Genomic DNA, 58858 nt, shown 5'->3' with positions numbered 1-58858 from the left:
ATTTAATTTTTATTTCAGTTGAAACACTCTATATGCATGTTCATGCATATTGGGTAGATCAATACTTTGAACTTGATTTTATAACCATTTTTACTCAACTATGCGTATAATAACCCTTTGCTGTGGCTCCTTCAAAGTAGCTGAAATAAAGTTATAAACCCTCCCAAACAAATCCCAAAGTAATTTTATAAGTGGGGGAAGGAAACAGGTGAGAGATGGAAAAAGGGGTAGCGATCTGCTACCAATAAAATGTTCATCCCAACACTCTTCTAACAAGTTATTGCAGCTGTACATCAAAAACATCTCCCTTATAGTGGCAAGTTGGGAGCGTTAGTTGGTAGAAGATCTGAACAGGGTAGCTTATCTGTTTTGTCTTACAACCTTAGAAGTGAAAGAATGTTATTTACAGAAATACTCACGGTCAAGATGTATGCATGCATGCATGTGTTGTCATAATTTATTTATAATAAATTTCATAAGGAACATCTAAATAATTATTTCAATAAATTATTTTTTAGAAGAATGATGATTTACAAATTGATTTGAGAAATGAGAATAGAGAATAAGAGAATTAATTCTCAAGGTCTGTCAATTATTTGTTATCCCTAAAAATACAAAGTCCCATCAATTATAATAGTCTTATTTGGGTACCCGATAAGCCCTATTAATAGTAGGGTCTGTTTTGGGCCCTATTAATTACAGTACAGATCCTAAAATAGGCCCTATGGGCATAGGGTGCGTGGGTCACACTCAGACCCAACTAATCTATGGATAGCCCTAGCTTAAGTTCACATATGCTCAGCTCAAGCTTCACATGAATTTAGGGACAGGTGTCAAATCCCCATCATGTGTACAGAGGATCCGAACTCGAATCCAGACATGGACCCCATAATTTGCCATTTTCCCATTTTCAGCGACGGAACCCGCTGTTGAATGGGTCGTCCCAACCCAAACCATTTAACCTGATTGTTACAGTCCTCCGTTGATGCCTATTTTGGCGCAACTACTCCGTTAGGCTGGGCCCATTCAATGGTGGGCCCTTATTCTGATGTTACAAAGGTGACCGAAGTGACAATTTATGAGGTTGCTGGTGCCCTAGTCGCTATATTTAAGCCTTTTTGTCAATGGAAGATTCAGATGCCATAGGGACAGAATATAATACCTTTGGCCTTTATGTCAATCTTGATGCAATTTATTGTCAATGTTGAGTTGCTGTGACATGAAAGACTCTATCTATCCACCCGGCAGCAAACGTCACTTCCGATTGCCCCTCCTGTGTCAGTCCCTTAGTCCCCTCTCAACTATTTTTATGCCACGTGGTGAAGACTCACTGACCAACACTTTGCCACGTGGAAAGAGTTATGAGGATTTGGTTGTGTTGATAGAGTCACAAAAGACGCGGAGAGGCAGGAACCAGGAATTATGACATATTTCACCGTTTGTTTATTACAGACCTCCCAACTCCCAAGTGGTGTGGTCCTAGTCAAATTCATATTTATAGTCCCTTTCATTGGTCTATGGTCATTGGTCATCCTTAGACAACTGCGAGGAAACAGCCTGGATTCCTGAACATGCATGCCACATTGCTGCTCATGCTGAGTCTATAGATCAGACGGTTGTAGTAGCATTGGGCCAGCAACTGGTGGGTCCCGTACCGTCTTTATTGGGTGGGTGTACCGTGTACGGTTTACACAATGTAACCATCGTCGTTGAAGATTCAAACGGCACAGAACGTAATGGATGGAAGAGCGTATCGTTTCGGGTTATTTTTTACGCGAAAGTCAGAAAGTGCGTATCGGGGCAATCCGTTTGTGGTTTCCTCTTTCTTCTGTCGGAATATCTGAGGTGGAGGAAGGTGGGCCCGGCGGGAAGGTGTCTTTGACCGAACGGGGTTCCCGGTTTGGTCTCTTCCCGTATAACAGAGAGAAGGGGAGTAGAGGGAGAGAGGGTTTTGACTAGGTCCGGGCAGCGGGCAGCATCTCTCGGGCAGCTGAAACACTGCACGCCAGGTTCGCTTCACTTAAGATCACCAGAAAGACAACAAAAAGATAATCGGACCATTTTCAAAGTAGGAGAGAGTATGAGAGATATTGAAGATTTATAAGGGGAGAAAAGAGAAAAAGGTTTCGGAGCTGGAAATTTTTTCCTCAAGAAAGAGGTAGAAGAAAGAAATGATCGGGAGTCTGCTGCAGGTCGTCTGTTTATTGTAATCCGTTTTATTTTTCTGATGAGATCGGCTATCGATTTTGATTCGGATGACTCGTTCTTCGAAAAAAAATGGTGGACGTTTCGGTGGCTTCTCTTGTCAAGTATGATGAGCTAGGGTTTGGCAAATTAGGGTTTTTCTGATGCCGTGTTTCACTGGAATTTGGGTGGATCTGGGAAGATTGATGAAGTAGCTGAGGAGTTCCAAAGTTTGGTCTAGAGAAATGAAAGTCATGGAGCGAGAGATGGTGACTTCGGTTTTGCTCTGGTTGATCCTGGTGTTTCATCCGTTGACCAGGATCTATGCTAATACGGAAGGTGTGTAGCTGCTTTTGACTCACCATTTCTGAGGTTTTGTAGGAATTAGATCTTTGTTTCTTACTCTTTGAGTTGTCGATTTGATAAATGGGTGTGCCTTTAGCTGCTTTGTTGATTGTTGATAGTGCACTGATTGCTCTGATCAAACAGAAAGGAAGCTCTGACATCTAATGTTTTCATTGATTTTTACTAGTGGACTAATTCAAAGGGGCACTAAAATTGGATAGATTTAGTACCGTGGTTGTTGCCATGCTTCGTTGAGCTGGTTTTGTTCCGAATTTCGTTCAAATCGACGATATTGACGGTTGGGAAGAACTTGCTTGACCGCGGATGTTGTTTTTGTACTGAAATAAACTCTAGAATTGTAACATAAAGATATTAGGATTCTCTGCATACTAGCACACCGTGGAATCAAGATATTAGGATTCTGATGGGTCTCAGTAACATCATTGACTTCGGTTACTACTAGATGACATTAGTATTGGAGAATTCTTAGAGAGCAAGTATATGTTCCTACCCTTTGATGGATGTGCTAGTCTGGTCAAGAAAAATTGTTACCCAAAACTTGAGACTTGTCCCCCACCCCTCAAAACAAAAGTAAAAGAAAAAGTGTTTTGAGTGGTTTCTGCCTGATAGAGTGTGGATACCATTTGTGACAATTTAAGATTCTCAAATATTACTTGCTAACAATTGAGGATTACCAAGGATTACCAGTAATTAATGTTTGTTGCTTGCCTTTGTAACAGGTGATGCTTTGCATAGCCTACGGACAAATTTAGATGATCCTAATAATGTTCTACAGAGTTGGGATCCCACACTCGTCAATCCATGTACATGGTTTCATGTTACATGCAACAATGATAACAGTGTTATAAGAGTGTAAGCTATTTGACAGCTTATCTTGTAGCTGAGGATTTGACAGCTGACACTGCTATCTAGTTATTGCATATCTTATGTTATAGTAATTATGATTCCATTCAACTCTTTACAGTGATCTTGGAAATGCTGCATTATCTGGTCAACTTGTTTCGCAACTTGGTCAGCTTAAGAATTTACAATACTTGTAAGTCATGCATTTATGATAAAATTATGTGGAGTTATTTGTTGCTTATTTGTGCTTGTTATTGTATATTTCTTTCCTAAGAGCTTTTCTTTGATGCATCTAATGAACATAAAATATGTATGTTCATTTTATACAATTGTATCCATCACTCTGCTAGTTTCAGTTTTTGTTTTCTTTACGTCTAGAGGATTGTGTGTATATTCAACAAGGTTTTGAATTTTTGATAACTCTAATGTCTAATCTTCACTAGCGCTTAACCTAAATAATGATTTTTTTGAGACAAGTAAAAAATAATGATTTATTGAGTAGGGAATTGTCTAGTATTTAATGTTTTAGTAGGTGTTTAGCACTAGTGCTGGGAACACAGCACCGTTTTCTGAGAAAATGGTGTTGTGTATGTCTGAGTTGTAAGCACCGTCTTATTTTTTGTTTGGAAATGGTGCTGCCACATAGGCTGTTTTCTGGGAAAACAGCACTGGTTTTGTTTGGTATCAGTGCTGCAGAATCGTTTTCAGCATTGGTCTATATTATCCAACGTCCAAGATGATGCCACATCATTGCACCGCTAGCAGCAACGGGCTGTTTTCTGAGAAAACATTGAATTTGGTGTTTCTTGAGACCATACTTTCCCGATTTCCAAGGCATGGTCTGGAGCAACGTTTTTTTCTGGAAAAACGGTACCAAACAAGAGGCCGTTTTCTGAAGCACTGTTTACTCTGATGTGGCACCTATGTGGTGCCATTTTCTGAGAAAACGGCATCGGTGCCAGCTCTTCTTTTCTGTTTATACATGCAACTTATTTCATATCTTCTTAAAATGAAGTTGAAACTACCCATGTTCAAGCCTCAAGGAGGAAAATGCTGTTTTTACTTTTTACATTTTATGTATTGATGTAAGCAAAAAAAAAAAAGTTTTAGTATATAAGCTATATAAATGTTCCTCATTAGATTTTTTTTATCCAAAACAGAGGAGTTAACATATTACAAATATTGATTTATAATTTAATTGGTTCTTAATTCTTTTTGTACTGGAGGGTGGTTTATCATCATGGTTTCTAATTAAGACAAACCAACCATCCATTAGCTTTATTGGAACTTATTGGATAGGTATACATACTTGCATACCCTCTTAGATGTTGGTTTCAATATTTTCTTTGCTCCTTGATCAATGTATCAAAGCCCTTAGTCTGGATTAATGAATTTGTATGCATTTAATTCCCTTAAATATGTGCATACACACAGATGGCACATTTAAGTATATGAACTCTAACTGTTCAAATTCTTGGTTTGAAACAAGAAATATGTGGAATACCATGCTGCTGGTTGCAATATTTGCAATCAGGGGGCATCTGCAGGTACACTGTAAATGATGTGCTATATACTCTTTAGGCTGCCTGCGTCGAATGTGGGATCTTTATTGTCATGCAGGAGTTTCCCTATATATGTAGGGTGATCTGTTCAAGAATTGATGGCTACATTATGCTTTTGAGTTTTGATTTCAGGTGTGGGTATTGGATACATATCAAGGAGTCAGATATGTCTGCCCCAAAATGGGATACTCAAATTAGACTAAGATGGGCTCACTGGCTTGTTTAAACTCACATAAGTTTCAAGCAAGCAAGTGATCTATTGTTTAATAATGTGGATATACTCCACTTTCAAAATCTAATTAAGGGAATGCCCACAAGAAAACATGGAACAATGAACTTGCAACATGAAAATTAAAATGTAAAAATTTACTGAAAATTTGCAGTACAACGGTTAAACATAGTTGTCAAGGCGACGTCTAGGCGACAAGGTGCCCTTTGAGGCTCACCTCGCCTAATCGCCTAACAGTTTTCTACTTCCTACTACAAAATACTTTTTTATTCATTATTTTTTGAGATTATAATTATAAAATAGACATTACTAAACTAAAATAATCATTTTGTGTGTTTATATACTAATTTTTTATTATTTTCTTATTTATTAGGGTTTAATCAACACAAACATTGCTAAATGCTGTATTGAACCCTCAAAGACTTGAAAACCTGAACCAATAAGGAAGAACTAAAAATTTTATCTGATCGGCACATTTTCCTACTACTACTACTACTACTCCTACTACTTTATTATCTTCTTTTCCCAGAACAAAAATAAGGGTTCACCCCCTATATTTTTTGAATTTTATTTTCCTTCTTCCTTTTCTTCTCATGAATATGTTGATTTTCTGTACTTTAATATGAAATTTAGACTTTTCTTATGAAAATCATGAATAATTATTAAAGAAATATGGTTATGGTACCTAGGGAACTACCCTAGGATCTATGTTTTTAACATAAAAAATCCATCGCCTAGGTGACTAGGTGACAAGGCGCCCCCTAGTTGCCTAGCCTCGCCTTGGCGCCTTGAAAACTATGGGGTTAAATTATTAGTAGGCATCACACATTTTATAGTTTTAACTCCTAGCTGCCAAATCTTGTGACATCATAAATTACTAATTTATGTTGGTCGAATCAGCAAATGCATGGGGGCATACCCCATCCATCAGATTTTAGAATCAGAAAATGTGGCCTTGTCCTTATGCATGTTTTGCTGTGTTGTGGACCTGTTGTAGCTAATTTTGGATATAATGGTGGTAAGTTTTTTAAGCACCGCTTCAGAGATGATAAGGATCCACAACTTGACAGAGAATATAGTGCTAGGTACATTCTGTATAAACACTATTCTTTTTCATATAATTAATAAAAATTTCAGTTACTGGTGCCAAAAAGAAATATAGTAGAATGGTGAAACAGGATTTTAATAACCAGCCTAAATTGTTGGGATAAGGCCTTGCTAGGTTGGTTTTGTAGCAGTAATTGTTTGAAGTACAGAAACTGATATAATTATGTTATACTATGTGGATAACTGGATATTTTGCCTATTTTAGCCAGAGGGTTTCATTGTATTGCTGCAAAACTTTTTGATGTTCAAATCATTGAAATCAATTTATGTATGACAGGGAACTTTACAGTAATAACATAAGTGGATCAATCCCAAGTGACCTTGGTAATTTGACAAATTTGGTGAGCTTGGATCTTTACTTGAACAATTTCAGTGGCTCCATTCCAGACTCATTGGGGAAGCTCACAAAGCTTCGTTTCCTGTAAGAATGATCATCCTTCAACTTATTCTTGTGAATGATTATTTCTAAAATTGTTTCTTTTTCTGCTTGTTCATTTCAGTTGGCATCCTTCGTTTTATAGGTTTCCTACTAGGCAGATGGTAGTTCTTTGATTTTCACATATCAAATTACAAATCATTTTTGTTGTTGTGTAGAATTATTAATACTGAAGAGCAATGTTATTAAAAAAATTGCTACCAAGAGGGTTATTTTAGAATTATTACTTTTAGATTCAGAGAAGAGAATGTTTGTTTTAGGAGTTGGATAATTATTACATATTAAATTCAAAATTTAAAAATCCCCAGAATTTCTGTGATTTGTTGGGTGCTCCAGAGTTAAATTGTGACGGAAGATTAGTTAATAACATCAAGTATATTCGTCATTTTCATGGTCCCTTCTGTCAATTCATTACCATCAAAGTCAAAATTGGAAGACCGACTTCTGAGAGAAATTCAATATGGTTCTACAACAGATTTTACTGATAAACTGATGGTATTGTCTTCAATATCTCCTAGAAAATAGAAGGTTATCTCTCTAACATTTAGAATTTGTTTTTAATGAGATGAACAGAATGATGACAAACAGCTCTGTAAACAGTATAGAAAAGCATACATATTGCCGTAGTCAAGGTCATGCAATTTCAGGAATGCTCCCAGGGTAAAGAATTTGAAGGCAAAACAGATTATATCGTTCGACATCATAAAAACATTTTATCGAAACCTGATGCTACAAAAACCATTGGGATTTTTTCACCCTCCAACTCCAAGGCATTACTTCCACGGTCAATTTAGATATTGGCAAATCACTCAATTGACCCCAAAGACCCAAAAGTGATTAACACTTTGCTTCCATTAAGAGCTTTCAAGGAATGAAAAGATGGCATATATCTTCTTTTTCTTGCAAAGCATGCATGTTTTTTGTATTGAGATATCAACAGCCAATAAAATGGTCCAGCAATAGGGTTTAGATTAAAATATCATTTCCAAGAAAAATAGAGAACTTAGAGCATGTCATGATTTTTTGCTGGTTGCAAGTCCTGGGTCTAGCTCAGTGGTGAAACAGTCTTAAGTAATATGTCTCTGTGATTGTCTAATTATTTTCGTCTTTGTAATACATTGTAATAATTTGAAACTCAATATTGTGCTCTTTGGAATGTCTTTGCAAGGATAGCCGTCTTAACAATAACAGTTTGACGGGTCAGATTCCAATGTCCTTGACCAATGTCAGTGCACTACAAGTCCTGTATGTTCTTAACCAACCTCTTTTTCTTTCAATCTAAAGCTTGATCTTTCTTTCTTGTTTCTGGCATGTTCTTGTTCAGAAGGATATCTTGTTAATATTTTGCAATGTGAACTATCAGGGATCTTTCCAACAATGATCTGTCAGGACCTGTTCCAGACAATGGATCGTTTTCACTGTTCACTCCCATCAGGTTTGGGGCTGATATAATTTTGAGGTGTATCAATATTTTCTGATTGTGTTATATTGACTTCTATTTATTTCCTAATTTGCAGTTTTGCTAATAATAAAGGTCTATGTGGCCCGGTTACTGGAAAACCTTGCCGAGGATCTCCTCCATTTTCACCACCACCTCCATTTGTTCCACCACCACCTGCCTCTTCTCCAGGTCTCTCTCTCTCTCTCTCTCTGGGACACAACAGATTTTAGTCATCCAGGATTTGAATGTGAGACCAAGTTCATTTGTTGAATTTTATTTCAGGAGGAAATAGTGCAACTGGGGCAATTGCTGGAGGAGTGGCTGCTGGTGCAGCTTTACTGTTTGCTGCCCCTGCCATTGGGTTTGCATGGTGGCGTAGACGGAAACCACAAGAACATTTCTTTGATGTTCCTGGTTAGTGATTTGACCATAAAAGTAAGTTGAACATATTTCTTGAACATACTATAAACTTGTTTACATCTTTTGCAGCTGAGGAGGATCCAGAAGTTCATCTGGGCCAGCTCAAAAGGTTTTCACTACGAGAACTGCAAGTTGCTACTGATGGCTTTAGCAACAAAAACATTCTTGGTAGAGGTGGATTTGGTAAGGTGTACAAGGGACGCCTTGCTGATGGTTCATTAGTTGCCGTGAAACGTCTAAAAGAAGAGCGCACACCAGGTGGGGAGCTACAGTTTCAGACAGAAGTAGAGATGATCAGTATGGCTGTTCATAGAAACCTCCTCCGGTTACGTGGTTTTTGCATGACACCAACTGAACGCTTACTTGTCTACCCCTATATGGCCAATGGAAGTGTTGCTTCATGCTTAAGAGGTTCCATGCTATTCCTTTTGCATGCTTCTTATTGATTTCTCCTTGATTTATTTTTGTGCTCCCTCCCTCCCTCTCTATAGTATGGTTTGGTTTGGTTATTTCGAATGGATGGTGAATTTGTACATTCATAATTGTTTATTGAATAATTGATGCAATTTTTGTAGAACGTCCACCGTCAGACCCACCACTTGAATGGGCAACACGGAAGCGTATTGCTTTAGGGTCTGCAAGAGGGCTTTCATATTTGCATGATCATTGTGATCCCAAGATCATCCACCGTGATGTGAAGGCAGCAAATATATTATTAGATGAGGAGTTTGAGGCTGTTGTAGGAGATTTTGGTTTGGCTAAGCTTATGGACTACAAGGATACCCATGTTACCACTGCTGTCCGGGGCACAATTGGACACATAGCCCCTGAGTACCTTTCCACAGGGAAGTCATCAGAGAAGACTGATGTTTTTGGCTATGGAATTATGCTTCTAGAGCTCATCACTGGACAAAGGGCTTTTGACCTTGCTCGGCTTGCAAATGATGATGATGTCATGTTGCTAGATTGGGTATGTATTTACTGATTGTGACAAATTTATTGCTGCACATACGATTCTCATGCCAAATATATCTTTTTGGAAAACTTACTTTGACCATTATATTAAATTGGCTATTAGGGTTCAGTTATATTAGGTACACTCTGCTGATTAAATTCTGAAATCCTAGTTTTACAGCTTTAAATGTAATTCACACTGGCGTATTTTGTTTTTGGTTGGTTTCTACTTTCTAGTAGCTTCCCTCTTTGTACAGTTCTCCTATTTTGTGCTGGATGGCTCGTAGGAATTGAAGGAGATTTGGTTTAACCATTTAAGACAATAGATATGCAGATGATGGACCCTTTATTATCAAGAATTAAAAGAAGAGGTCCATGTGGTATAAGCATTTTTTGAGCACTCCTCCCACCAAGTATTGGTCATAATCAAGTTTTGTGAGAAAGAATTGTTCAACTTGAGTTCTCTTTTTGTATTCAATGGCATTGGATTATGTGCATGTCTAGCATTTATGGTAAAATAGGTTTATTTTTATATATTGCAATCATCACTACTTCATTTCAGTGCTATTCCAAGTATGAGCTGGCTTACACGTATTCGATCACAGAAAACATGTAGTCCAGTAGTTGGATAACGAAAGAGTCATCTTTTCACTCCTTGATACATCTGTGCAATTTTTTTTTTTCAGGTAAAAGGACTTCTGAAAGAGAAGAAGTTGGACATGCTGGTTGATCCTGATCTGAGGAATAATTATATTGAAGGGGAAGTGGAGCAGCTGATCCAAGTAGCATTGCTTTGTACGCAAGGCTCCCCAATGGACCGGCCCAAGATGTCAGAGGTGGTGAGAATGCTTGAAGGCGATGGCTTGGCAGAGAGGTGGGAGGAGTGGCAGAAAGTGGAGGTGGTCCGCCAGGAGGTTGATTTTGCACCCCATCGGAACTCGGAATGGATAGTTGATTCCACGGAAAACCTTCATCCTGTCGAATTGTCTGGTCCAAGATGACCTTATCAGGACCAAAGTAAAGAAGAAGGAAATTATTTACCACTTTTTTTTATATTTTTTTTCTTCACCTTTTTTACCATCTTGTCAGTCTTTTGTAAGCGCATCCTGTATCCAAAAGTGAAATTCATCACGTCTGTGAATATGAATCTTTCCTGGGCCATTTGTATTTATCTGCTGCAGCCATTTCTCAATGATGATGTTATACTTGAAAGAGATGATCTGTTGCAGTTTGACCTTTTTAGGTGCCGAAGGCAAACTCAGCCAAAGAACGCATCACTGTATGTCATGTTATGCAGTTCAAATGGTTTGTGTGCTTAACAGAACTGCCTCGTGGCAAAAAACTGTAAGATTACTAACGCATATCTGTCCGTCCCCAAAACATTCCAAGGATTTTAAGATGACTAACATTCGACCTGTTTTTGAATTTTTCTTTTCCCGTCTTTTTTTGGCCGGCAATAAAATGGTTTCACTGTGGTTTAGCATGGCATTTCAGAGGATATGTCCACTAGCTAAATTGGATTTCTAAACAAAATTTGGGGAGGGGTCGTTCCAGCATTTTAAGAATTTGAACAAAATTTTCCTCTGCAACCAATTGCCCCAAGGGATTCACCTTTACTTGGGATCGAAACATCCTGATATCTTCAAGAAACAAATAACCTGCCTGTTGACACGTTAGCCAATTGAACCTAGCTCATTGGGTTACGTTAATCCAGTCATGTCTATGAGATAGTTGAGGCCATAAACTAATATCCAATTTTCGATTTTGGGCCCATGTGCCCCGGTTTGGCCTTACCACCTATTCTTGTCAAGGGTATCATTGTATCAATATTTTTGTATTTAGGGTAGATTTAAAAAAAAATGTGAATACATGCTTTTTAATATCTCCTGGAAAAGAATCCTAATATTATAATGAGGGTATGGGTTGGTAGTCGGGTGGTTTGGAAACAAAGCCTAATTGGCTGTGTCAAAAAGGAAAAAGCCTACCTGAGCTGACCTCACTAGAAACCTTTTATTTTTCTTTTTTATATATAATATAATACAGTGTTGCCTTTTTTATTGGGTAACAAAAAAATATGTAATTTCAATTTTCAAAGTTGATAACAAAAGTGGAGATATTTTCTCACATGATCCTCTAGGTGTATGTGTTGTATTAAACAAATGGTTGAACCATGGCAAAACCAAAGTAGCAGTCCCATGCGGATCAAGAGTTCTGAGGGGGAAGTGGGGACTTCAGTCCTCAAACTCAAAGGGGATCCGGATTTGCTTCTCAAAGAGTTGGAAGTGGTAGATGTTTTTTCAAAGAAGCAGAGAGCAGAGATTGTTAATACTCTGTCCGTACCTTCTGCAGTAAAATCTAGTAAACACCATCACCCTTAGAGTTTTCTTCTATTCATTGATAGAGCTTTCATCTTCCCACAGTACAACCTGCAGTGAAATCTCTTGACTTCTTCAGCAGTCTCTGTTCATCTTTAGAATCTTGTTGCAGATGAAGCTAGGATTTTTGTACGTTTTGGGTAGGTATCTAGATAGTAATCTCCTCTTAGGTTAGCTTATTTTAGGCATCTCACAACGCAACCCTTGCAGGAAAAGCTCATTTCAGCTTAGGTCCAGGACAACTACTGTCTCTCGGACATCTAGCTGACTGCTGACCTTCCTAAAGAGGTCTAGAAACAGAAACTAGGATATCTCTAACACAGCAAACCTTATTGGGGAAGGTGCTGGAGCTCTATCCATCAACCAACTGAGTGTCTGACTTCTCATGCATCAACATGATTAAATTAATTACTCATAAAGTATCCCAAAGTTTCAAATCAAACGTAACCAGACAGAAATCTTGTACTGGATTTTCTAGCATACACCTATCCAGACAGAACCAATTAAATAAATAAGTAATAAAGAGTGTTGCAGGTACCATGTCCACTACACAAATAAAGAAGAAATTAAAAAATGGGTGAATTGCATACCCCACCTAGGGTTACCACTCTGTTCAGAAGACAACTTTAGTGAAAAATGCGCAATGACATAAATACCCCTGAAATTGAAGCTATATATTGAATCCTGATTCTCAAATACCAAGTATGCCCCAATTCATATATCACCAAAGGGTTTTAGTCCTCAAAAAGGGCTGAAGGAACCATATGTTGACAAGATAAAATTGCTATCATAAAGTCCGAACATTATTACAACATGCTGTTTCACAAAGCGAGGGTATCTGTAGACTGTAATTATCAAAAAACTTGAGGTAATTATAGAGTAATTCTAAAAATCTAGGGTGGGTATTTTTAACAGTTGAAATCCACGTGTAGCCTATTTATAATTCACCCAAAATAAGAACCAAGTAAAATAATATATAAACAGTAAGAATATAAGCTAGTGTCCTCTTCCTAATTGTCTTGCTGTGCTTAGTTGTGACCATCCAGACATCTGAGGTTCAAGCTATTAGTATGTGTCAACTTATCATATGATGTGTATCGATTTTCAATGTTATCAAAATGTTAAATATAGGAATCAGGGGATCTATAGGTTTAAATGGCAGAATCCCTCTTAACATATCTACAATGAAAACATTAAACTGAATATATATATATATATATATATATATATATATATATATTTCAAAGTTTGAAAATTTACAATATATAAATACACTTTTTGCATATTGTACTGATACTTGTGAACCATGCAAGATTCAAAATTTCAATACGTATCAGTGGCTTCCCAATATGCTCCTATAGGAGGTGTTTTGGGGTCTAACCTGGTTCAGGGGTAGATGGGGATCTTAAAAATCAATCCCTCTGAACCAGTTTCAAAGAAAAACTAAAACACAATAAAAACGAGCAAAGATACTGACGTATTGGCCTGTATTGATATTTTGAACATTGGAACCATGCACATGTCCATATCTATTTTGCCCCTAAAATCGATGACTCAACCCAACAACAGCAGGCAAATTAATTCAGAACCACTTGGAAAATATTAAATATGGATTCATAATTCAGCTCTATGATCTCTGGCTTCTTGTAGCGGAGATGGGTTTGGGGATGGGCTACCCCGTAGGGGTGCAATTTGGATAGGTTCGATTTGGTATTTTATTCAAATTTGAATGGATCCAACTCAAAACCCAAGTTTAAAATAGTGTAAAATGATAATTCAAGCCAACCTGGTAAACCCGAAAAAAAAAATAAATAAAACCAGTCCTCTAAGCTGAATATACCCATATCATGACTAGTTCTGTCTAGTCCCAGGTCCAGTTTGACATCATCACCTTGGGAACAACTTGCTATCACCATTCACCAAGACTGTCCACCTTACCCATCAAAGTAGGTTGCACCTCCATCACCATGACTATTAGTAGTAAGGTTCAATGTATTGGTGTCGCAAAAGAGCTTGAAAAAGGCAACCCACTATTTGCACATACTTTACAGTAGCTGTTGCAGATATGCCAAAGCCTCTCTATTACCATGATTCTAGGGTGGTATTTGCTGTTGTAGACACTTTTTTCGTCGTGCCATTTCACGGAAACTTTTTCTTAGTATCTTGGTGATACACCTGAATCTCCCGTAGGGGCCATTTGAATAGTGCAGCTCGTTTCTTTTTAATTCTTATTTTTTAAGAGAAATCTTTTAATTTTAAAAGAAAATGGTTGTTTATTTCCTCTTATCTCTTATTTTTTATCTCTTAAAGTGCAGTTATATATTTTTTATTTTTCAATAATACCCCAAAAAGACAAATAAAAACCCACATATATGGAGTTAAAATGGATATTTGATCATTTTCAGAATTCAGAACAAATATCATTTGCATTCAAAGTTTAGAGGAAAGAAAAATTCACAAATACCAATATACTTCTTAATGTAATTATTGCATTTTCAGATACCATACTTTAGAGCAAACAAAATAGCCCTAATACTCCTCTCTCTGTGATTGTGGGTGTCAAATCGGCATCTCTAATGAAACAAATCAGCTAACATACCAACCAAGCCATCCCTCGATTGGCCCATTTCATAAAAACTGGGGCCCTATTATTGAGTGAAGAAAATATTTGCATTTTGGAATCTCCCTGGGTTTCACGATAATCCTGGAATCTGAAGTTTGGTGATCCATTTTGTCACATTTGTTTTTCTTAATAAGCTTTATTTTCTGAAATGGAAATTAGCTAAATGTCTTATTGGGCTCTGTAGTGGGCTTCATCCTGGACTAGAGTCAGATTTTGCCCATCCAACACAGGAGTATTGGACGGTGTTTGGTACGACGGTGTTTATTTGTTGTTGGTGACAAACAACAAATTAATGCATTGTCATTGTCCGATTTGCTTTTTCATTTTCCGGTATACACGTCAGCCGACGGTAGAAATGTCAAACTGACGTTTCTTATATTCGAGTTATTTGAACAATTTGGTAGTTTGGATATTTCATTGCACCGCTGGTTGTGGGCTTTGACTCCCTTATCTGCATTTGTATATCTTTTTATAGGGGCAAGGCAATCTGAAGCTTAAGGTTCTAATTTTGGGATCTGAAGGGATTTTCGAAGTTTTGCTCCTGTTCAAACTTCAAAAGACTCTGCGAAACGTGAAGTATCAAAGTATCAAAGTCTTGTACCGATTGACCAACTGATTCAAGTAACACGAGGATAAAACACTAAACCACTTGATCAAACAGGTTCTAATACCATTTTAAGGAACTGGTCAATCTAAAAACTTAAGCTGTTAACTGAGATCCCTCAATCTATTTTTATTCTCTAACATGGCTGTTATTTCATACATTACTACAGATTACATTCATGGATCTAGTTCTCAGGATTTAATCAATGCAAATATGAAATTTCCCAATATATTTAAATGTTGTCAGAACTCAGAAACTTCTGTTTACTAAATCTGAAGTTATTAATGCTTTATTGAATTGTAGGTTATAAGTGAAAGATCTCATGAAGATGTAATGAAATAGTGCATAAAACCGTAGCTTTCAATTTTTTTTTCAAAATAATATGATTGAATATTTAACTATTTAAATTATATTTACTATATAAAAAAATATAGATATATGAAAATAATATATATATATATATATAGTTTTTTTTTTCTAAAGAAAAGACAGATACTTATTTTTACCACTTATGCATTGAATAGTTAATATCTGAATGCCTTTATTCCTTTGAAATTTAACAGAAAAATGATTATTTTAATTATGTCTGCCTTGGATTCCAAATTACCTGTTCCATCTGTATGTGTAGGGGTAAGGCTGCATACATCTGTCCCTCCCTAAACCCCGTATTGGCGGAACCCTCATGCATTGGGCTGCCCTTTTTTTTTCAAAATTGATGAAAGAATTGTTGAAGAGCTTAAATCATATCAGGGATGGCGCCACTGCTCAGGCATCAACAGATCATTGAGTTCTTACCATCAAAGGTGGAATACCAAGTGCTAAAGAAAATAACAGAACAGAGAACAAATAAAGAGAAAATTTCATGAAATATTCAAAAGTTAAGGCTGTGTTTGGTTTGAAGGAAAAGGTAGGGAAAGGAAGGGAAGGGTAAGGAAACCTTTATAAACATTGTATAGGTTTTCTTACCTTTCCTTACCTTTTCCTTCAAACCAAACATAGCCCAAGAGAAAATTTCAGAGACTCTGAGATAGGACGCATTATTCAAATAAACTGTAGGAGAATAGAGAACAAAGACAAAATCCCATGCAAAAGAAGTAATAATGGTTATTACTCTGTTAAGTCAACTAACAAAAGTTTTCTCTCATCCTTACCATCAACATCAAGACCACTCTTTGCATGGTCCAGACTATATGGAAAACTAGAATCCCTTATACTCTTGGAAACTAATACATGAAGGAGTAGTCACAAGAGACAAGTGGTATCAGTCTTTGTTCTCTGCAGGTAACATGTGCCAATTCTGTCTAGCACACAAGGAAAACATATTTCACTTGTTCTTTCAATGTGCTTTTGCCAGAGCAATTTCGCTGCAAATTCAAAGTGGCATTAATCCAGATATGTTGAAACCCACTTCTTTTGTTGGATTGGCAAGAGACTAGTTGTGTAAGAATTCTTTAATGGTCGATAAAATTCAACAAAATCAGTTGTTTGGCAAGATTTATGATTTTGGTGAGACTTGTAAGGGATGCCAGGAACAAAAAGTACTGTGACAAATCATGGAAAATAACTGTTCTAATCTAACTGCAACATCCCAAATAGCATCTGGATCTCAACAAGATTATAATGACCATTCTCATAAATATGTTGATGGATCATATGTGGAAGCAACAGAAAGGGCAGGTTATGGGGTTGTCTTAAGACCTGCTGATTCTTCTGGTTTGACAGTATCAAGACAGTTATGTTTTGCCAATAGAAGCAGTGAAACCGAGCTTAGAGCTATCAAGCATAGAATAGAGCTAGCAATGGACAGAAACTTTTAAAGAAGATCAAGCTGTTTTCTGATGCAAAGGAACAGGTCAGGGTAGAAGTATAGAAGCACCTTTTGCAGAACAAGCATTAGCGGAACATATTGTGGACTCTCTCTCTCTCTCTCTCTCTCTCTCTCTCTCTCTCTCTCTCCCCTGAATGGCAGTAGCTGCTAGATCTAAATTCAATTCAAGTATGACATCAATGTAAGTCTGTTTTCCTTGTTATTTGTGTTATAATTCCCTCTGATGCATGGTTTCTTGAATCATTCTGTTACGTATGTTCTGAAGGGTTCATTTTCTTAATATATTGTTCAATGAAAAGTAGGAAAATTCATAAAATGTCTTACTACCACATTTGTGCATGGCCAAAATTCTCTGGACAATTTATGCAAGGGATTAATTACCATGGGTGGATTATGTTTTGTGAATCAGAAATATCTATGAATGGTCTCAAAATGCACAGCACCCTCAAAAGAACATTCAATAGGTCTGATGTGTTCCAGAATCAACTATAAAGGCCATTGCCCAATGTTGGTCCCAGCCATGTCCTAATCTTTGGCATTTTCTTTTTTGCACAAAGTAGCTGCTGCTCTCAGACTTGAACCCTCATGCATAAAGTAATGCCCCTGTGTTCTAGAACCAACTAATCCACCAAAAATCTACTGTGATTCTAGACCAGACTAGCTAGTCTTCCAATATCATGAGTTTAGCCGTCTCAACTCTAGTTTTTAAATGGAAGAGATCTCTATAGAGTCCAAGAGAATCTGTGAACATATACCTATTGCATTCATTGACCATGTCTTTTATGCCACAGAGCTTTTGGGTGGACCCTGTTGAGTGATAGGACCTTAGCTCCCAGTGATGACTCATTGCAAGTTTGCAACCCTCATTTTTCCCTTTTTAAGACACATTGCAACCCTCTCTTCCCTTTGTCTTCCTTTTCTTCTTTTTGTAGGTATAAGTTCTTATTGAACAAGCAATGTCAAGGCTGCATTATTGGAAAACCCTTACAACAATTCTGCCCTAATCATCATGTTTTCTTTCTCGATCAAATCAATCAACTCTACCCTCCATTGGATACTCACAATACCCATTAGGTTGTGCCTCAAAACCATGGTTCAGAATATGGATACTCACAATACCCAAAATATGCACAAATTTCAAACTTCATTTTGATGTCTTCAAGTAGATATATTAGGAGGGGTTCTACTATATATTTAAATCTATAGAGGCCCTGATTCCTAGTATTAACGTTTGGGTGACCTTAATTTGAACCTTGCTCAAAACATACCAGCATTTGCAAAAGCAGTCGAATGCTAGACGACCCTCAACTGCAACATTACTTGGAACCCAGATCAGAAGACGATTTATGAATATCATAGACTCGTGCTTGGGAGATCCATTCAGGATCTATTATTGTCTATTGATATCACCATCCTTACTTCCAAATGAAATATATGGAGGTGGAAACCCACCATTTTCCTTTGGTATTACAGTTGGATGGAAGAGCTTTAGACGTCAAGATTGCAGCTGTGGAGGAGACGGCCATAGGCCCAAACTCTCCGTCAGGGAGAGATGTTCCCAATACACAGTGGGATGATAGGGGATGGAATTGGAAGTTTGATTAGAGAGAGAGAGAAGCAAACAAACTCCACCGGCAGGATCCTGAAAGGATCCAGTAATAATGTGCATGGGTAGGAGCAATCCAATCTTATGCACCTAATTTCCCAAAGTTGGTCTGTTCCGATCGATCAGAAGTCTGTTAATTTCCTTTGTCCTGTCTCCTGATTCTAGTGCAATAAACTCGAACTTCAAGAGTATGTGTTGGCTCCTTTGGTCTTTTTCTTACTTATAATGCAGGCTACAGTGAAAGTGTGGAGACTTGTTTGTTGGTTTTCTAGATTTCTCAGTCTGAAAAACTCCAAAAAAGAGTCCTCTTCTTTTCTTTTTCTTTCTTTTGGTAACCAACAACAGATGCCTTACTCCTTTAGTTCCTTCCTAGTTTCTAGTATAGACCACCCAATTCAAATCTATAAAGGATCGTTCTATTATTTGCAGGGCAGCACCAATGGAAACGAGATATATGCGTACCTTTATTGGAAAACTGCCTTGATTCTTCTTTCACTTCATGGTTAAGTAGCTTATCCATGCAACCTCCCCCCCCCCCCTCTCTCTCTCTCTCTCTCTCTCTCTGAAAGGCTTTTCTTGCTGTTTTACCATTTAACTTGAGTAGTGACTATATTTTATAGATAGAAGATGACTATATTTTACAGATGGATGCAAATGGTTATCATTAAAAAAAAAATGGTTTTGAGGGTATTATTTGTCCCTAGAAGAAAAAGAAGTGACTATTTGTCTATTTATTTCTAAGCATGGAACTGGGAGGCTCAAAACTTGTGATTGACTTGTTGACAATTGGTAAGGGAAACTCTAGGCTAATTAGTAATTTATCTACAAAACTACAACTGATCTAATTAATTTTTTGATGGGTCAGATTAAGTATCTTAATCTTTCCTCATATGTTTGATGTTTTTTTTATTCATGATTTCTATAGGTTCTGAAAATATTTATTCAGGACCCATATATGAGTTTAAATCTTTTCAAGGTGGTCTTCTGGTTTTTTAATTGGTTAAAGAATGTTAACCTCTTAAGCCCTTCAAGATATCATATAAAATTTCCATCAATCCTATAAATTATGCTATCACCAAGATAAATAAAAAAAAAAGAATTCCTCCATTAGGATGATATAAAAATTTCTATTTCATTGCTTCAAAAGTCCAGAATTCTTCAAAAAAAAAGTCTATAGAAAAGTATGAACTTTTCTTGTGGTTAAAAATGATTAGGACATTACCACCATTTCAAGCATTTCATTCTCGACTCGACTCATTTTTAACCACAACTGGGGTTGGCTTTACAAGTCCTATTCCTTCATTGTGCTCTATTAGGAGTCATGTTTTCCATCAAATTATTAGTCATTAACTCAATTTTTCTTATTATGGTTTCAGACCACATTTTCTATTGTCTTCCTCCTTTTCTGATCTCTTATCTGCTTACCTTAAAATGCTAGCTACCTCCTGTTCATGACAAAACACCATAGGTATAGATTGGGAAACAACTAGTGCAATAGATGTTCAGGATGTCCGGTTGTAAATATTGTGCACATCTTGTGGTCAGTAGATAATCTTGCCACTGGACAAAACCAAGGTGGAAAGATGAGGTCATGCACTGAGGAGGGCTCCAACAAGAGTTAGAAGCCTGGGGATGAGGTCCCCAGGAAGGCACTCCGATGCTCAATTCAATAATGGGGTGATGTAGCCGGTGAGGCCAAACTTGGTTGAGCCAATGAGAACAGTGAGTAAGAGAGCTAGATCTCTTAGAGAGTTCCGAGAGTTGAAACCCCTTTACCTTGAAGAGAGATGCCTCTAATTAATTAAGTGTCTGAGTTCTACCTAGACACGCTCCTTGTAGGGTCATTAGGATGAGGCCACCCACCGAGGTTTTCAAGGAGCTCCACCTTTCCCGGCAAGGGCGCTTATCTTTGGAAGGTGGTGATTGTCCTTATCCATGCGGGACTCTTCTTCTATCTGAGGTCTTTAGTGATATAGTTATCCACACTTGTAGGTGAGTAGTGCATTGATGTGGTTCGAGGACATCGACCATGGAGGTGCCCATGTGGCAACTCCAACCAGCTAGGGCACCGCCTGAACACCAGTCCCCAATTCCAAAGTCAAGGAGTGAGGTGCTCGGTCACAGTGCAGTGGGGAAGAGCTCCTAAAGTGTTCAGCTGAGGAACCTAGTAGATATCTCTATCTGGTCAAAGCTTGGTTAAACTGGGTCTTATGCTTCAGGTGTTCCGTGCTCTTTGTTTTGATGTGATGTCTTCCTCTTCATCCTCTTCTTCCTTTTCTTCTCATTCTGGTAGTTCCACTTTGAACAATGAATCTAAGTTGAGGCCTCAGCTAGAGGTTGTCAGGCTCGTGCTAAAGACTAATGCCAACATGGATGAGGCTAAGGTTGAGGGGACCGAAGATGAGGCCGAGTTGGCCAAGGTCGAGGATACCAAAGGTGGGGCTGAGTTAGTCGAGGTTGAGGGGAACGAAGGTAAGGTCAAGGTCCCCAAGGAACTAGCTTTAGTCATTGGTTGGCTTTGATTCTCCTAGGTTGGCTGAAGCCTTAAGCTAGTCGGGGCCACGAACTTAACGGCTAGGTGGCCTTCTGTCTTATGGTGACCGAGGTCTTGGGCTTAATGATTAGGTGGTTAAAGTCTTAGGATGGCCAAGGTCACAAACATAATAGCTAGGTGGCTTTCAGTCTTATGATGACCGAGGCCTCAGGCTTGATGGTTAGGTGGACGAAATCTTAGGATGGTTGAGGTCGCGGACTTAACAACTAGGTGGCCTTTAGTCTTATGCTGACTAAGGTCTTGGGCTTGATGGTTAGGTGACCAAAGTCTTAGGATGACCAAGGTCACAGACTTAACGGCTAGGTGGCCTTACATCTTATGCTAACCAAGGTCTCGGACTTGGTGGCTAGGTGGCCTCTAAGCCTAGTTAGCTGAGGAACTTCCAGGCTCTCAGGCTTCTTCGAGAGCTTGGTCATCTCGGAGCTGGTTGGCTACTCCTTATTAGGTCAGCCATGGTGCTCGGCCGACTCTTCCCTCAACACCAGGTCAAGGGGCATGCCATGTTTCCTCGGCTCCTTAAGGCCCTTATGACACTATGGAGTGGTCTTCTCTGGTCATCCTTAGGCCATGAGTAGCGAAGATGTCATTCCTGCTTCACCTAGTCGTTTGAGCTAAGAATCCCAAGTGTCCATGGTCGGCCGTCAGGTTTCGATCAGGTCACAGTGGGGGGGGGGGGCACTTGGTGTGTGCAATATGACGAACACATATCATCAAGAATTAACTTGTATTGCTCAAATATCAATTATAAGGTGTTTAGCTGGTTTTGGCAGTAATCACCTTGCCCAGGGGTCTCTCCTCTCTAAGCGTCACCTTGCCTAAGATGACGACGATGATTCCAATCAAAGGCCAGCCTCGATCAATAGGCATGTCGGTGCGGCTTGAGTTGCCTCTGTTGGTAGCTTGATAATCACCCACAAAACCTCCAAGGTACCTTCTTCGGGTGAGCTCTTCTATGGGGTTGCAGAGGTCCCAGCAATCTTCAGTTTTGTAGCCATGGTCTCAATGAAACTCGTAGTACTTGTTATTGTTCCTCCTATTCCCTTAAGACTTCAACTTCTCCAACCATTGTATGAACCTACAGCGACAAATCTGCATTAGCACCTCGGTCCAAGTGGTGTTAAGTGGAGTAAAGTTCTTGAAGGTTGAGGGTGGAGTCCTTAGCTTGCGACTTCTATGGTAGTTGCGGTCGTGATCAACTTGGTCGTCGTTCTAGTCCTTGCACTTCTTGTCATGTCGGCCTTCTTCTTCCTGTCAACGTTGTGCTTGTGCCTCTTCAGCGTTGATGTATTTTTTGGTGTGTGCCATGAGTTGGGTCAATCCGGTAGGGAGCTTCTTCTATAGCAAAAGGCTAAACTAAGATGTTCGTAGCCCATTCATGATGGTGGCCATGGCCACAGATTGGTTCAGGCTCTAGACTTAGATGGACTCGGCGTTAAACCTCACAAAGTACTCCCATAGGGATTCGCCTTGCTTCTACCAGACCTACATGAAATTGGCCAACGTCTTCCAATGTCGGTGGCTGCTGGTGAATTGTGCTAGGAATTGCTCCTTGAACTAGTCCTAAGAAGCTATCAACCAAGGGGGGGCGTGGCGTACCATTACCGAGATGCTCCCTAGAGTGTAGAGGCAAAGGCCTTTCACATTAAGGCCTCAGAAGATCTCTATAGGAGAATGAGGTCCTTGAATCCCTCCAAGTGGTCGACAAGGTCCAAGGTCCCATCGTACTCCAATTAAGGGGATGTCATCCTACAGGGGGGTTACTCGTACATGATTTCTTGCATGAAGGCGGGCTTCTTCGAAGGGTGCGGCTCTTTCAGTGGATGAGCTGCCATGGCAGTTGTGCTCTAGTTGGAATTCCCTTGCTCTAACTCATTTAGTCGCTCCCACATGTCTCCAATCTCAATGCCAAGTCCTCCGAGTTTCGTTGCCTTTGGTGCTATGTGGCGATCTCTCACAGTGCTGGACTCGACAAGGGTGACCTGTGGCTACTGGAGTCGCACATGTGGACAGAGGTGTGTTGAGCTGGTGTGCACTAAACCAAGGTGATCCTTGTGAAGGGATGAGATATCCATCATATGGATGGCTGAACCCTGCAGGAAGGTTGGGCGAAATTTCAAAAATTTCTCTCTCTCTCCCACGTGGGAATCACATTCCCTATTTTAGAAAACTGCATTTTCAATGATCAATCTTGAAACCAAACCAGACCAGATGTGAAACCAAAAGGTAGGAGAGGGATATACCTGATACAAAGTAACAGTAACTCCCAACGAAGGTGTTCACGCCCAAGGAGAAAACCAAAAACTGCTCCCATTGAAGATGACATAGTGTGAGGTGGAGCAGAATCAGTAGGATGACTCTTCAACAAGAACCAAATTCTTCAGCTAGAATGTGATGGAGGGCTGGTGAGCACGACTTCAGATTACCTTTTCTATCAAAAGGTAATATCAAGAACCTTTATTGATAGCTCACACAAGTGGAGATCGAACTGACAGGGGCAGCAAGAGCAGGAAAGGGCAGAAGGCAAGAGAAGTCAAACTGCAGATTCTTCTCTCTTTGTAATCTGCTAACTGAGTATTGTTTTTTGGAGGTTCTCCCTGCTCCCCTATTTATAGCCTTTAAAGAGAGCATCTCCTAATCCCATTAGGAGTTTCCTAATCCAAATATTGTATTTAGATCTGGACTCTCTTTAAGAGATAAGGATAATCCCTTATCTTATCTGCAGATAAAGATCAACCTTCCTAATCAAATTAGGAGTTTCCCGATCCAATACTTTATTTGGATCTAGACTCTCTGAGTGAATAGGGATAATTCCTTATCCTATCTGTTGATCTAAATCCCAGAGTTGCCCCCTTTTAATTAATCTTATTAAGCCAATTCTAATTGAGGTTTAGGCCCATTAAGTCTATATGCTCACTTAACCTCTTAATTGCTGTCCAGTTGGCTATCCTTGTATGGCGTGGGACCCAAACATTGATCTACACATCAGCCACATGGGTTTAGCCCAGCCTCTGTTACAAGACCTTGCCAAATTCACTGTAGGAAACAGTGAACCCCTGAGTCCATCACCATGGGCTCTTAATGAGCCCAGTTTTTACACTAAATGGTCCTTAGGTCAAGTCACCTTATAAAAACCCAAGGACTGTGCACAGATGTAAGATTAGCCCATCAGGTATTACCCTCAATGGTCTTACACTTAACCTCCCAACCCATAATGATCAAACACTGCCCAACAAGAGAGGACCTCTCCCTCGACTGCAAGGTACAGTGTTGCACTCTCTACTCACATGGATCCCGGGAATTAAAACATTTTGAAACCATTATATATATATACATGTATATGCATTTCTCTATATAAATATATTTTGCAAAACAAATTTCAACGTTGAAATCAACTATTTGCAGTTTAGGTTTCCAACAGAGAGAGTGCATCCCCGATCATTCACTTTGTCCGACGAAGGGGATGATCCTGTCACTATGATCACCCACTTAGATGAATTCTCGGATGATCCAACATACTCAGGTTTTGACCCCCCTCTAAGGATCTCACTGATTGGCATATCAAAGACAGCCCAATCCAACACCTAGTGCAGTATCATAATCGAGTCTAGGGGTCAGGTGTAACATTCCAGTTTTGTCCATCTATCTCCAAGGTCCAGGGCAATGTTGGAACGCTATTCCGGTTCAGGGTTTCAAGAAAACCCACACTGCATGTACCTCAGGTCTCACCCTGGCAGGTGAGACAGGCTACCCCAACCAACTTGGTATCACATCAGTGTCAACCTTGGCAGGATAAATCTCCCCAGATCTATCCAACGGCTGTGAAGATTCTAAACTAACACGAGTCTCATGTGTCCAGTTTAAGGGTATTACATAGAAACACATCATAATAACATGAATCAAATATGTACTTTATTCATTTACATTAAATGTCATAATGTACATCATTCAGATTGGAGCTAAGGGCATACACTATCTAACAGCTCCCACTTGCACTTAGGTCCAATCGGGTACAAGACGGAGTCCCAGACTTTCCAAGTGTTTCTCAAACACTTTCTGTGTCAGAGGCTTAATCAATGGGTCTGCCACATTCTCCGATGATGCTACCCTTTTAACATCAATCTCTCGTAGATCCAGTGTTGTCACATAACAGTGGAATGGGTGATGTGTTGAATTCCAAATTCCAGAATGAACACATCCATTCTTTAGGTAGCCTCACTTAAAGCAATGTGTTCGGCTTGGGTTGTGGACTGTTATTCTTATTACTCAAGGTTCCACTGTTAAGATGTAACCAAATGTAGACATTCTACCATTTGGATCCAACTAGCAGTTGGATCAGTACACCCCTCGATCTGTAGTGAACTACCATGGAATACCAGGCAAAACCTTTTTGTCATTCAAAGGTATTTTTAGTATGTTTTTCACAGCGGTCCAAGGCTCCTACCCTGGGTTAGATTGGTATCTGCTTACCACACTCACGACTTGAGAAATGTCAAGACGAGTGCACAACATGGCATACATGATGCTCCCTATGGCTGGGGCATAGGGAACCTCTTTCATGCCCTCAATCTCTTCAGGAGTCTTGGAAGACATACCCCTAGAGAGAGTGAATCCATGTCTAAAAGGAACATTTCCTTTCTTGGAGTTCTCCATGTTGTATCTCTTGACTATTTTGTCAATGTAAGCAGACTGGGATAATCCTATTATCCTCTTCAATCTATCTCTATAGAGTCGAAGACCTAGTATGTAGGAGACTTCTCCAAGATCTTTCATGGAGAATTACTGTGAAAGCCACACTTTCACCGTAGTCAACATTCCTACGTCATTCCCAATGAGTAAGATGCCATCTACATACAGAACCAAGAACGTAACCTTATCACCACTAGTTTTTCTGTAGACACAGGGCTCATCCAGATTTTGCTCAAAGTCAAACTGTTTGACAATATAGTCAAACCGGATGTTCCAACTCGTAGAAGCTTGCTTAAGTCCATAAATGGATCGATTTAGTTTACATACCATGTGTTCCTGACCCGCAGCTATGAAACCTTGTGGTTGCTACATATAGATATCTTCAATAAAATCTCCATTCAGAAACGCGGTTTTGACATCCATTTGCCAAATCTCATAATCATGGTATGCTGCTACAGCTAGCAAGATCTTAATGGATTTAAGCATGGTCATGGGCGAAAAGGTTTCCTTATAATCGATTCCTTCTTTCTGAGTGTACCCTTTCGCCACAAGATGATCCTTGTAGGTCTCAACCTTACCATTGGGGCCCTTCTTCCTCTTAAATATCCATTTGTAACCAATTACTTTTACCCTGGGGGGTGGATATATTAGAGTCTAGACTCCATTGGTTTCCATTGAGTCTATATCAACTCTCATGGAATCTACCCACTTCAAGGAATCTATGTCCAACATAGCTTCCATATAAGTCATGGTATCTTCCTCACTGGTCGTGGCTTCCACCAAGTAACTTTCTTGGTCATAGTCGAAATGAACTGGAGGCCTGGAAACCTGAGTAGATCTCCTAGGTTGATTATTTTTTGGAGCTGGTGGAACATCTCCCACTACCCCTGGACTCTCCTCATCAAGAACAACTTCCTAATGATGATTATCTAGGATGTACTCTTCTTCTAAGAAGTGTGCATTTCGACTATAAAACACCTTTTGCTCTTTTGGATCATAGAATAAGTAACCTACAGAGCCTTTGGGGTAGCCTATGAATAGGCAACGGTTGGTCTTGGATTCTAATTTGTTAGCACCTGTTCTTTTAACATGTGCCAGACAATCCCAAATCTTCAAGTGTCTCACACTTGGTTTCTTACCGGTCCAAAACTCATAGGGAGTCTTCAGAACGGATTTGATTGGAACATGGTTCAGCACGTATATCGCAGTCCCTAATGCGTAACCCCAAAAGGATGTGGGTAGCTCTGAGTGTACGAGAAGTGATTGGACCATATCCAATAAAGTCCGGTTCCTCCTTTCTGACACACCGTTAAACTGGGGTGTAGTATGAGGAGCTATTTGTGATACTATCCCATTGTCCTTTAAGTAATCCTGAATTCGTCAAAGAGATACTTACCACCTCGATATGATCGAAGAGTCTTAATTTCTCTCCCTAACTATTTCTCGACCTCTTGTCTGAATTCTTTGAACTTTTCAAAAGATTCAGACTTATGTCTCATTAGGTACACGTAGCCATACCGTGAGTAATCACCGGTAAAGGTTATGAAATAAGCATGCTAGTTACGTGTCCTAATATTCAAGAGACCACATACATCAATATGTATAAGGTCAAGTGTTCCTATACATCTTTCAGGCTTACCGTTAAATGGTTGTTTCGTCATCTTACCCTGAAGGCAAGGTTCACAAGTTGGAAGATGTTCTATAGTTAGAAAATCCAAAGGACCATCCTTTACCAACCTTGTGATATGATCTATATTAATGTGGCCAAGTCAGTAATGCCACAGGCATGTGGGATTTATTGTATCACGGGTCCTCTTCTTGGGGATTATTTTTGAGGTAGTTTCGGTACGTTTTGTTTCCAAGAAGGATGGAGAACATAGAGACCATTCTCAAGTTCTCCGTATGCGAGGAATTTGTTATTCTGTTTAATAGTAATCACATTACTGAATAAGATAGAATAACCATTCATGCACAATTTTGAGACAGAAATCAAATTTCTTCTTAAATTTTGTATGAAAAGACAATCTTAGAGTACAATAATTCCTTCTCTAAAAACGAATTCTACAATTCATATAGTTGTAACTATAACTATTGCAGAAGTCCCCAAGTAGAGCGTCACTCAATCTTCTGCTTATCTTGAACCCTTGCAGTGAGTTACACGCATGAGTTGAAACCCCAGAGTCAATACACCAAGAAGTTGAAGTGACCAACAAATTGTCTCTATGATAAAAGATTTGAAATTACCTTTCTTCTTAGTCTCCAGATATTGAGGGCAATTCCTCTTCCAGTGGTCGGCCTGTTTGCAGAAGTGACAGGCATCTGATGCCTTATCCTTCTTCTGCTTCTTAACTTTGCTATTTTTCTTCTGAGCCTTCCCTTTAGCCTTCAATTTTCTCTTGCCTAATTTTCCACCTTTAACAAGCATGGCTATTAGCTTATCCTTCTTAATCAGTTCTTCAGCCCTCTACAACATTTTGTTGAGTTCCTGAAGGCTAACATTTAGCTTATTCATGTCATAGTTCATGGTAAACTGATTGGAGGGAAGCAGAGAATTGAGGATAGCATCAATTTTAGTGTCATGGTCTAGCCTGACCCAAGAGCCTCCAGTTCATTAATATAACCCATCATCTTTAGACAATGGTCATGAACATGTTGGTTTCCGGTCATCTGTGCGGTCATAAACAACTTTAAGAACTTTGCTATTTTTCTTCTGAGCCTTCCCTTTAGCCTTCAATTTTCTCTTGCCTAATTTTCCACCTTTAACAAGCATGGCTATTAGCTTATCCTTCTTAATCAGTTCTTCAGCCCTCTACAACATTTTGTTGAGTTCCTGAAGGCTAACATTTAGCTTATTCATGTCATAGTTCATGGTAAACTGATTGGAGGGAAGCAGGGAATTGAGGATAGCATCAATTTTAGTGTCATGGTCTAGCCTGACCCAAGAGCCTCCAGTTCATTAATATAACACATCATCTTTAGACAATGGTCATGAACATGTTGGTTTCCGGTCATCTGTGCGGTCATAAACAACTTTAAGACCTTCTGACGAGTAGAACAGTTCTGCTCATACATAGTCTTTAGTCTATCCAATATGTCATTGGACACTTTGATCTTATTGAATTGTCATTGTATTGGATTATCCAAAGAGGCTATAATATAACACCGGGCAAGAGAATTTTTCCCCTCCCATTCTTGATACTCTCTTCGTTTGGCCCAGAAGCCCTGTCACCCGGACGATTAGGAGTAGGGTTTTCATCAATTTTGTCCAATTTCTCAAACGTTAGGACCAGCATAAGGTTATGGAACCAACCAACATAATTTGGGCCCTTAAGCTTGTTGTCATCCAACAGTCTAGCAAATTGACCGTTTGCCATTTCTGATAAAGGGCAAAGCAAATATTAGTGCACAACCTTATTTGATTCATGTTATCTACATAGATATAGCTTTTAATCTATGTTCTATTTCCATTTGTTCATCTCTGAGATTTCCCTCCTATCTCAATGACGGAGACTGCGAATAATGTCTTTGGAAATGTGGAAAATCACATAGGGTGCATGGAGCCAACTGTTTCAGATGCATAACCCCACCACCTTTCTGTGAATGATCATATCCACTCATCTTATGAGCTTTCCCTTTGGCCTCTGTCAGACAAGGTTCATTGCTATTTTAGGTTAAACCTCTCTGTCTAGTGAGTGCTCACCCGTCATATTCGTGAACGCCAAGGTACCGTGAGAGAGTCTTTTATTTTAGGATAGGCCCCTCCCACATCGGTCTATGACGCCCCTATCATCTTATGAAACAATCAAATAGATCCAACATCAAATGGATAGCCAAATTTTATAGTGTGTTTCCTCATTACTGAAGGACCCATCTTCATGTTAATGATGGAAGGGCTTTATGAATTCATCATATGAATTTCCCTATCACATGCACTCATATTCCAGTGGAGGGAAAGAAATATTACGCCCTAGTTTGATTTAGGTCAAATCAAAGTGGCTTCCACTAGCTTTCGTAAAGCCATATTTAGATGGGCCCTAGATGGCTAGGGTTCTACGTGGTTCCTCTTGGAGAGGAAGCTAGTGTGGGGCCCACCACGAAGGGAGATCATCCAATAATCTTAAGGACACCATGGCAATGATGTGCGCAAGAGCCACTGTCGTATCTGCATGGGTCAAGCACTTATGGCCCATGAACATTGCACATCACACATCTATACATCACATGCATGAAAAACATAATTGATCCAATCAATTAAATAACTATAAAACCCATAATTAAAGCCCATATAAAATAATATTACTGATTAATATTATCTAGGTATATGGGCTGAATTGCAAATAGCAGTTCAGCCCATATAGCTTTTATGCTAAAATGGGCTAAAGCAGTTTTAACATATTAAAATTGGGTTTTACAAATTGCATCTTGCAATTAACCATCAACTCCTGCACCCATGAGTGAAAAATTAGGGCTGAGAACAGCCCCCATCGAACCACAGATTCAGTTCAACCAGTTTGGTTCAATCTAGTTTGAATGTTTCTAGGGTTTGATTTTTAATTCAAGATTTAATTCAAGAAAAGTTAATTTGAAATTAAATAACTGAAACAAGACAATCAAGAATCGGTAGGAGGGTTGTTCGTAGGACTGCTACCCTGCAAAACAAAAGTTAGATCGTAGTATGCAGTTTCCAAAACTGCAAACCGCAGATGGCAGAACCCATATTTGCGAAAATCTCTCCTCTACGCAATCTGCTTCAACTTTGAATGGCATAAAATAGAAAAACCTATTTTCTATTAATATTACATCAAAATTGAATTCCTATACATTCCATTTAAAAATTAAAAATAATTAATTACAGACCAATAATGAAAAAGAACAATAGGAGCGCAGATTTCTTGCACCATTAAAGAATTCGATCTCCACCGTATGAACAGCCCAAAAATCAAGAAATATATAGAACAATTCTAAATATAAATCAAATTTATAAATATTTAATTTTAGATCAATCACCCAAAAACTGGGAACAAATTTCCCCAAAAAACGCTAATCTGTGCAAATCGGGTAGAACGCCTTCTGCCTATTTGCACAGATCCATATCTAGTTAATTTTGGTTCAAGATTTGAACCTGGCTCTGATACCACTAGAGGGATGAGAGATCCATCATATGGATGGCTAAACCCTGTAGGAAGGTTGGGCGAAATTTCAAAAATTTATCTCTCTCCCATGTGAGAATCACATTCTCTATTTTAGAAAACTGCATTTTCAATGATCAATCTTGAAACCAAACCGGACCAGATGTGAAACCAAAAGGTAGGAGAGGGATATACCTGATACAGAGTAACAGTAACTCCCAACGAAGGTATTCATGCCCAAGGAAAAACCAAAGATGGCTCCCACTGAAGATGACATAATGTGAGGTGGAGCAGAATCAGTAGGATGGCTCTTCAGCAAGAACCAAATTCTTCAGCTAGAATGTGATGGAGGGATGGTGAGCATGACTTCAGATTACCTTTTCTACCAAAAGGTAATATCAAGAACCTTTCTTGATCACTCCCACAGGTGGAGATCGAACTGATAGGGGTGGCAAGAGCAGGAAAGAGCAGAAGGCAGGAGCCGTCAAACTGTAGATTCTTCTCTCTTTGTAATCTGCTAACTGAGTATTATTTTTTTGGAGGTTCTTCCTGCTCCTCTATTTATAGCCTTTAAAGAGAGCATCTCCTAATCCCATTAGGATTTTCATAATCCAAATCTTGTATTTGGATCTGGACTCTCTTTAAGAGATAAGGATAATCCCTTATCTTATCTGTAGATAAAGATTAGCCTTCCTAATCAAATTAGGAGTTTCCTGATCCAAAACTTTATTTGGATCTGGACTCTCTGAGTGGATAGGGATAATACCTTATCCTATCTGTTGATCTAAATCACAAAACCGCCCCCTTTTAATTAATCTTATTAAGCCTGTTCGAATTGGGCTTTAGGCCCATTAAGTCTATGTGCTCACTTAACCTCCTAATTGCTGCCCAGTTGGCTATCCTTGTATGGCGTGGGACCCAAACATTGATCTACACATTAGCCACATGGGTTCAGCCCATTCTCTCTTACAAGGCCTGGCCAAATTCATTGTAGGAAACAATGAACCCCTGAATCCATCACCATGGACTCTTAGTGGGCTCAACATTTACACTAAATGGTCTTTGGGTCAAGCCACTTTATAAAAACCCAAGGACTGCGGGCAAATGCAAGATTAGCCCATCAGCTATTACCCTCAATGGTATTACACTTAACCTTTCAACCCATAATGATCAAACACTGCCCAACAAGAGAGGACCTCTCCCTCGGCTACAAGGTACAGGACTGCACTCTCTACTAAATGGATCCCGGGAATTAAAACCTTTTGCAAACATTTTGAAACCATAATATATATATATATATATATATATATATATATATATATATATATATATATATGTGTGTGTGTGTGTGTGTGTGTGTGTGTGTGTGTGTGTATCTCTATATAAATATATTTTGTAAAACAAATTTCAACAGTTGAAGCCAACTTCTGGCAGTTTAGGTTTTCAACAGAGAGAGTGCATCCCCGATCATTCACTTTGTCCGATAAAGGGATTGATCCTGTCACTATGATCACCCACTCAGATGAATTCTTGGACTATCCCAACATACCTAGGTTTTGACCCCCTCTAAGGATCTCACTGATTGGCATATCAAAGATAGCCCAATTCGACACCTAGTGCAGTATCATAATCGAGTCTAGGGGTCAGGTGTAACGTTCCAGTTTTGCCCATCTATCTCCATGGTCCAGGGCAATACTGGAACTCTGGTCTGATTCAGGGTTTCAAGAAAACCCACATTGCATGTACCCCAGGTCTCACCCTGGCAGCTGAAACAGGCCACCCCAACCAACTTGGTGGCACATCAGTGTCAGCCTTGGCAGGATAAATCTCCCCAGATCTATCCAACGACTATGAAGATTATAAACTAACACGAGTCTCATATGTGTCCAGTTTAAGGGTATTAAACAGAAACACACCATAATAACATGAATCAAATATGTACTTTATTCATTTACATTAAATGTCATACTGTACATCATTCTGATTGGAGCTATGGGCATACACTATCTAACACCTTGACGGGAAATCGAGTTCCTTTGGAGTGGTGTGATTGGGAGTAAGTGTTATGGGCTCAATTTCAAGCTTGGGACTCAAACTTTCAAGGTGTTAGGGGTCCTTGGCATGAGGATCATCCGTCATAGGCACCAGTGGGGCTGGTTGCACTACTGTAGGGGTGTGTCCTTTCTGCCCTAGCACTTCCATCATTAGAATGAGGCGGTCAACCTTCTTCTGTAGGGCGTTGAACTTTTCAAGATTCATTTGTTTTTACAACTAAGCCTCACGGGGGGAGCTATGTCGAGAATGTGATCCCCGAGATGGGAAGTAAGCGCTAGAGCGATAGGAGGTGTTTTGGGGATACATGATTGCTTTCGATACATGGGGAGAAAGAAGATTGAAAATCAGCTTTTTGTGTTGGTTCCCATAGATGGTGCCAATTTGATGTTGTTTGATTCGAGGTGTGCCGAGTCAAGGTGTGTTGAACCGAGGTCTGTTGAATTGGGTACGCAACAGATAATCCTACCACTAGATGAAGCCAAGGTGGAAGGACAAGGTCGTGCACCGAGGAGATCTACAAGAAGGATAGAGTCAAAGGTCCAGGGATGAGGTCCCAAGAAAGGCACTCCAACGCTCAAGTCAGTAATGGGGTGATGTAGTTGGTCAGACCGAGCTTGGCAAAACCAAGGAGAACAATAAATGAACAAGAGAGCTAGAGGGCTTAGAGTGTTCCGAGAGTTGAAACCCCTTTACCTTGAGGAGAGATGCCTTTAAATAATTGAGTGTCCTAGTTCTACCTAGACACGCTCCTTGCGGGATCGTTGGGATGAGGTTGCCCACCGAGGTTTTCGTGGAGCTCCACCTTCTCCAGTCGGGGCATTTATCCTTGGGAGGTGGTGCTTGTCCTTGTCCATGCAAGACTTCGCTTCTATCTAAGGTCTTCAATGACATAGTTATTCACACTTGTAGGTGAGCAGTGCACTGATGTGGTCCAAGGACATCGGCCATGGAGGTGCCCACATGGCAGATCTGACTAGCTAGGGCACCGCCCGAACAAGTATAACTTCACCATCTGGTCCACCTCTCCAAGTGACTAAAGTAAGAATGCTCCAAGAATCTTTGTAATTAACCTAGAAACATTTATCCCAAGTACGCATCCCACGTCTCTTGCTTAATCGGCTCCAAGAATCTTTTAAAATATAATGCTCATACTTGCCTTGGGTTGATGTCTAAAGGTCTATGAAAGAAAATTAGTCCATTTATTTTCATATCTCTCCACTTTATTTATGCTCATACTTTCTCACTCCTTTTTGCATGTAACTAGTGAAAGCATCAATTATAAGTAAATGTTGTAAAAATAATTTATCTTTAAGATTTATTTCAAATAATAAATTCTTCTTCATTTGTATAATTGCAAGTACTAATTTATTAGGACAACGATTTAAATTAAAAAAATGATAAATCAATCTCTAATACAAGTAGACAATATTACATGATACATATTACATGGAGACACAAGGGCATAGTGGTAAAGTGGTTCGAACTGCCCACTGGCTAACACGGCCTGAACACTATAGCAATCAAGTTGTGTCATGCCAAGCTCGAACCAAACCTTGGTTCCATGCCAGGCTTAGGTTTTGATGCCTGTAGGTCAACACGACATGACACGAACAAGTGGGTCATGCTAGCACAACCCATGTGCTGGCCCAGCATGGTCCGGATAGTGGCTCAGCATGGTAGTGCACAAAGATGGCATGCACCAATTCACTCAAATGGATGTAGCCATTGGGGACCCCCAAATGGTTGTTTTTTATTTCTTGGGGGATTTAAAAAAAAAAACCCTATTAGCTATAAATAGCTAGATTGGGGGTATTTGTATATTTTCGCTTTAGGGGGAGGAAAAATGACTTAAATGCCCCCAACAACTATATAACAAGTAGTTTGAGAGGACATCTTGGTAAAGTAATAAATTACCTATGTAAAATACCAAAATACCCCTTCCAACAACTATAAAATGGCTAATTTTAGGGTATTTTGGTCAATCAAATTATTTATAATTCATATAAATAACCTTACCCTCCCTCGTTTCCATCACACCAATTCTCATACTATTAGATACTCACATATTCTCTCATACTCTCTTAGTTTCTACTCCTTAGTCCCTAATCTCAACTTTATTAAAGTTTCAACAAGGAGAAGGCTTGCACAAGTGTCTCAAGTCAACAATTTGGGAGGCTTAGAAGTTTCATCAGTTTAAATCAAGCTAGGATATCAAACCAGGTGATCAGTGGTAATTAATTTTCATTTTTTAGGATTTTAATATTTTAATTTTTTTTAAATGGCTAGTTCCTCTTAAACTCCCTTATCCTATAATTTGGATGATGCCCAGTTGCAATACGATAGTATTGATATGGGTGTTAGTAGTATTATTGTTAATGAAGCCACTCTTAATACTATTGCTATAAGTGGCAAGAGAAAGGCCAGTGAAATCTAGACTATGTTTAATATGGAAAATGTTGAGGGAAAGGAAAAAAGAACAATTTTCATAAAATGTAGAAGTGATTTTAGTAATAGTAACAAAGGTGGCATTGACCATTTGGCTAGAGATATGACCAATCATTTGAGAAAAATAATAATAATGAAAATCAAACACAGTTTTAAGTGTAATTTTTTTCTATAATTTTCAATATTCACAAGAAAATTATGAGGCAAAAACTAACAAAATGTGTTGTGCATGAAGAACAACCCTCTTTATTAGATGAAAACCTTAGGCTTGAAAATTTTTACAACAATCTATAAATCCCAATTAAAAAAAAGTTTCTAAAAATACTATTAGAAGCTAAGTAGATGCTTTAAAAATTCTGTATTCATATAGACATAATCTAATTTCTACTTTGTTAAATCTTAATTTTAAAATTACACTTACATTTGATATATATTTGGACTTCCAAATATAGTATTAGTTATATTTGTATTATGGGGTATTTTATTGATGAATCATGGCTTTTACAGTAAATAATTTTAGGTTTTGCAAGAGTTGAATGGCCACATACCGGTTTAGCAACCACTATAAGTATTTTAAATACTTTACATACTTGTATATTGAAAATAAAGTTCTTTCTATTAGTTTTGATAATGCTAGTAATAATGATTCAGCTATACATATTTTAAAATATCAATTAAAATCATTTTTAAATGTTAAATTATTTTATATTAGATGTGCCTGTCACATTTTAAATTTATGTGTACAAGAAGTTTTAAATAAATGATTCATATAACATGTTCTTTAATATTTACCAATTAATGTTTTAAGGAATTTTCCCTTGCTATATAAGATATTGGAATGTATTTTCCATGTATTTATATGGTATATAATCACCCAATTAAAGCATTTGATAAATTAAAGTATGTATAAAATTCCTTAAGAAATGTTGTTTTGCTATTTTGTATGTAAAATACCATATAGCCTTTATTTTCTTGGAAATTGATATGTTAAACTATAAAAGAAGTGAAAGGGGCAACCAGGTTTGCTATTTATTTTGACATCCCCATTCAAAAGAAATAAAATAGAAAAACAAAAGTACTTTCTACTTCTAAGCCTTACCTGTATTTGAATCATTGTTTTACACTTTCAACCCTACTTCTTGCTCCTTAATCAAGTGGTTTTGTTACAAGATGATTTTTATTATGGCATTTGCTTAAATAATGATTCTTATTAAGTAATAAAATATCTTTTCAACATGTTTATTAGTTATTAAGGGCCAATTTTATTTGTAGAGGTGAGTGCACTTGTGATGGGATGTGATCTAGTTAGTTAATTGAATAAAAAGCTAGTTTTGGTCTATTACCATTTATTTCTCTTTAGTTCTCTTTATACTTGCTCTTTTTACCATTGAGATGAAGATCTATCAAAGACAAGTATTCTTTTGAGATATAATGTGATTTTTATACTTTTTCTTTTGTAAAGTAAAGATCCAATAATCTTTCTCCATTTTGTTTAAAAAAAAAAAGTTACCTATGAGTCTTCCACATGATATTCCTCTTTCTCTTCTTTATTCATGGAGAATTTTAAGTTTAAATACCTTGTCACATGATCAAACAAAAAACCCCTAGGGCTTTCTTTCTCAAGTTATGAGACCTTGATCAGCTCAAAGACCACTATACAAGACAGGTTATATAAGTGATTCAAATTAGGGTAAACACAATTGCCCAACTAAAGGGTAATTCTACATGATGGATGGTTCCTTTAGACACATTCCTCTAAATGGCTGAAATTGCAAGGTCAATAAGTTCATCTATGGTCTATTTGTGGTGTTGGAGGAAGATGATCTTCCATGTTAGCCTTTATTAAACATTTTTGCCATTTATAGAGTCCTCACAAATAGTTTGTTCCCAGTGCTGAGTTTACTTTATTTTCTCATTAGTATGGTCTATTCCTAGGTGTTGTTTGTCTTTGCTTCATTTTTCTCTACTCTAGTCATTTGTTTGGATCTTTTGCTGATTATTGGACATTGTTTTTAATCTAAGCATGAATAAATGAAATTTGCCATTTATGAAGTCTCTTTAACTGATTTAATTAGCAAAACCTTTCTTTAAGTAGGGAGATTCTCAATATGAATCCACCTATTTCGGCTATATAGATGGATCTTGTGGCCGATATGAAGCATCTATTAGATAAAAAGTCCAATGGATTAACCTAACCCTATGGGATGCACAAGTGTTGAAAGATGTCCATGATTATTGGGGAGTAACAAGGAAACTGAATTGGTCGTGGTGAATTTAAATAGTACCATATTTGATTTTTTTTAATTTCAGAAAATAAAAAAAAACCATAAAAATTCTAAAGGGGTTTGGAAGCATTGTTGGGGAATAGAGAATAAGCTTATACAAATAGCTGCATTAAAACCACTAGCAAGTGTGCATATGCTTTGCAAATACCTTTTTTTTATGATGATGATCATAGCAAATAAAGTGTTTTTATGTCCATAAAAATTATTCTTATTCATCACATTTATTTTTGTTTAATTAATATGATTAATATACAATATTAGAGATGTTCTTGAATGTTTTTTTTTTTATAATTTCTTGTATCTTTTATACTTTTCTATGTTTTCAGCTTTGTTTTAATTTTTATTATTATTTAATTATGGCATCAAGGATTGACACGTTTGACCTAAATGGTTGAACTGTTGATTTGGCACCAAAGAAGAAAATAATTCAATTTTTTGAGCTGGTTTTGAATTTGTATTTTATTTTTCACATCAATAAAGACAATTATTCTTTTTTACACTTATTTTTCTTTAATTAATATGGTTAATTAATATAAGATTCAATGAATGGAAAGTAATATACCCTAAATATAAGACTTGATGGGAGAGAGTTGGACTAAGATTAATGTAGTAGTTCAAATTACATTCTGTGCCATCAAAATTAAAAAACCAAATTCAAAAATAAGTATACTATAATTAAGAATAAGATTCAATGAATCTTAATAGGAGTTAATACTTTAAATAATAGTTAAGAATAAAAAAAGTACTTGTTCAAATTGCATTTCTATCCTTACAATTAGAGAGAAATCAAATTAGAAAAAATTAAGGTATTTTAATGAAACAAAATTTCAACACTTTCATTAAGGGGGCGTTATTTTTTTGGATTTGGAGAGGGGGGAAATTAGTCAATGGGATTTTGGTTCCTATTGACAAAGAATCCCATGTTCTTTTTTCAGCTTTATGTGGGGACCAAGAAAAATTTATTACCTAGGAAAGTGATGCTCATCTCCTAGGTGAATAAATAACTTTCTTACATAGGGGAAAGTTGTCAACACTTGAATAGGACAAAAATGCCCCTTTTAATAATGGATTTATATGACTGAAATGGTCATTGACTTATTTATCTGAGAAATAAAATAAAAAAAAAACATGGGTAAATGCACTTACCGAAAAGCAAATGAGGCCTAAGTGTAAATATAAATAAAATAAAACATCAATCCATCAAAATTTTAAATTCCATAAAAGTGACCTTAATTTGCCTACTCTACTTCATTAGTCGGCAGACATTGCCCAGGGATCACTATCGGAAAAAGTAGTGAGGGTTTGGTGCTGGCAATACAAGAAAGACTTTTAACTCCTTTTTGGCGAAGGTTTTGGGTTTGGTATATGGCAACTGTCTTATGTTAGGGTTAATCAAGTCCCACCATAAAAAATGATGCACCAATCAGAAGGTCTAAATTCATTTGATCACTCTGATTTCTTTATCTGGTACTCGGTGTATCTTGATCATCTCAGTATCTTCCACGTGGTAGATGATTATGAGCCCCCAGATCTCAACCATCATTTTCGCGTCCATCAGAAGTACTATCCTCTTCACTCTTGGATGTATGCCACGTGTAGAAGGCATATAATTATCTCCTACGTGTTATTCACGTGTAAAAGCATGACTTCAAGTACTCCTGAACTGTTTGGTACTTTGGTTGCTTCACAAAACGACAAAAGCCTACACCAAGAATCATCGCATAATACGAGGATGTGTTTTCAACCGTCTGATTTATACATTATTTATTTTTGGGTAAATGACTAAAATCTCTCTAAAATTTTGAAAAGTTGATAAAAAATCCTTTAAAACTTGATAATTGTAATGATCTCCCTTGAATTTTTTGTTACAGTTGCAAGTGGATCTCTCTATTAGAATCTTTTAAAAATAGACATAAAAATGATCAAAATACTTACACAATACAAGTGGCTGGTTCTAGAGAAAAAAATAAAACACAATTTATTAAAACAAAAAAAAAGAATTTAAAATTGAGCTTTAGTTTTAAGTGATTGACATCGAAGATAAATTTGAACAATAAATTAATTTTAGGAAAGAGATTGAAATGATTTTGGATAGTGATTCATATATAGAAAAAACTTGAAAAATAAATATTTTGGTCAAAATGACTGCAGGAATATTTTAGATATTTTCAATTTTCATGCCTTTAAAAATAGAAGATTCTAATCGAAGGGATCAACTTGCAATTATATTATGAAGTTCAAAAACAGTGATTAAAATTACTAAAATTCAGAGGATATTTTAGAAATAACCTAAAACTTCATGGGAGGTTTCAACTTTCAAGTTTCAACAATTTACTCTTTTTTTTTAATTTTCCACTATCTTGGTGGTCTCTTTACCTAATCCTCCCAAAGTACTGGCAACTGGCAGTAGGAGCACATGGTCGGTCTCATATATTCTCATAAGTGGGACCCACTCAATGACTGTCTCGATCTATCAATACATGTAACACGTGGCAGGTTTTTGCAACCCCCTAAGGAGGCAACGAGGAATTACGGATCCGTCTACTGTAGGAGTCGGGAGCCACAGCCAGCAAAAATATGAGCCGCCCATTTCCACTAATCGGACGGCAACAATCTACAGTGCTGTCTACTAAGGAGGAAGAGATAACGACGTTAATGCCGTTAAGCCAGAAGCATGTGGGTTGGTGGGCCGGGCGGTTCTTTCTTTACAGACTGTAGACTGTAGTTACCAGCACCAACCAGCGCACATTCTCAGACTAACCCGCCAATTTAACGGAATTTACGCATCCCTTCTCGCTCCTCTCTCTCTTCTCTCTCCGAAAAACACGTGCAGTCGGGCATACACTTCACCCTCACTCCACTCTGGCCCTCTCCCTCTCTCTCTCTCCCCTTCTCCTTCTCTCTCTCTCTCTCTCTCTCTCTCTCTCTCTCTGGCACTGGAGTTCTGAGTTTTACTTCAATATAATGACCCTAAACTTTCTCTTCGTGTAATTTTTAATTGTAGGTATTTCTCCCGCACTACTTGTGTCGTGTGTAGTCTTGTTTCTGCTCCCCCCTCCATTTTTAGTTTGAGGATATTTTGTGCTTCTAGGGTTTCGAGAAATCTCTCCATGAGGGAATAATTAAGGATTTCTATCTGGAAAGGAATGTATCTTCATCTCCATTTGCATTGCTTCTTTATTTTCTTCTTTGTGGTATTTTTCTCTGGTGTTTTAGCTTCCCCAGTAGATGAAGTTCGTTCTCTACTCGAATTCAAGAAAGGGATCCGAGACGATCCACTCGGCTACGTACTCGAATCATGGGACCGGTCTTCAGTGGCATCCAACGGCTGCCCTCGGAACTGGCACGGGATTGCGTGCGACGAGTCAGGCTCCGTCGCTGGTATTGCTCTTGACGGATTGAACTTGAGTGGCGATTTGAAGTTCTCCACCTTGAGTGGACTGAAAATGCTGAGAAATTTGAGTCTTTCGGGGAATTTCTTCACTGGCCGGCTTGTGCCCGCAATGGGAGCTATGGTTTCTTTGCAGCATTTGGATCTATCCAGGAATCTATTCTATGGGCCAATCCCAGCTAGGATTAATGAAATTTGGACTTTGAATTATTTGAATCTCTCGTCGAATAATTTCACAGGAGGGTTCCCTAGCGGAATTAGAAACCTTCAACAGCTGAGGGTCTTGGATTTGCATTCCAATGGGCTTTGGGCGGATATTGGGGATCTGTTGTCTGAGCTGAGGAATATCGAACACGTTGATTTGAGCTATAATATGTTCTATGGGGAGCTCCCGTTGAGTGCGGATAACATTTCGAGCTTGGCGACTACCGCACGTTATGTGAATTTGAGCCACAATAGGTTGAGTGGGAAATTCCTTTTGGATGATACAATCAAGTCTTTTAGGAACTTGGAAGTTTTGGACCTGGGTAACAATCATGTCAGTGGAGAGCTCCCTTCATTTGTCTCTTTATCTTATCTTCGAGTTTTACGGCTTGGAAACAATCATTTATATGGATCTATACCGGAGGAGCTATTTGAAAGTGTGATTCCGTTGGAAGAACTGGATCTCAGCGTCAATGGCTTTTCAGGTAAAGTATTTGCAGGAAAATGAGGAAAAAGTATAATTTGTACTCTTGCGTGCATAAACTTATTTATTTAGTAGTTCTTGTAGCCTTTCAAAAAAAATCAAGCATTGTTTTGTTCTATTGGGTCTCTCCATGTTAGATATCTTTCTGGTTTTTTGGACTATTATCGTATATTGTATGTAAATAGAAAACAAAATGATTTGGAGTATAAATGGGCAAATCTAGCTATAATGAAACAAAGAAAATTATCTATAGGAGTACAAGAATACAATGGGCTGAAAGTTGCATACAACACAGAGAAGTGGGTTTTCTTGATTTAAAGAAACACATAATGTACCAATAATTGAAAATTTTATTATTACTTTTGAAAAGAAAATTAATTATAATGAACTACGCATCTTCTTTGACAAATTTATGAGATTGAATGGTCAGCTTTTCTGGCCTTACGATACGTTTTACAGTGGCTCTAGCATTCTGTTTTTTGTTTTTTCTTGATACTTTATTTACTGGTATCTGGGAGTGGATTATCTGGGGCTTCATCATGGCATTTACTGTGGAAATATTATGAACTTTTAACCAGTGGAATGTTGTAAACATATCAGAAAGGAAATGGGGACCACATAAACAACGTGGTTTGGTATATATATGCTGAAGGTGTTTTTGATGGTGATGATAGGCCAAGTAACTTAATTACCAAGCAAGCTAGCTCTTATTGGAGGGAAAAGTCGTATTCTCTACAATTTGAAGGAAGTGGAGTGGAAAAAAGTGTATACTGTTAACTATAGCAAATACCTAAAAGGAAAAAATAATGAGAGTAGAAGAACCCCACTTTGTTCCAGTGTCTAATCTTTCATGTTGAACCCAGTGGACAGTGAAAATGTTGACAACCTAGGATTTTGTAGATTTCAATATTTACCTTGAAAAGCAATACTATGTTCTGTTTTATGCTGGAACTCATGTTGGCACTTTTGGTTCATTATTTGGACTTGACACAACGATGATGGAGAATATGGAACCAACTAAATATTCCTGGATAATTATTTATGTAGGGAAGAATATTCCTCTTCTATTACATTGCAAACTGCAAAGTAGCACTCCGTTATCCTCTTGAAAGATTTATTTTAAGATATCTGCTAAGGTGCTTTGGGCAATTCTACCATGTAGTAATCCATTGTATTTGATAGAAAATTACTGATATTTCCACATCTATTTTTCTCTGTGTTTAAAGGAATGTAGTGATAGCCCTTTATTGTCTTGAAATAGAGGGTAGTTGGTTGAGATGGTCTGATATCGTGTAATGGTCATCGGTGGCATTTACCAGGGGTGTAAAATGCTAGTTTATGGCTTTCAAAATAGGAGATGGTCAAAATGGAAGTGGAGTTAGATGGTGAAGAAGAATTTGAAGCCAGTAATGAGATGGTGAAGTTAGGTGTTTTCATTCGAATCTTGGATGAACTAGATTAACTATATATATACACACTAGTAGCATGCATATGCTTTGCACATGGCAATTCTAGATGATGATAATGATAGTAATAATATATCCAAAATTTTCTATTAAATTTTATGTATTTTTTTGTTTTTACATTTTATATTTTTTATTATTAATTGGATGTAGAATTCAAAATCCAAATCTGATTATATAAACACCTCATCCAAATATGAGATAATTGGATTGAGTTGTGAAGTTTTAGGTATCATTGACAAGCCTATCTGCTTGGTAGGGATGCAAACTGATTGGATTGAATTTGATTTAGGGTATATCTGAATATGATCCAATATTATTAACAGAAGATCTGATTGCATCTCATTTCTCATAAACACGGATTTGAATATTAATCCGATGAGGAAGTCAAATATTTGGATCTGATCTGTTCCAATTTAATTTAAAAAAATAATAAAATATTAGAAGAAAACTAAAATATAACAATTTAAATAAAGAAAAACAAAAAATACAAGTATCTTTTCACCTACTACTTTTCACCACATTCAATTCACTCTATTTAAATCTTACATTTTTTTTTTGATAAATGAACAAAAAAAAAAAAGATACACAAAAAAAAAATAAAACATTACAAAATGATGAATCTAGCCAAACAATAGGGGTGCAAATGGATCAGATCATGATCCAATCCGATCCTTTTTGTCAAATTCTGATATCCCCAGTTCAGATCTTCGAATCAGATTGGGTTGGATAATAGGATCTGATCAAGAACTGAATCAAATATTTTGTTTTTGTATTTTTATATTTTATTATTTATTTATGGTGTTAAAGTTACATTTAACCCAAAAGCTGAACTATTTATTGTTAATTTTTATATTTTATTTTTGGCTAGTTCTAAATTATGTGTTTCATTTTCATTATCAATAAAAATAATTGTTGTTTATTACGCTTATTTTTTAATTTGATTACATAAATGTGTCTACGTTTTTCTACAATTTTTGTGATTTTCTATATTTATTTATATTTTAAAAATTATATTACCTAACTATGACTTCGTAGATTGATCAATTTAATTCGGATGGTTGAATTGCTTAACCACCACTTGGATAAAGAATGGTTTTGTTTTTGAATCAATTTTAAAATATATGGATTTATATTGTCAAAAATATTGACATAAATCTAATTAGTAGCATTTATTAGTGAAAAATAACTTAAAGATAATGGATTTAATAAGAGAAAATGGGATTTAATGCAAAGAGGCAGCAAGGCTAGTAGAGATAGTTTCAAAAAATATTTGCTTTCTAAAGGTTTAGGTGTCATATGTTAATGCAAAGAGGCAGCAAGGAATTATTCTGATTAAAAGCTACTGAGTAATTATGGTAGTTCTGGTGAAAGTGAAGCTGGGCATGGATGAAGTTGGTGAGGAGAAGAGAGTGAGATCTTCAGCACTGTGGGATTCCTGAACTATATTCCTTTCATTGGAAACAATCTATTGTTTTATTTATTAAAAAAAAAAACAATATGTTGTTTGTTTTTCTTCTGCATTTATTATGTATTGCTTGTAAAATCTGATATATATGTTTGGCCTCAACCTTGGGATTCAAGATTCTACAGTTGCCTTTTAATAGCATGGCCTTGTTTCTTGCAAAATGCTGTTTAAATAGAATGTAGAACCGCAAGATATTTTATGGTTCCATATGCTTGCTTAATAAATGTTTTCCTTTGGTGGTTTCTTTTATTTGATGTTGGATTTGAAGCTTTTGATTTCTGAAATTTTCATTTTTGCAGGTTTGATTCACATAATTAATTCCATTACTCTGAAATTTTTAAATCTTTCATCAAATATGCTCTCAGGCCCGTTGCCTTCTGCTCTTGGAAAATGTGTGATGGTGGATTTTAGCAAAAATGGTCTCTCTGGTGATATATCTGTTATGCAAAGCTGGGGTGATACTTTAGAGATCATTGATTTGAGTTCAAATGCATTGTCTGGAACCTTTCCAATCCTTACTTATCAATTTCAGAGATTGTCTTCTATTAAGATCATGAATAATTCTTTAAGAGGTGACCTACCTATTGAATTTGGGACCTATCCAAGACTAGCTATAGTTGATCTCAGCTCAAATGAACTTACTGGACCCATTCCAAGTAGTTTCTTCACTTCATTGTCATTGATAAACTTGAATATTTCAGGAAATAATTTCACAGGAAATATTCCTCTTCAAGGCTCAAGGACAACAGAGTTATTGGTTTTACCTTCTTATTCGCAATTGGAGTCACTTGATTTCTCTAGTAATTCATTGACAGGTTCCTTGCCTTCTGAGCTAGGTAACTTAGGGAAGCTTAGGTTGCTAAATCTGGCAAGGAATAGCTTGTCAGGAGAGATACCAAGTGCAATGAGCAAGCTCAATGGTTTAGAGTACTTTGACTTATCCAATAATAATTTCAATGGTAAGATCCCTGACAGGCTTCCATCTAGTCTAAAGGATTTCAATGTGTCTTATAATGATTTATCAGGACAAGTTCCTAAAAATTTGGTGCATTTTCCAAATACTTCATTTCATCCTGGAAATACGCTACTAATCTTTGCAAATACTGTGCCTTCACAGAGCAACAGCCCCATGAGTTTTAATGGTAAGGGGCAGCATCACAGTTCAAAATCTAATATCAGAGTAGCATTTATTATTGCCTCTGTAAGTGCCACTTTGATGATTGCTTTTGTTTTACTGGTTTATTATCGTGGACAATTCCAACAATTTCCTAGAAAAAGTAAAATAAATGGCCAAACAATGGGAAGATATATTAAATCTGGAATATTTACACATACTTTCCTTTTCAAACTCCACAAAAACATTGAACCCTCTCCAACTTCATTGACTTTTTCAAATGATCACTTGCTGACATCAAATGCAAGGCCATTGTCTGGGCAGAAAGAGTTTGTGGCTGAAACTACAAAGTTTTCTTTACCCAAGGGAAGAGAGGCAGGTCCAGAGTCCAAGAAATATGACTTTCCAGATAATCATCCTCCAACATCTGAGTGGAAGTCATCTCCAAGATCCCCTTTATCTTCCTCACCTCGTTTTATTGAAGCATGTGAGCAACCTGTAATGTTAAATGTGTACTCACCAGATCGGCTGGCTGGAGAACTACATTTTTTAGATAATTCAGTAGTATTCACAGCCGAGGAGTTGTCTAGAGCCCCAGCAGAAGTCCTTGGTAGAAGCAGTCATGGGACTTTATACAAGGCTACTCTAGATAGTGGACATATGTTGACCGTGAAGTGGTTGCGTGTAGGACTTGTCAAGCATAAGAAAGAATTTGCAAAGGAAGTGAAAAAAATTGGGTCTATTAGACATCCAAACATCATCCCCTTAAGAGCATACTATTGGGGGCCCAGGGAGCAAGAAAGGCTGGTACTTGCAGATTATATCTATGGAGATAGTCTGTCTCTTCACCTCTATGGTAAGATCTTCCAACAACTTATATTTAAACTCCACCCAATAAATATAGCATTGCATTGTGTTCTATCTCTATTCTCTACTCAAAGTTTTGCAATTATCTTGCTTCTATATTTAGTATCTAAAAGCCATTATTCATTGTTTATCTATATCCATTATTATTATTGTTATTGTTATTATGGAGTTCTTTCATTATCTTTTCAAACAAAAGATGTTAAAAGGTGTTATTCATTCGGTGGCATTTTCCTTTAAGAGGTTTCAGGCCTAGTTTTCCTTGGGTAAACTAGACTAGTATATTCTTGTATTACATATCAACAAAGTTTTTGGATTTTGTTCAAAATAAAAAAAAAAAAAAAAGAAAATGTTAGAGTTCTTTGTCATGTTCCAAATGCAAACAGAGTTATCCTCAATTATATTTGCTTGCACTTGGACCACCATATCACTTACTATGAAGTATCTCATGACTACTCACTTGTAGCACCCAGGAAACCCCAACAAGCAGAAAGCTTTATGCTATTTTTGCAAAGGGGAAAGGAAGGAAGTCATTGCCAACTGATTTCCCACCCTCAAGGCATACAATGGATGTATCCTTTAAGTAATATCTTCCAACTTACTGGGTCCATCTTGTCCAATATGCAAATAGTTGGTTGTGTTTGGTTGGATGTAGAATATTTTGGAAATGGTTATTTTGGGAAATATGAATTTCTCACTTCTTGGTTGTCAGTAAAACATGAGAAGTTTAAATTTTACCAAAATCTAGAGTGCACAACATCACAGAATGAATTTGCACCTTTTAAAAAGTAAGTCATTTTGCTTGATTGAGCTAAGATTGGCTTCAGCTTGATGGGAGAATGGCATTAGCTCGATCATAGCCTTTTAAGTTGAGGCCTCTGTCATGGTCTGTTTTTTTTTTTTTTTTTTTTTTGAAACAGGTTAAGGTATTGAATTGTATTAAAGTATGAGGAAGAACATAAATAACAGCCCATGTACAATGAGAGCCTGTACAATGGGAATATACAAAAATGTGTCAACAAAAGAAAGGTCCAGCTTGTAATCCAGACACCCTTGAATGCCCTGTGTACACTTAACCAAGAACACAAAAAGCCTATAACCTCTGTCATGGTCTGTTACATGCCCTTGATACTTTTTTTTTTTTTAGAGAGAGAGAGAGAAGGCAAGGTTAATTGTATTTTATGGCATCAGCTCATTACATGCCCTTATACTTTGTAATCAATGAATTAATTTTTCTAAAAGAAACCAAACTCAACTATAGGCTTCCTACATATATATAAAGGCTCTCTTTGGAATCATTCAGCAACTTGGTAGTGGTAGATTGGATACAGAGCCAACCTTTTGGCTTTTTTTTGGGTACATGGTGACTGCTCTTAGACTTGAACCCATCTTATGCTTGTCAGCCTCAGATTTTAATATTGCACCAAGCAATGGCCCCTAATTTAGTAATGCAGTCCACACTTCTTGATTGGACAGTGTAGGTTGATGGTGCATTTATCAGTTAATTCCTGAAGGATGAATCAAAGTTGGCCGATTAGTTGCAATTTGGACTTTTGATAATTTCTGAAATGGGTGCCCAAGTGGAGTGCTCAAAAAAAACTTCAGGATTAGAAGTGGCTAAAATCCAAGGATGTTGCTGGTAGATATAAATAAAATTTTGAGGGGTAAAAACTTCCAGAAAGCTTTTTGTATAGAGGGGTAGAGGGCCATACACATACTCTTTTTTCAGTTAATACATTATACTTCACCTTTTCTCAAAAAAAAAAAATCTAGAAAACTTCGGCTGTTGGGGGTGAACAGCCTGGGCTGTTGAGAGCATTTTTGGGCATGACACATACCCATTCGGTCCCCTGCTTGTCTCTTTGATCAAAAAAAATTTGAGGGCAATTACTCTATTACCCCACACCCATGGTAACATGTCATGCCCAAGAATGTTTCAAATAGCCCAGGCTGTTTGCCCCAACAGCCATAGTTTTTCCAAAATAATCACTCATATCCCTGTACTTCATTCAACAATTAAGTAGGTCTTTAATTGTTGAAATGCTAAATGACACATTTTAAATTTGGAATCTTTTCCAGCATTCTATTTTCAGTTCCTATTTTACAGTTAACAAATACCAAAATCCAATTTGTCTATCTTTCAATCAGTGTGAACTAGAGGATGCATATTTGTTCTGTTTATTGACCAAATCTTTATTTTGTTTATTTGCTACAAACCACACAAGCACTAATGATGCTAATGTAGAAGGTACGAGTACTCAGCTGTCTACCTTTGGAGGTTTCGAAACACCTAATTTAGTTTTTAATGGATGACTGATGACACAATTTTTGCCTGGTCTGTCGGTTATTTTCCTCCAGCTTTAAGGATTTGGTAATTACCATTGTCCAACTGCATCAGTATGCAATATCTCTATTAAAATGATCCCATGCACAATTTACTTGATGTGTGTATTCATGCCACTATTATCATTCTCTTGGCAAAATTTTACTTTCTAATAGATGCATTGCTTTATAAATACTGTCCACCTCGCATGAGAGTTACTTGGTATATGTATTTAAGTTCGTTGTTTATTTGTGTGACTCTTACCGATGCCAACGCATTATAGATACTGTACACATATTTAACAAGATCTCTTGAGTACATGGGAGATTGAATCTGTAATTAACATGTACAAATCTTTGGTCAATGTGTCTTGTAGAGACCACACCTCGAAGGTACTCCCCACTATCGTTTAGCCAAAGGATAAGAGTTGCAGTGGATGTTGCAAGGTGTCTCTCTTACCTCCATGATAGAGGCCTACCTCATGGTAACCTAAAGCCAACAAATATACTTCTAGCAGGACCTGATTTTACTGCTGGTCTCACAGACTATGGTCTCCACCGTCTAATGACCCCTGCTGGGACTGCAGAGCAGATGTTGAATTTGGGAGCGCTTGGATACAGAGCCCCAGAAATAGCTTCTGCAGCAAAACCATTGCCCACATTAAAGGCTGATGTTTATGCATTTGGTGTGATACTCATGGAGTTATTAACCAGAAGAAGTGCCGGTGACATAATTTCGGGCCAATCAGGCGCTGTTGACCTTACAGATTGGGTTCGACTTTGTGCCCACGAAGGACGAGGAATAGAGTGCTTTGACAGAGACATTGCTGGTGGGGAAGAACCAACGAAAGCAATGGATGATTTGCTTGCCATCTCTCTCCGGTGCATTCTCCCTGTAAATGAGAGGCCTAATATCAGACAAGTCTTTGAGGATCTTTGTTCCATATCAGTTTGAAATTTCTGTAGATGTATCTAGGAATTCGCTTTGCTTTCTTGACTACTATTTTCCTTTTTTTTTTCGTAATTGGGTTTCCGAGCCCTCCCGATCTGGGCTAATCTTTGTTCTTTTATCCATGTAAAGGGATTATTGATCCATTGATTGATTGATATTATTTGAGGTTTGAGCTTGAAAATTGTAATTCTTTGTCAAATGTCATTAATAAAATAATAAGATTGTTTACGGCCGAAGGCACTTAAGCTTTAAATCATGTCTTCTTTTGCTCTCAAAGATTCGCTTACAATTTGGGATATTTCCTCTCCCTACTGTAATTGGATAGCAACCTGCAGATGCACGACAGCAGTATACACCAAGACCAAGTGGGGATGGGGCAAGGGGTTTAATTGCGGTTTGTGGCCTTGTAGGTGAGACTTGACTCTTGAGAGCTTACCATAGTTGACGTTGAGGTTGGAGCGATCACCTAATTTGGAAGAACTTGCCGAGTTAGTCTGCTACTCATCTAGTGAACTGTGTGCATTGTCAGGGCATTTGGTCAAAGGCTATAGTAAGAAATGGCAAATGCAAAGAGAAACAAGACAACGGGAAGTGAACAACTACGGAGGGTGTGAAGTGATTAATTGACCACAGATGTATCTCCTATGATCAATGCTACAATGAAGCCAGGTCTATATTCCACACAATTTCCACAGCTGTGCCAATGGATGACCCTGTAGTCTCACTGTCTCAGCGTCCGCCCCTATTACCTCCATATGGGAAAATGCACGAGATCAAATTGATGCAAATATGTAACACCATAGCTCTCTATAGTATAGGGTGTGTTGACTTTAATCTTTTGGCAAATGTGATGATTCTCCAACACATTTCTCCTCTCTCAGTCCAATCTATTACTGTCTTTGCCTATTGTAGTTTTTCATTCAAAGTTTTATTGTCTACTAAAAACGAATTTGCTTTTAACTTAACAGTGGCAAATAACATTTTAAAGACAGCAACTATATATATACCTCAAAGCTTATCCTCCAAAAATTTTATGACCCCAATTTCCCAACAGGGTAGGCCTCACGTACACTGCTCTGAGTCTGAACCCACTCATTTCCCTAGCTGTCGTCAACTCATATCTTACGATTTCGTCACTTTTCCATTTCGTATGTATAGAGATCTAGCAAATCCATGGCAACGAATTTATACAGAAGCCATCATCACCTGAAACATATCATGATGCATTGGATCGAAGATTCAGGGTACACCTAAATATCTCAACATATCAAAGTGTTCGATACATCAATCCCCAACTCCGTAGACATAATACACCACCAAAAACTTTAAAATAACCAATATATCTAGCTGTAGGCTACATCACTTACATAAACACAGCGAAACATGGAATACTCTGTAGAAAAGACAAGGGCTTTGTTTATTCATGACAATCCAACTCAGACTTAATGGGTTGTTCTTGAATTGCCTATCGTATATATACTAGACCCAAGGTTTGACTCCTGTGAAGTAAATAAGTTTGGGTACGAGAAATATGGGTCATCCTCCATTGAAGGCAACCGCTGAGGCTGGTGCCGGGTGGACTCAAGTTCGTTTATTTGGTCACTAGAAGGAGGCTCAAATCCCACTTGAGGTGTGTCATACAAAGAGAAATTTGGAGAATCTGATCTCTCGTTGGATCCATTTTCTGGATGTGAATCCAAGGAATACGAAGCGCCATCAGTACCACCAAAAGACTGCCGGCGATCGAACTGTGGCATCCCCACACCGGCTGATTGATTATGATTGTCTATTTCGAGCTCATCCTTCTCAGACGCCTGGTCATTCCTTTTCTTGATGAGTTCGGTGATTCTGACCTGTGCAAGACTTGCTGCTGAACGAGCTGCAGCTGCTGCACGTTCTGCAGTTTCTGCGGCGGCCTGAGCAGCAGCCAAGACATCCTCTAGGTCAAAACTGGCTTCACTTTTTGTCTTTGAAAGAGAGGGGGCTGGATTGCATTGTCTTGACGAAAACGAGGCAGAGGATAATGAAGGTGGAGTAATGAATGGCAGGAATTGTTTCTCTTCACCTGTTCCAGTTGAAATATTGGCTGGGGAAGCAACCAGTGGTTCTCTTACAACTTCCTCAGGCTCCATATGTGACTCATGGAAGGGATTCTCATTAGTACCAGAATGTTTTGCAAGTTCATGATCAACTCCTGAATATTTTGTTACTTCATGATCATTCTCAGAATGCTTCCCCAGTCCTGAAACATTCACGGAATCTGGAGAAGATGACCCAGACCGAGGAACTAGTTCTGGGGCTGTAGTATCGGCACTAGGTCGCAATGGTACTTTAGGGACTTCAGGAAGATCTAATGTATCAAAGCCCGTATCAGAATCAGATTGCTGGTCAAGTGCTTCAGTAGATGCTGAATACAGTGACTCATCATGTTTCTCTTTAGGGAGAGGCAGTTTAAACCCACTGGCAAACTGTGTTGGGCCATTCTGTCAAAAGGAGGCAAAGAATTTAACCAAACGGATGAAAAAAACTTGATTTTTTTTTATAAGCAACAGGGGGGAAAAACTTGATTGCACAGAAAAATCAAGTGAAATATTGTATTTACCAGAAGATCTTCATGTGTCTTGAACAACTCAGTTTGTGAGGCAGTTGGATCCCAATCCAACTCATGTTCCTCTGCTATTTCCTTCAGTAACTTCAGTTTTGCTTCAGCAGGAGGGGCACGGATTGAGAGCAGTTCAATTAGCTGCAAGTACATTATTTTGTCCATCAGGAAAAAATAAGGCACAAGAACATAGTAAAAGAATTCTCCTCACAGGTAAATTCCAGTCTAAGATTGCAATTGATGTAACCTGGCGATTAACACCGCAGTCTGGCATGAGTTCAGTTGCAGCTGAGACAAACTCTTTTCCATATTTGGTAGCAAATAACATCTGAACCTGCTGTAGTTCTGGCAAGTCTGCACATCTAGGTGCAGCAAAACACACACTGGAAATTGCTTCTTTCAAGTCTAGAGGACATTCCCTGAACAAAATGGTGGTATAAGATCTTTAAGAAACATTCCTTCTAGTTTTTTCTTTTATGTACCAAAAATTAAGAATATTATTTTCTAAACCAATCACTTTGATTAGGCAATTCAAAAATTACATCTGCACTTGTAAACTAACACTGGTGAAAACATTATCAATAAATGGACCGTGGAAGTATGCCATGTAATTTAATACACACCATATTTTACTACAAGGCCTCTGGTTTTATAAGAATAGTCCATGTGATAAACATATCTGGGAGTGATGTTCTATTTATTGTGGGATTTGTTGCTTCGGTACTTATAGTTTGCCTCCTTGTTTGGTCTTTCCCATTCTGAGGATGAGATAATTGTATTCCTTTTACCTTTCTGTTAGAAAACTCACCTGCTATTGATATAAACCAAGGAAAAATAAAAATATAATTTGAATTTAGTTCATCAAACCCAGCCTGTACAACTAGTAATGTCAGTAGAAAGTATTTAAGTATTTATCAGAGAGTCAAAAACCTAGGTCAATGATATTAAAAAAAAAAAAAAAAAAGCCTGAATCGAGAAGTAGAGGACCCATAAAAACAGGAGTATAGCTTGCATATATTAAGAGGATAAGAACCAAAAACTGGAGGAGTCCCACTTGAACATAAATTAGACCAAAACTGCATTAAAATAGAATCATCTCTATGTGGATTTACCAATATTTATTTGTATAAAGAGACATTTTATTACAATTATTACAAAGCTCTGGAAGATAATCGATAAATCAGATGGTTAAGAGCCACTCAAACATCTTTATGTGCATCAAATAGTATGCATGTAATAAAAAGTCCTGATCATCATTAAAAAACATAGAAAAGGCAAGTCTGTGAGAGATCCTAATGGAACTACTAGTTTTCCTTTGTAAGACATCTACCAAGTGCTATGATCCAACCCAAGAAGGATACCTTCAATGGAGCTGGTGTCTATCATATTCCCATGTTTTTTTTTTTTTTGAGGCTTGATCTTTTCTCTTCTTTTCCTCTAATTATAGTTGCACAGATATAGTTAGAAGGTAGGATTTGTGCAGCCGAACCCATAGAGCGGGACTGCAATAAGGCCTTGTTGAGTTGAGTTGAGCATAAATTGTTAGGAACAGTGTAAGGGAAGTTATTGGCATTCACTAAAAAAGACCTACAAAGATGGTTATTTATTAAATGGGAAAAGGTATTGGTAACACACCAATGCTACTTGACAGTTTAGCTTTACATACCAGTGGAGTTAATTAATGGCCTTCAATTCATTCAACACAGGGACAGTAGTTACTAGGAAGTTTTTCCTTGCAAATAAGATTTATTTTCTTAGCACGTTCATACATTTTCCAGGGTGGATGCCTACCAATGAATTATAACAGATGCCACAAATTTGTTTATGCATTGATCCTGACTGTATTTTGATCTTTTCTTTCATGATTTAATAGCCTAGCTTAATGATTCTGGAGATGCATTAAAATCACCAAGCCACCAGAAAAAAGGACAAGAATTATCAAGGTAAAACATGAAATATTTGCAATCCGTGCATCATGAACTCTCTAGTAAGAGTCGGGGAAAAGTTATATTGGCAGCCCCAATTTGAAGTTGATAAATCACCTCTGTGCCTCGATAATGGGAAGACGGACGGCAATAAGTTCACAAAACAGCTCAATAATCTCCTGTGCAGCCATCATATTCTCCTCACGAATAATATGCTCCACCTGAAAGGAATTCCAAGGACAAAATAGTCGCATTCAAGCTAAGTAAATGGGAGACATCTATAATTTATCTATATGTGGATAAGGTGTTTATAAAACTCTAATTCAGGAGAGAAAGCTATCATACGCGTATGCGAGCTGTTGCTTCTTGCCCAGCCTCAAGAAGCTTGGCAATATCCTTCCTCATTTGTTTTATCTGAACCTCTCTTCTGTTCCGCAGCAACTTTATGCGCGGAATAGTCAGCTTCAGAAGGGTTTTACTGGAAACACAAACAATAATCACAATTAAATTCAGCAGACCAAAATGCCTAACAAATTGAAACAACTAATATCTTATTTCTCCAACATCTAGGCAAATAATAAGGAGAAATTTTGAGCCACTAACGTATATATGACTGGCGCCATGATCCAATCGAAAACAATCTCAACTCTTGAATTTCGTAACTTGCGGAAAACAAAGAAAAGACAGGAACCGATCGAACAAACAAGTTTCAAACCCAATACCGTAATTTACATTTCAAATGAATACACAGCAGTGCCACGCATTTTATCCATTAAAATCAGTAGAAACAGAACAAATCAAGGAATTCAAGCCTCAAAGAAACAATTTACCATTTGGATCCTTTGAATCCCTTGTTGAAGAATGCATCGAGCATCGACATGGCCTTAACTGAAGCTCCAGAACCCTAATTCACCAACCTTCACGACCCCAGCAACCACAACGACAAGCGTTCTTTTAAAAATATCAAAAATCCAATAATTGGAGATCTGAAAGCGAAAGAATAGAGATCGATCAGTTGGGAAGATGCTCTTCGATTTCTATATGATTTATATGCAACACGGCTTTCTTCTTAAATCCTCCCAAATCCTAATGGATATTGCAGTTAATTATCTCAATTAACACTGAACTAAGATTGGAAGCGAAAAAAAAATAGATTAAATTAATTCATTAAAGAAAGACAAAATATGGAAAAAGAGGGGAAGAGATGGCGATATAGGAAAACTCACTCACGCTGCGTCCTCCCTCGACTTCCAAACGTGTCCTATCGAGAAGCGCGTTCCTTAAGCTCGAAGTATCGAACCCAAATCCAATTTGATCGAACACTAGACAAATAAAAATTCTAGGCTGCGCCGTTCGGTATAATGCAAACTCGCGCAAATCCGTCTCCAGAATTTTAACGCGGGAAAGATTGTGGACCAGCCGAGTAAGAATGTAAGATACTGAGCTACGGTTGCCCACACACGAAATTAACAGGTTTCTCTTGAGGGAAAAAAAAAATGCCGTTCTAACGCCATCTTGACCCAAGACTGAGGTTTTTCGTAGACCTATCAATGAGACGGGTTGATCCGGCCGACCCGAACCGATCTGACTATTATACAATTACAGGGTCTCTCTTATATCCTCTACCCGGTGGGTCAGTCCTCGGAAAATTCGGAATGATTTTTTTACTAAGATCCTCGCAATGAATTTTGAGTCTTTATTATTTATCCTGTTTATAAAAACATAAACTAAAAATATTCATATTATCATAATCCTCAACACTGAGGCTCTGTTTGGTTCACGGGAATAGGGGTCTGGAATCGAAATCGGAATGGACTATTCCAATTCCAATTGTTTGGTTGGGCGGAATCGGAATTCCATTCCCCTTCCTGTTGGAATAGCATTCCCCCATTTGAGAGAATGGTCATTCCCTACCCCTCCCTTGGGAATGAAATCTCGTTCCTACTTATTCTAATTCTCATTCACATTTCTATTTCTGTCTAAACCAAACAGACTATGGGAATAAACCATTTCGATTCTAATTCCAACTGTGAACCAAATGGACCCTAAATGTTGTCCAATTTTCACTAGTATGTGGGGTTTGAGACTAATCTTATCTTCACCATTCTATTTTGTTGGGGTGCAAGTCCAACAATTAGGTCGGGTTTTAGCTCAACCCTGGCCCAACCCTAAGATAAAGCCTAAGTCTGGTTTGAGCCTCAGGTCAAGCCCAAACTATCTAACATGAGCCCAATCCGCACTAAAATTTGATGCATTTAGGTTGGGCTTGGGCTCGAGCTAGGTTCAGTTTGGTTAGTCAGTTCACACAAAAAATTGACATGCATGTATGTGTATGGATATATGTATGATTTATTAAACAAAAATATACATATATACATGTATGCATGTGAATATGTGTCTATATATATGCATTTATACATGTATATAACCAGGCCGGGCTTGGATTGGAATAAGATCAATTTGGGCTCAGACTGGGTTTGGGCTACCTAAGGGCTAGGCCTAAGTCCAACCCGAAAAATAAAAAAAAAATCCAAATTTTTGGGTCTAAACCTAGTCCACAAACCAAAAATCCAAGCCCAATCCATATAAAATTGCAGACTATGTTGGTCTAGACTTGGGTTGGGCTCACCAAAGTTGTGCCCCTACAATCCTTAATTGCAATTACCCCCTGAACTTTTAAATACAATTGCAAGTAAATCCCCTCTAGTATAATCTTCTAAATAAAAGGCATGAAAATGTCCAAAATAACTATGCAATTACTATTGATGCTGGTTTTTACAAAAAAAAAATACAAACTTTATGAACAACAAAAACAAAGAGAATTTAAAATTGCAGATTTACTTTGAGTGATTGATATGAAGGGCAAATTTGAAAAATAAATCAATCTTAGAAAAGAGATCGGAAGGGTTTGAGATAGTGATTCATACGAAGAGAAAATTTGGAAAACAAACATTTTTGTTTAAAGTTATTGCATGAATATTTTAGACATTCTTATGCATTTCTTAGAAAATTCTACCAAAAGGGGTCTACTTGCAATTATGTCAAAAAGTTCAGGGAGGTGATTGCAATTACCAAACTTTAGGAGAAGCTTCATCAATTACCAATAACTCCAAGAGAGGTTTCAGAAATTTACCCAAAAAACATTAGCTAATATTGAAATGCCTACATAACACTGATGTGAAAGAAAAGCACAAACAATTACTAAGAAAATTATGTGAATTACCTAATTGGTTAAAAGTTTTCCTAGTATTATGTCTTTTTGTTACTACTGTTGTGTTGAATCCATAAAATATCTCTAAATTTATGATTTCCCATGAGATATTCAAAACACCTTTGAGAAATGGAGAAGCGCAATAAATACCACCTGATTAATTATCATTTTTATGATATCAATTGATTGGTTATAAAACTTTAAAGTATCATGTCTTTTTGATATTATATTGGTAATTTTCGAGATCTAAACCTTATTAGATTTCAACCGGATGGGCTCTAATTAACTTACTAAACTCTTAATGGTCTTTTGCATATCAAGTCACGTCGTGGTGTGATTGTGTTAATGCCCCGTTCGCTTTTCGTTAAGTTTTTACCTTACCTGGATAAGTTTTTCTTGGGAAACACTTACTCGGGTAAGTGCATTTACCCATGTTCTTTTGTTTCTATTGTAAATAAGGCAATGGCCATTTTAGTCATAAAAATCCATTGTTAAAAAGTGCATTTTTGTCCCATTCAAGTGTTGGCAACTTACCCCTAGGTGGGAAGGTTATTTACCCACCTAAGAGGTGGGTATCACTTACCTATAAACTTTCCCTGGTCCCCACATAAGTCTGAAAAAAGAACATGGGATTCTTGGTCAATGGGAACCAAAATCCCATTGACCAACTTTCCCCCTCTCAAAATCCAAAAATAAAAAGAACACCCCCTAAATATTGGGATTTGAGATAAATTGGTTTCAATGTGAAATGTACTGAATCAATGCTAAATAAGGTTAAAATAGCACGGTGTAGTTAGATTTTGGAATCACAAAAAATGTGTTAAAAAAATGTGCTAAAACACCAAATATTTGTATGATCTAGAACCAAATTAAAAAAAAAGGGTTCGACTATGATATGGAAAAGATATGATATCTGAAAAACTTCTGACCAGTCAATTGGAATTAATCATAAACGTGGTAGCCAATCAGGTGTTATTTTCCCTGGCATCTTATGTAGTAACAATGTGTTAGAGGGTAGCACGTGTAAGATTACATATATATTTGCCACGTGAAAGTGGGATGAGATAGAACATTCTATTAAAATAACTAGATTGTTCATGTTTATATAGTTGTAACGAATATTTCG

General features: G+C 37.6%; 3 protein-coding genes across 4 annotated transcripts; 2 read left to right on the top strand and 1 right to left on the bottom strand.

The window, feature by feature from the left end:
• The first annotated feature begins 1744 nt into the window (after positions 1 to 1744).
• On the top strand, positions 1745 to 10713 carry LOC148876884 (LRR receptor kinase BAK1-like). The gene is made up of 11 exons (XM_088975735.1): positions 1745 to 2523; positions 3270 to 3402; positions 3515 to 3586; positions 6569 to 6712; positions 7901 to 7972; positions 8091 to 8162; positions 8245 to 8357; positions 8451 to 8582; positions 8658 to 8999; positions 9164 to 9558; positions 10229 to 10713. The coding sequence occupies exons 1-11, from the start codon at positions 2430 to 2432 to the stop codon at positions 10541 to 10543; spliced, it is 1884 nt and encodes a 627-aa protein (XP_088831861.1). The 5' UTR covers positions 1745 to 2429; the 3' UTR covers positions 10544 to 10713.
• A 29818-nt stretch (positions 10714 to 40531) lies between these two features.
• Positions 40532 to 50247, top strand: LOC148876883 (putative inactive receptor kinase At5g10020). The gene is made up of 3 exons (XM_088975711.1): positions 40532 to 41812; positions 45042 to 46712; positions 49420 to 50247. The coding sequence occupies exons 1-3, from the start codon at positions 40879 to 40881 to the stop codon at positions 49995 to 49997; spliced, it is 3183 nt and encodes a 1060-aa protein (XP_088831837.1). The 5' UTR covers positions 40532 to 40878; the 3' UTR covers positions 49998 to 50247.
• A 949-nt stretch (positions 50248 to 51196) lies between these two features.
• LOC148876882 (Regulator of Vps4 activity in the MVB pathway protein) lies at positions 51197 to 56034 on the bottom strand. Of its 2 annotated transcripts, none has more exons than XM_088975726.1 (7): positions 55752 to 56034; positions 55352 to 55507; positions 54867 to 54999; positions 54639 to 54742; positions 52844 to 53015; positions 52597 to 52737; positions 51197 to 52477 (listed from the first exon to the last, which is right to left on the bottom strand). In XM_088975726.1, exons 2-7 carry the CDS (start codon positions 55399 to 55401, stop codon positions 51437 to 51439), a joined length of 1641 nt encoding a protein of 546 aa, XP_088831852.1. In that variant the 5' UTR covers positions 55402 to 55507; positions 55752 to 56034; the 3' UTR covers positions 51197 to 51436. The 2 variants fall into 2 exon arrangements, with proteins under 2 accessions (XP_088831852.1, XP_088831847.1); XM_088975721.1 differs by having other exon boundaries at positions 55748 to 56003.
• Between the last annotated feature and the right edge of the window lie 2824 nt (positions 56035 to 58858).

Source organism: Nelumbo lutea, chromosome 1, assembly GCF_056320005.1.
Source record: "Nelumbo lutea isolate HS-2025 chromosome 1, American lotus-T2T, whole genome shotgun sequence".
NCBI classification, from domain to species: Eukaryota; Viridiplantae; Streptophyta; class Magnoliopsida; order Proteales; family Nelumbonaceae; genus Nelumbo; species Nelumbo lutea.
The sequence above is the reverse complement of the archived record's forward strand: the minus strand, read 5'-3'. Positions and strand labels throughout refer to the sequence as shown.

Excerpts from the sequence above, each read along its gene's own strand:
- LOC148876884 (XM_088975735.1), top strand. The coding sequence starts at position 2,430 with ATGAAAGTCATGGAGCGAGAGATGGTGACTTCGGTTTTGCTCTGGTTG. Across the intron at positions 8,583-8,657 it reads ACATTTCTTTGATGTTCCTG|CTGAGGAGGATCCAGAAGTT; the intron begins GTTAGTGATTTG and ends CATCTTTTGCAG. Across the intron at positions 9,559-10,228 it reads ATGTCATGTTGCTAGATTGG|GTAAAAGGACTTCTGAAAGA; the intron begins GTATGTATTTAC and ends TTTTTTTTTCAG.
- LOC148876883 (XM_088975711.1), top strand. The coding sequence starts at position 40,879 with ATGTATCTTCATCTCCATTTGCATTGCTTCTTTATTTTCTTCTTTGTG. Across the intron at positions 41,813-45,041 it reads CAGCGTCAATGGCTTTTCAG|GTTTGATTCACATAATTAAT; the intron begins GTAAAGTATTTG and ends TCATTTTTGCAG. Across the intron at positions 46,713-49,419 it reads TCTGTCTCTTCACCTCTATG|AGACCACACCTCGAAGGTAC; the intron begins GTAAGATCTTCC and ends TGTGTCTTGTAG.
- LOC148876882 (XM_088975726.1), bottom strand. The coding sequence starts at position 55,401 with ATGTCGATGCTCGATGCATTCTTCAACAAGGGATTCAAAGGATCCAAA. Across the intron at positions 55,000-55,351 it reads GGATTCAAAGGATCCAAATG|TAAAACCCTTCTGAAGCTGA; the intron begins GTAAATTGTTTC and ends TTGTGTTTCCAG. Across the intron at positions 54,743-54,866 it reads AAGCAACAGCTCGCATACGC|GTGGAGCATATTATTCGTGA; the intron begins GTATGATAGCTT and ends AATTCCTTTCAG.